At 40.2% G+C, this 72,089-nt stretch overlaps 1 protein-coding gene across 7 annotated transcripts; it reads right to left on the bottom strand.

Moving 5' to 3' along the window:
- Positions 1 to 47,997: 47,997 nt before the first annotated feature.
- LOC131258082 (protein argonaute 10-like) lies at positions 47,998 to 53,042 on the bottom strand. Of its 7 annotated transcripts, XM_058259136.1 has the most exons (6): positions 52,802 to 53,042; positions 51,151 to 51,357; positions 50,900 to 50,949; positions 50,288 to 50,309; positions 49,237 to 49,344; positions 48,535 to 49,110 (listed from the first exon to the last, which is right to left on the bottom strand). In XM_058259136.1, the coding sequence occupies exons 2-6, from the start codon at positions 51,154 to 51,156 to the stop codon at positions 49,018 to 49,020; spliced, it is 279 nt and encodes a 92-aa protein (XP_058115119.1). In that variant the 5' UTR covers positions 51,157 to 51,357; positions 52,802 to 53,042; the 3' UTR covers positions 48,535 to 49,017. The 7 variants fall into 7 exon arrangements, 4 of the variants coding, with proteins under 4 accessions (XP_058115117.1, XP_058115119.1, XP_058115118.1 ...); XM_058259134.1 differs by lacking the exons at positions 48,535 to 49,110; positions 50,288 to 50,309 and adding an exon at positions 47,998 to 48,120 and having other exon boundaries at positions 50,863 to 50,949; XM_058259135.1 differs by lacking the exon at positions 50,288 to 50,309 and having other exon boundaries at positions 50,863 to 50,949.
- Between the last annotated feature and the right edge of the window lie 19,047 nt (positions 53,043 to 72,089).

The following is a 72,089-nucleotide window of genomic DNA, read 5'->3' as shown; positions in this document are numbered from 1 at the left end:
ATAGGAGAGCCAAGAGAGGGAATTATAACTGATTCTTGGTCTCTTTCATTGAGAGGTCCTTATCATATGGCCGAGTTGCAGATGCCCAATAGCCTCCCTTTGGAGGATCATCTAGCAGCAGCCGTGCAGATGGAGAACCAAGCTTTAGGCCAGAACATCATCGCAAGATCTCAGTCTCCAGCCCAGGTGTGCACTCCCATCAATGAGCAGGTTAATGTCCTATCCAAGTCTACTAATCCCGATCCCAACTTCATTCTCAGAGGTGCTGGAATGTGTAGCTCTCCTTCTCAAGCTAGTCCTGCTGAGACAGAGTGCCACACTCGGAACATCTCCAAATCGGTTGATCACTCTCTTGTTAGTCCTTTGAGGATCAGGGTTGTTGAGGAGGGATATGATGTAGGAAACTCCCCTACACATAACCCTTGGTCCTAACATGGAGTTGGAGAGTCATCTCAGCCTCTCAAAGGCCTCACTGATCGCTATATATCTGTCTACTGGTAGTTAGATGATGCAAGGCATGAAAATTAATTATGATATGCGAGATTTCAGGCTTAAGATCACGTTAGTTCAGAAACAATTACACAAATTCCATATCCCACATGAAAGTCCAAACATTCAATTAAGGGGAATATATGCGGGTCCAGGCCTGCACATGATAAGGCTGGATCAATAAAAATTATGAACCAAACGATACTCAAAGAAAAGAAATAATCATCCACGTATGCAAAGTAATCAGTCCCTAATCCAAAGGATTCAGAAATTCCAATTCGGGGAACCCCTGGGGTAAGAAAATTGGCAAATAACTTGGGAAAAACGTAATCTAGGGCTAAGATTCATGAAAAATGGCTATGAGAGGATAAAAGAGGATAAAAACCTGAGTCAAAAGACGATCCCGCGTGTGGACAACAACAATGGCCCAGACGGACGTGCGTGTGATCCCGGCCGCACGTGTGTGAGACCTATTATTCAGAAAAAGGCCACCTTGGCTCTTGTCGGACAGGGATGGTCTCCAAAACCCCCAAATCTCAGCTCGATCTGATGTACGATTTGTGCATGGTGCTTCGCCGAAGTTTCAGCTCGCTTGCGGGCCGAAATCTGGAAACCTGCTGTAATGAAGAAATCTGATGCAACAAAAGGATGAATTCGAAGTATGGATGGTGGGGGAAGATGGAAAAAAAAGATGGAGGATGGGGGTGAATCGGGATCGATGTGGCTTTGCACCACGGTAGTTAGCCCTTCGAAAAGGGAGGGCTTCACACCCACTTTTGAATTCTTCCACAACTCATGAAGAGAGCAGAAAAATGAAGCAGGAATTTTTTTATTAACTTAAATGAATTAAAAGAACTACTAGGGGTTTTTATTTATAAGGAAAATCCTATACCCCAAAACTCGCACCATGTGTGCAACCTATTACTTGGCGATGAAGTAAACTAAAATAAAAACCAAACAGAGAAATCTAAAGCGTTCACAATGTTCTAAATAATAACAATAAGCAAAACCGAAAATATGAAATCAATCCGACGATTGGGCCACGTTCATGAGATCCCATGATGGGCTTTTCTTGACTATCGGGCCCACTTTTTTTAACCAAAACTTGTCTTCTAACTAGGAGGCCCTCCCTGGACGTTGTTATCGAGCCAGATCGATAGTGGGGTCCTCCTGCGTACGTACGTGCGTAGGGGTGGTGGTGTGCGGGCGTGTGTGCGTACGATGTCCTCATCATTAGAACTTTTGGTAGACCTGTCCCCTTATCAGCTTCCCCATAGTGATGCGGGACTCAGAAATTTCAATGGTCAGGATGGATGTAGTGAAAGGTTTGCAAAACCAGGGGAGGAGCGAACACAGGGTGCTAGCATCCCTGTGGCAGGGGGTAACACTGTCTCTATTAGGGATAGGGAGCTCCCTTAGAGAGAATCAGTAATGTCCAATTTTCTCCATCAACATTCTGGCAGGTTAGACAGGGTCTCCCCTAGATTTGGGGTAGACCAGGTAGTCAAGATGCAAGGAGATAAGGCTAATCCTTGCTTAGAGGCAGAGTTTTGGAAGAATAGATTCTAAAGGCTGAAGAAGAGGGCTATTTTCTCAGGAAATATTTCTGATGAATAGCATCCTAATCTGGAATGCTTGAGGTATGGCCAAAGAGGCCACAGTTCGGACTACAATTAGGCTTATTCGGGGTCATAACCCCTCGATGGTAGCCATCCTTGAGCCCATGGCCTCGGATAGGAAGAGGGTGGGCATTGGTTTAAAACTTGGGTTCCACTCTTCCATCTCTAATGTTGACGAACGGGGTAAAATATGGATTTTTCACAAGGATGTTCTTTCTATTTCGGTTATTGGTATGACTAACCAAATTGTTTCCAGATGTTTCTCTGCTAAATCCGCCTGCTTCTTGCTGTCTATCCTTTGTATATGCTAAATGTTCCAGGTTTAGTAGGAGATTTCTCTGGGATTCCATGGAATCCCTTGCTTTAGGTCCAAATGCTATCTGCGGTGATTTCAATGCCATTCTCGATTCTTCTAAGAGGCTGGGTAGCAGAAGCCAAGATCAGGCAAGCTCTGTTAAATTTAGGGAAGCTATAGACACGGCCGGACTGTTGGACGCAGGTTTTAATGGCAACAAGTTCACTTGGTGTAATAATCACGCAGGTAGCTCGATAATGTGGACCAAGTTGGATAGGGTACTTTGTAATGCATAATGGGTTTACAAATTCAACGGATTCCAAGTCAATCATCTCCCTAAGATGAATTCAGACCACTCCCCGCTTCTTTTGTCATTTCGTATCCCAGCCTCTTCCGTCCCAAGGCCCTTCCAATTTTAGCAAATGTGGTTGTTGGACGGTTCATTCTCTCAGCTGATCGAAGATGCCTGGATCCTCCAAATGTTAGATCAGCCCATTTTAAATCTGCTACTGAAAATCAAGAAGGCCAAAGTGCGGCTGGGAGCCTGGAACAAGGACGTTTTTGGAAATGTATTTCAAAATCTCAAAAACATTGAACAAGAGCTGATCCTCTTAAAGTCCCACGCCCAATCATCCTCTTCAGTCATCAGTTCAAAAGAATTTTCAGAAGCTAAGCCAAAGCTTGCCAATTTGGAACTCGCTGAAGAAATTTTATGAAAACAAAAGGCCCACAATAATTGGCCTTCAGAGGGAGATAGGAAATACAAAGTTCTTCCACCTATCGGCCTCAGAGAGAGTTAGAAGGGCCGCGATTCATGAGATCCAGCTGGGGTTTGGAGATACTACTTCCGATCAAGCATTAATCAAGTCAGAAGCAGTGGCTTTTATGAAAGCTTTACTCTCCTCGGAATTCCCCTCGGGCTCCTTCTTGGCTGCAGGCGGGTTGTTGGAATGTATCCTTTCCATGGTTTCTGAAGAAGACAATGTTCACCTTATGAGGGCCCCCTCCTTTAAGGAAATTAAAGATTCAGTGTTTGCTCTTTCTAAAGATAGCGCCCCTGGGCCAGATGGGATTTCTGGGGCCTTTTTTATAACGAGTTGGGGCATCGTGGGGATAGACATCCACAAAGCAGTTGTGGAATTCTTCCAAAGGAGCTGTCTTCCCAGAGCCTACTTTTCCACCTTAATCTGTTTGGTTCCTAAATTGTCAGGTCCTAAATCCTTTGCTGATTTCAGGCCGATTAGCCTATGCAACGTTGTCTACAAAATCTTTGCCAAGATCATTGTCGTCAAGCTCAGCTCCTTACTCCCGAATTTGATTTTAGCCAAACAAGGGGCCTTTGTTAAAGGTCACTCAATTTCTGAAAATATCGCCCTTGGTCAAGAAATTTTTAGAGAAATAGATAGGAAGGTTCAAGGAGGTAATCTTGTCTTGAAGCTTGACATGGAGAAGGCCTATGACAAGGTAGAATGAAGTTTCTTGAAATAGGTTCTTCTCAACTTTGGTTTTTTGATGTAGAGTGGGTCGCAGACACTTTCATGTCCAAGATGGACCAGAGAAGGCCCGATTAGAGGCAGAAGCCACCAAGACCGTCAAAACCTTAAAATAGGCATATTCGCAAACCAGAATGACTTCCTCAATGTACCACATATGATTTTGGGGTAGGACGAGCTACTTTAGCCAACCAACCCATCTATTTCGGGTTACCCACGACGAATTTTTGAGATTCCATCATATCGACGGCCGAATTCCATGTTTAGTTCCGTTTTTACTATAACTAGTAAGTTATATTTTGATTATAACTCTTCATCTGTTGGGCTTTAGGATTTGTGTCATACACGAAAAAATGTTTAGAATAATTAGGAGAATAACTTGGTTAAGCCACATAGGACGCTTACTATAAAAGTAAATTTACTATTTATAGTAAGTTACGAATTTTAGGGAGTTTTAGTTATAGTTTGCTTCTGATTTCTCTCCCATTGCTTGGTATCCCTATTTAAAGGGTTATGAACTCGTTTATTTCATTAATCAATTAAAATTTGAATTTATTTCTATTTTCTTGCTTTCTTTCCTCGTGGATTCGAGAAGTCTTTGTGAGGAGTCCAAAGAAGCTCCGTGGATTCGGAGTAGTTATCCTTGAGGAAGACGATGATCGACCTCATCACGTTCAACCCTGTGTCAATTTTGCTCCAGCTGGGTGAAAATGGTGGAATCTTGTTGGAGAAACAATTTGTTCTCCATCCTTATTAACGGCGAAAGTAGTGGCATCTTCCAATCCACTAGAGGGCTGAGGCAAGGCGATCCCCTCTCTCCTAGTCTATTTATCCTTGCGGCCGAAGTTCTCAGCAAGGGGTTCTCTGAATTGGTTTCTAATGGGCAATGTAAGCCTTTCAAAATGAAACAGGGGTGCAAACATGTCTCCCACCTGCTTTATGCAGATGACACATTGTTATTCCTGAACGGTTCCCGCAAATCACTTCACGAGGTTCACTCTTTTATCTCCAACTTTCAAGCAATATCCAGTCAGAGAATTAACCTGAAGAAAAGCTCCTTCCACTGTTCATTCAAGTTGGTCATTGCTAGAATTAGAAGCATTGAGAGAAGCCTTGGCCTCGGTAAATCAACCTTGAGTTTCTCTTACTTAGGGGTACCTATTGCTAAAGGGAGAATTAAATGCAGTCTATTCAATCCTCTGTTAGATAAGGTGGCAGCCAAGATCCAAGGTTAGAACACCAAAGTCCTCTCCTAGGCTGGCAGATTAACTCTAATCTCGTCTGTCCTGAGTGGAATTTCGGTTCACTCTTTGGTAGCCACCATTATCTTAAAGAAAGTGCTGAATATTCTGGAGAAATCCTTTGCTAACTTCTTTTGGGGTTAGCGAGAAGGCAAAAGGAAGTTGCATTGGAAGAAACGGAGCGCCATTTCATTACCAAAGGAAGAGGGGGGCCTCGGCATCAGGAAATTAAAGGATGTGATGGATGCTCTTCATCTGAAGATGGCGTATGCAATATGGTTTGGAAAGGAAAACAGTCTTTGGGCAGAGTTTATACGGTCTAAATACCAGCAAAACGGGCCTTCCGACAGCTCCAGCAGGACTGCTTTAGGGGCCTCTTCGATCTGGAAAGTTATTGTGGGCCTCTTCCCTGCTATGGACAAAAACGTTCAATAGGAAGCGGGCCAAGGGAATCTCAATATGTGGCAATGCAACTGGACCGGGTGAGGTCCCTTGGGATCGCTGCCATCTTTTGATATCCCGCCTGATCAGAGGGCCATGCGGGTTGCTGACTTTCTTAGGGATGGTGGGCTCAAGCCGGACGCCCCATTCGATCTTCCTGTCCGGGTCTCGGCCCATATAAAACAAGGAGGGTTCTGCACCTCTGCAGTTGACGACTTACAAATCTGGCCTTATGACCCTTCTAGGAATTTCTCGGTTAAATCAGCCTAGAACGTTGGTAGAGATCATGGGCTGAAGAAAGATTGGGCGAAATGGGTGTGGCACCCTAAAATTCCCCCTAAGATTTCAACATTTATGTGGAAAGTAATGCAGGGGGCCTTGCCTATAGATGAATGCATCCAGGAAAAAAAAGAAGGATTCTCCTTGCCTCGAAGTGTGTTTGCTGTGGGGTAGATACGAATTTCAGCCCCTATTCAGAATCTATGTAGCACCCGTTCTTATTTGGGAGTCTGACAAGTAAGGTTTGGCTTTTTCTTGCGAGATTCTCTGGGATTTCCCTAGCTTGTCACCTCTCGGTCCTGATCCGGCTCCATTGGTGGTGGTTTAGGCTTCTCCCATTCAAAAGGATCCTGGTCGTCCTCCATTTAACCCCAATCTTTTCTCTTTGGGAAATTTTGAGGGGCAGGAACGAAGCAAGATATGATGGTTGCCTTATCTTAGTTTCTAGCGTGTTTGGAAAAATTAAATGGTGGTTGAAGTCCGTTTTTCTTCGTGACAAGAGGATCCCTTGGCAGCCATTGCTAGTCCCAGCTGACCCCTCTGCCATGCGTCCAGCCTGCCATTTCCACCCCTCCCCGGCAGTCAACATCCTCAAATGGATCAAGCTTTCTAGGGGCTGGTTTAAGCTAAACGTCGATGGCTCCGCCTTATCCAATCCAGGGCCAGCAGGTGGTGGGGGCAAATGCAGGGATAGTCATGGCGATATGAAATTTGCTTTCTTTAGCGGATACGGGAATGGACGGGAGTAGGATGCAAACCGACAGATATTTTCAGAAGGTTTTCCCCCTCCCTCGGCTGATCAAGGGCCGGTTTCTTTTGGACAAAGCCAGTCTTGGCTCTGTTAGGAAGCTAAATAGGTGACCAATTGTATAGGATATGATAGGCGGGCCTGCTATGGTGCTGCAAGCCCCGCCCGAAATAGCCTAGGTTGTAAAAAGTTTTTGCCATATATATAGCTGGCGGGTCCTACGATCAGGGCCAGTACTCCAAATTCTGTGAAAAAAAAGAAGGTTGATTCACATCTTGTGTAGGCTGCTTCTCAGGCCTGGAATTTGCCTCTCCACCGTCCTCCTAACCTCTGCTAAATCAAAGACCCACATCATTGTGAGCTATCTGTATGGAGATAGGTCCACAGTGAGATCTAACTGTCTGTATACCGATTTACAGCCATCTGTGAGGCCTTTGAGAGGTGGAGAGTCCCCTCCTACCTCATGTTGTGGCCGGGGGGTGAGATCAGGGGATTTCCCTGCTTAATACTCCCTCTCATTACATCTGCCTTCCATGGGTCTAACAGGCGAATGACCTGCTGATCTAGAGAAGCTCTGATTGTGGCTCTTGCATCCAATAGGACTAGCCTGAGGTAGAGAGCAACACAAAACAAAGTCAATGGGCAGATTGTTTGGAATATGCTCATCTGGGCTGGAAATGTCAACTACTTGCTCCCTATTTAAAATGTGCACTTGGTTGAGTGGCCGAATTCTTAGAATGGAAGGGAGATGCGAAGCAGAGTCTGGTCCACCGAGGGGCTGGGCGCTTCTATGGTCCATCCCTGCAGAGTTATGCTGATCTGAATAGTTGAAATCCTTCTGCTATTCTGCTACAGGTAGACCCTCCATTGGGTTGGAATCAGGAACCTGAGCCCTGGCCATTTGCTGAGACTTCCTAATGGGTGATTCTTCCTCAGTTGTTCCCCCTAACATTTTTAGAGGGGAGTGCTGTTGAGCTACTATACTACCTGGAGAAAGGGCTTGGTTCTCCTCAGCATTTCCACGAATAGGTGGGATGAATGAGTCCTGCCTCCCCCTGGTGCTGACATTTCCGCAAACATCACCAATGCGTTTCTCTGAATTGGGTTTCCCTCCCTGGAACCTGCTGCTCGGCCGATTTAAATCACTGTCTGTAGTTCCTCCTATCTGCGCTCCTCTTAAGCTTGTCTCCCAAGATTTGATATCCCCCATCTTGCATTCAAGTTGAGCCCAGATTTTGTATGTTTTACCAGCTACTTCCAGCTCTTGGGGCGAGTTTAGAAACAACCCCACAATCATATTAACCTTTACTCTGGCAAACATCTGAAAGATCCCAAATATGGAAAAAGTGTCAATCTGAATCACCTTTCCAAAGGAACTTCCCAAGCCTCAGATCACTGATCCGAATCATGCATGCGCTGGGATCCCATAAAGTCGGATCCATGCTTCTTCCCCTTCTAGATGAATCTCGGAAGACCATCGGGGACACCTCTACCAGTCCCAGATTCTTCCAAAAGAGAGTATCAGCCACGAAATCTGTGAGTTCAGACCTTGTTTTCAAGGTAATCAGGAATAGGAAGTGGGTAAGTCTAGCTACATCTATAGACGAGGCCCTGAATCTGGAGGCCCTGAATCCATCAATGAGCTGGAGAATAGAGACCATTTTCCCACCTGTGAAACCCACCAGCCCCAGTTCCAGCTCTCTAAGTTTTTGGAAAACGGCTGCAGGGTCCGCATTCATATATCCACTCTCTAGTTGCTCTGAATTAGGGGGTGCTGCCGTCTTCTCCCATCCTCTTCTGGAAGGCAGCACTTCCCCCAAATTAGTAGTTTCTGGATTTGCCTCCTCAGCAGAATGCTCTCTTTCCTGTAAGAGACCATTGGTATCCCTCGGCCGATGATATGTCTTGGGCGAGCATCCTTAACAGAGATTGTCCTCCCATCTATCTTCTTCCCATCGAGCACGCCTTTAGCTGCTCGCGCATTGTCTTTGTACAAGTATCGAACAAAAGCATATCTCCTGGATTTGCTCGTTCTAGGGAACCGGGGAAGAAAGACCTCTGAAACCCTACCATATTTTCGGAAAATTTTAATCAGGTGTTCTGAAGAACAGTTGAAAGGAAGATTTCCGATTAAGAGACTATTTGCTTATGCTAATCCTCTCTTTCGGACACCTATGGCTGTCTTCGTCCTCCTGCCCGAGGGAGCACGGTCTCTCGAACGCTCCCTCACCATTCACAGAAAGAGAGTATTAAATGCAATAGTCATATGTGGTGTCCCCCTCAAAACTGCCCGTTCATGGCCCGAGATGGGTGGGGTAAGACGCAATCTTCGATTGTTGAAGGTTAATTGAAAAGAAGAGGGATCTTCTGGTGGGAGAATCCCTCATCAGCTTCGAAACCTCTCTCACCTCATTTCCTTGCAGCGACCCTAGGAAGTCCACATCTACATTTCATAAAAATAGCTCTCAAGGCTTTCTCTTTTTCTGTTAGTCAGGCAGTTGTTGGGCACAAACGTACGATTGATAGTCCAAGTTCACATTGGTCGTACCTTTGATCCAAAATGATAATAGGTAGACCTACAAGATGAGGGGTCTAGCATTTCTCATTAATTGGTACAACTGGGGCCAATTTTGAAAATATACAGCTTGATTGGAATAACTCCTTTGTATCTTTGTGACTCCTTTGTGATCAAAAGATAAAACTAATCCCTTTTTAGTTTTAGCTTAGTCTACAGAGCTACATAGTAGATTCGGCCTCATATTTTAAATGGGAGATGAACATGTTATAACACTGCAAAGGCAATGGCTCAGGTTTGGGTTAGGTCGGTGTCAGCCCAAGCCTGACCCATTTGCTAAGAAGGAAAAGAGTTAAGAGTCTGTGACCCATTACCCTGTGATCTGACATGACACACTTAAAATTTGTTAAGCCAGAGCCCAAGCCCAACCCAACTCACATATTTAATATAACAGGTCAGGCTCAATCAACCCAACCTAACCTAGCACGAACACGCTTGAGCTTGAGAAAGGAACACCAACTAAAGAGAAATTCCCAATCCAGCCCAATTAGCGAAAAATGCTAACAGAAAATATGGATGCATCCGTATCCTTGTTTTTTTTTTTTACACATGCAATCACACCACAATAGGATTTCACCACAATAGGTGTTTGAACCCATAACCTCGTTTTAAAACTCTTGTGAGTCTACCTGTGTGGTTTTTGTAATATGGCCCACCAGTAAGGTTAATGGTCATCATTCCATGTGATTTAAGTCAATCAACAGCAAATTTACAGACTTTGAACTTTGGACCAGGTTATGAATGACTTGATATTTCAATGGAATAAAGTTCGAGCTATGCTTTGGCCTGTTCTGTAATTTTCTATTCAGTTTCAGGCTCAAGCCCAGTCATTAAAGTTATAAATGGGCCCTATAAAAATTGCAAGTTGAGTGGGACTCATATGTGAAGGGCCAACCTGATTTCTTTAAGCCTTAGTTTCAACATGTGGTCTTGCTTTGACCTGGCTGCAGATGCACTTAAAATCCATTAAAGAAGCCTAACTTCAACCCAACCCATTTAATTATAACTGGGTCAGGCTTATGACTACACTCGAGTTTAAGAATGGAATACGAGATAGAGATATATGCCCAGCCCAGCCCAGCCCAATTAGTGAATACATGAAAACATACATTCATTATGTGGACGTATCTATATCTATCGCATTTCAATCAGGGCCAATGTAGGTTTTGGAATTTGCCAATGCTCCAAATTGAACATACAAATACTTCATGAAATATTGCAAAATTTCTTTTCATAAGTAGAGATATGGTCCATGGATGGAGGTGATTGGGCAATTGGTTGCCGTAGGGAAAAGCATGAAGGGATAACCATAAACGTCAATATTTCTCAAGTGAATAATACCTTAATCCATAAACGCGTAATGGTTCTCAAATTCACAAGAGTCAAGAAATTTGAAGTACTTTATTGAAATCTATTTTTCAACCAAGATTAAAAAGCTTTAAACAATAAAATAAAATTATAATTAAGAGTTCTAATACAAATTAATTAAAACTTCACAAAAATAATTAAACATATAAAAATTAAAAAAGTTCTAATATAAATACACATGATATATTTCTAGCATGATAAGAAGCAAACCCCAAGAAGATACTAAATACTAAAATTCTAAGGATAAAAAGTTACGTTCAACCTAAAACTTACTAAAAATAGTAAGTTTTTTGAAAAATGGGAGACTTGATTACGAATGAGTCATTTTCTTGTTAAACGGAGTGACGGAACATGCTCATGTGTTGGTTGGCCCATAAAATAATTTCAATTGAAATTTATAGGTCGTGCATCCTCTCACAACTCATTTTGGATCAAAAGTTATGGTTGATTTACGATTTGCACTTTGAACAGCATTTTTTTCAATCCAAAATGAATTTTCTTGATCTGAACATGCTTGGGGCTCAATTACATCATGCCCTACATAGGACTGATCCTAAATATGATGGATTATGTCTGCTTCTGTTTAGATATTTTTTGGTCCATTTGAGCCAGAAATAGGTCTGCAGCCCGCTCTACATCATTGGTATCATTTAATATGTGGAAGTTTTGCACAGGGTGTGTTAATGTTCAAACGGGAGAGAAGATCTCGATCATTGAGAGGTGGCCCATGAATGATGGTAATTGAAGCAAATCGGATAACCATTGGAGCATTCCTGACATTTAGCGGCTGACCTTACTTTTCATTAAGGTCACTTTTGTGGCATAATCTATTTCTTATGCCTTCTCTCCTTACATCCGGTGGGCACCATAGTGGTCTGGCCCATCCATCTTGTGCACCTCACCATGGATGAGCCGTGGCCCAAAAAGCACATCAATCATAACCGTGCAATCAGTGGACCTTCAATGATCGAATAATGAGTGGACATCAATCTGATAAGACCATCTGGGTCCAAATATGTGGTCCAGATCATTCAGGCAGAGGCAAAGGGGCGTTTTTGATGAGAATTGCACTCTTTCTTATGTCAGTTGTTTGAATCATGAGCCAACATCTCTTTCAATTTGTTCTGTGGTTTGGGCTGTCAACCAGTTGGGCCGGATTATCTTTGGCTTGGATTTTGAGCTCGCTCAGGCCATGCCTATGCAAACTTTTATATCTTCCGGGCCTAGGCCCAGCCCATTAATTGCCACCTGCCACCATACATTTGGCTTTTAATAGATGAATCAGGATTTTATATTTGGTTCATCCTGCCATGGATGGTCCACCGTAGAAAGATCAAACTGATGATCCTAGCTCAAAGAGGCAATGGGCTGGGTTAAGGTTAGAGCTGGGCATTGAGTAGAGTCGGACCGAGTCAGGACTGACCGGACTCAATCCAGTTTTGAAATAGGCCTAACCTAAACTTGATCCGATTCGATACTGAGTCCAATATGCCTAACCCAATCCGAATCTGATCTGGCCTGTACTGCTCCGGACCTAGTCCAACCCCGTCAGAAGTACTGAGTCTGGTCGAGTTGGCACCAAGTCGGGGACAGAGAGGGAGAGAGAGAGAGAGAGAGAGAGAGAGAGAGAGAGAGGTGGTGGTGGTGGCGGGTGGCTGCGAGGCTTGGAAGAGGAGGGTGAGGAAGGGAGAGAGAGTATGGGATCGGATTAGGGCAGCGGGTAGGGTTAGAGATGTTAGAAATTAGCTTTATTTTTTAAAAAAATTATTTTATATATGTACTCAAACCCGTGTCGAGTCGATTTGAGTTTCGAATTGAGTTGAGTTTGAACGGATCAAGTTTCAAGTTGAGTCGGGGTCGAGTTATTGGGTAACTCGAACTCGACTTGGTTTGTGCTCGGATTGGATGAAGCCTACTCGGTTCAGGTCAAGTCGGGTCTAAACGAGTCGGACGAGTTGAGTCAGCCGAGTCGGGTTGTCCCGTGCCAGCTCTGGTTAAGGTGGCATGAAACCCCCCACCCGACATTATGTCCAAGCCCTAAGCCCAACAGGGCACAGCAGAGCAGGCCCAAGTAACGCAAGACAAAAAGCTTTGGTCCAGACGTGGTCCCAATCCCTATTTTTCACATCTAATTCATCGGTTAATTAGGTGGGTCGCAAATGCACGGAAGACATTGAGGAAAATTCAACCAATGGAATGCATGTGTTGGCTGGCTGAGAATTCAAATGGTGCATTTCTAGGATGGAGTATGAAGTTGGGCCAGGTGGCTCTAATAATATAGGCTCAAAGGCTACAGAAAATTGATTGAGCCACACATGTCAAGCCCAAACCTCACCAGGATCCAAGCTTATGGGTCCAACCCTAGTTCAAACGCTGGGATAGGTGAGCCACTCAACTTATTGCCACCCCTAATTCTGGCATTTATATTTGAATTCTTTAAAAAGAAGTTGAAAATTACTAGGATTTAATGGTCATCATTCCATGCGGTTGAAGTCTATCAATAAGAAAGCCTGAATTGGTCAATCCGTGTGGTTTTTATACCTTGATCCCAGAATGGCCAACCAGATGGGTAGTCTATAGTGGAAACTGATTGCGTCCTACCCCCCTTGACAGTAATCCATCCGGGCAGAGCTCTGTGGGAGCCACCGTGATGCAAACATCTTATCCACGCTGTCCATCCCTATTTACAGATAATTATACTGTATGAACCCAAAAATGAGGCAGAACCAAGGCTTAGGTGGGCCACAAAGTGGGGATTGAAGGCCCACAATTAAAAACTTCTTGGGAGCTGTAGAAGTTTCAGATCAAGCTGATATTTGTGTTTTCAAATCATCCAGGTCTAAATGACCTTATGAATAGGTTGGATGGCAAAAAAGATCACAGTGGCCCTTAGAGAGGTTTCAATGGTGGGTGTCATTATCACCACTGCTTCCTTTGGTGTGGTCCACTAGAAATCTGGACCTGCTTCATTTTGTGGATTATGTCATAAAATTATCTTTTAATAGGTATGGACGGCATGGATAAGACATTTACATCACGGTGGCAAATTGAAATCCGGGCGAGCTAATCTGGCTTCATTAGGCCTAGCTGCATGATGCCATTTACCAAGACCGGCTGTTATACTTCATTTAATCATTGAATCCGGATCCTCTGCTTGCCTAAAGCAGAAAAATCTTACTTGTTGCAATTAAATTGGGCTACATTATCACACACCGTATTTTATGCACTAGTCCTGATAATGTCAGTGATGACGTCCACCAGTTACGATGCAGAAAAACAGAATTTATTCGCTTGTGGCAAGCTAGGGATCGGGATTCTTAATCATTCAGTTTACTCAACATAATCATTTATGAATGAATATCCTTATATATATAACTGGTGACTCTCTCTCTCTCTCTCTCTCTCTCTCTCTCTCTATATATATATATATATATATATATATATATATATATATATACACACACACACACACATATATATAGTTCACTGCTGTACTGTGAACACGAAGTGAACTTCATTGTAGCCGTGATCTGGTCCAAACTCCCATCTATCTCTAATACCACCATAAGGGAAGCCCCAGATAGTGAGCCGATTGCCTGCACTCCAACTGTTCTGAGCCACCATATTGGCCCATTGCCCGATTAAGACGTAAATCATGTTACCATCATTCTCCTGCCCCCATTTTCTAAATCCCAAGTCCCATTTTGTTCCCTCTCTGTCATGGCCGGTCACTCGGACCTCATCGCCGTTGGAAACGCTGATTCTTTGTTCAAGAGTGAGGCATTGGAAAATGGAATTCTCCGCTATTTTCTTTTTTATAACAAAACGGTTATGGTGATCGCTTACATCCGTCGCCGTTAGCACCTTCTCACAAACTAAGCGTAGAGGCGTCCCGTTACTCACTCGACCTCCTAGATCTCTTCGTATACGCTCGTGCCCTTGATTTTGTCGGTCCCACGAGAAAGGCGGGCCCAGTTCATCATGATCACCTCCGCGTTCTATCAATGCTTGTTTGATCAAATTATTGAAATTTTGATTGGCCATTGCTTGAGCTTCTCTAATGAGAAAGAAGATACTCAAAGAGAAGATAGAATGTATTATGGAATGGATCAACACTCACTCTTTATTTAAAGGCCATTTTTATGAGTAACAACAACATACTTGTGCAAACTATATTTCCAAAACAAGTAGGCTTGTGATTTTTATGTATGTTGTATTTGGGTTTAACCATTTAAACCCACCCTCATTGTGATGGACAATTTCTTTATACTTTGGTAATACAATGGTGGAAAGTTCTACTATTGCATGGAAATAAAGGTAAAAAGAAAAGGGTGGACCTAAAATAAGGTGGATTTGGTGGCCCGTAAGATGGGCCGTGGGTATGTAAATGGGCAACGGGACGTGAAGGAGGCCGTGGGCCATGAATATAAGTTACCGGCCAGCTAGTTGGGCCATGAGTACGTCAGTAGGCCATGAGTAAGTCAAAGGCCATATGAAGTGGACCAAAGGCCAAATGAATGGGCCTTGGGCTGGAATAATTGAACAGGCTTTAGGCCCTAGAGTGTTGTAAATACATATTATGTGAATGAGAACACATGTTAATAACCATTAACAATTGCACGTGGATAAGAAGTCATCTAAGGGTAGCAATCCCAAATGGATTAGGGCTGAAAGTTGAGCGGGTTCAACCCAACTGACCCGACATTGGGTTGGGCTTGGGCAGAATCTAGCAGATTTGCTCTCGGGCTTGGGCTGTACAAACACCAACCCGATAAAACTTGTGTTGGGCTCGGGTTGAGGACACCAACCCAATAAAACTTGTGTTGGGCTCGAGTTGAGGTCTCAGGTTGCCTTACCTAACCCAAACCCAATCAATATATAAGTTATAAATTATAATTGAGTGCAGATCATCCATGTCAAAGGCATTGGAAATTTCTGTGCCGTTGGGTTTCATTGGTCAACGCAATTTTTTATTACTCAAAGCTAACTAGATACGTCATAGTTCTCTCCCAAATACATTGCGTGCTACACAACATGACTTTTAAGGGAGCATTTAAAGGAGCAGTTGTCCTGTATTTTAGCTTATTTGTTATATATATATATATATATATATATATATATATATATATATATATATATATAAGTAAGATGTGTATTGAAAATATAATAAAATAATGTAATAACAAAAATACTAGCATATATCCACCCGAACAAGCTGACTAAGCCCAATTAGATTGGGCTTGGGTTGAGAATTCCCGACCGAGGTTAGTTTGGGTTAGGGTTGAAGTATAGGAACCTTGGATTGGGCTAGGGTCGAGCACCAACCCGCAGGACATTTCAGCCCTAATATGGATGGGTGTAAGTGGACATGCATAAAGGGGTTTGAACTATAATCAACGGTCAGCATTCTAGACTGTTTACATTTGGACAGGCCATAAGCCATGGACTATGAGCCGTGAACAGGTGAATCAGACCGTGAATCATGTAAAATGAACGCGGATTGGCTCGTGACCCTGCTGCCATTAGCCAATGGCTTGTGGTCGGTGCTTTGTGGCCCCACCATGATGTATGTGTTTCATCCATGCCGTCCATCCATTTTTCCAGATCATTTTATTGTATGAGCCTGAAAATAAGGTAGATTGAAATCTCAAGTGGACCACATCACCCAAAACAGTGTTGATTAAATGCCTACCATTAAAAACTTCTTGTGGTCCACAAAAGTTTTGGATTAAGCTGATAGTTGGGATTTTCCCTTTATCCAGGTCTTTTTGACCTAATCAATAGGTTGGATGTCAAATAAACGTTATAATGGTGATCATTCAATCACTACTGTTTTCCTGTGGTGTGGTCCACCTAAGGTTTAAATATTCCTCATTTTTGACATAGAGCCCTAATATGATCTGGAAAATTGATAGACGGCATGGATAAAACACATATATCATGCTGGGGCCAACAGAGCACATTCTGATTGATCTGATCAGACCACAATTGATCTAATAAACTTACAACTAATCCGAACAGATTCCAACTGATCCGAGGAGATTGGAATCAATCTGATTAATTTTCAGATCATCTGATCAATCTCTGCTTTTTCAGAAGGAAAATGAGTAAAGGAAGAAGCTGATGAGGTCATGGATGTCCTGCGACTGGCGTGAGATGATTATCTGGTGTCCATTGATCGTAAATCTAGATAGATCTGAACGTTGGTAGTAGATCACGATGGCCGTTAAACAAACGATCTCCATCAGTACAGCAGCTGGACATGGATCTTCGTGGTCAGATAGCCATCCATCTCCCTTGGAGATTGATGGTTGACCGTCCATCGTGGGCACTCATCGCTGACCATTGATCATGGCCACTAGTTGCTGGCCAATGATGAATGGTCATAGCTCTCAGTCGCATGAGAGATAAAAGGATAGCAGAGAGAGGGAGAGACATGGAGGAAAGGTCCTCTTTTTTCATTTTGTTTAGCAAATGGGCAGAGGCTCCTTTTTATCGAGGAGGGGGAGAATGCTAACATGTGGTACTTATTCTTTGTTCTACATGCGTATTCCGATGGTTATATCCTATCAAACAACACTTGTCATAGGACAAACAACGTATCTAATTTACTTAATCAGTGCATCCTATTTTTCTCTACACAAAATGGTCTTGGGAAAATAGCCATATTTTCTTTGCAAACAGTTGGATATAATATAAGTCTGAAATTAAGTTGATGAGATGTCATTTGGTCCAATCAATAGGGCTCGTAACATAGACAAGGTGTCTTCACTTTTGGGTTTTTTTTTTTTTGTTGTTAGCTTGTCAGTACACCCACAGTCAGTTAACCCTTCACTGTTAGTGACCCCTACTAGGGAATTGATACCAAGACCTCAACATTGAAACAAGGTATCTTTCACTCAGTCTACCACTTGAGCTATGGATCAGAGTGTGTCTTCACTTTTGGTTGTCTGGTCATGAGCATACATCTTCATTGTTTGGCACAAATCTCTCTCATTATAAGATGGATTATGGTGAAACAAGTATACTTGATGAACTTTTTTATGGCTCAAAATCACCTCAATCAGACACCATTCGCTCCTCTGTTTGTTGTCTCAAACATAAGTCACATGTGCTGTCTAATTTTATGCTACTTGAGAAATCATCTTAATCGGACAACATTCGCCCCTCCGTTTGTTGTCTCAAACATGAGTCACATGCACTATCCAATTTTCAACAACTCGAAAAGTGTACCTTTTCACATATAAGCACCTGAAATCTAGGGTGCAGATCAAATCAATTACCTGAGTCAAGTGAGAAGGAGAACCTTGCAACCCTCCAATCCATGAACAATTTTATGATTTTTAACCAACCACATGATTCTAAGATTTCAATTGGATAGTGGCAACTCTAGTCTAAACATATCTAGTATTCGAGTCACAAATGCAACATTATTCACCTACACTCGAATAAATCCCGAAATGGCGAGATGTGGGTGGTGGGTACAAAACTAGTAACTCCACTGGAGAATGTGTGCTAGCTAAGTCAAGACCGAACTCAAAATATGAAATTTTAGAAAATTATTTTTCCGTAACTTTAGCTACTCAAGTGACATACTGATGCACTTAGTTTCTCATATATATTTTTAATTTTTTTTTTAACTTTAGCTATTCTAGTGAGATACCGGTCTATTTACTTTCTCGCATTTATTTTCTTATACTTCACTGAACAGTAGTCCATACTAACCCACTAACTTACTTACCTGTTAATTGCTAACTTAAACTGCTAGCTAACTAACATTCCAATGTATACTAGTTTGTTTACTTTTCTGTGCTTGCATCTAGCATTCGAGTGTATATTGGTTCATTTACTTTCTTGTGCTTGCATATTGCATTCAAATCTATACTAGTCTATTTACTTTCCTATACATGCATCATATATTTTAGTTTATATTGGTCTTTTTAATTTCATGTACTAGCATCTTACATTCCAATGTATATTGGTCCATTTACTTATATTTGCATTTTGCATTTTAGTGCACACTAGTCTATTTACATTTTTGCTGTTTATTTTAATTAACTAAAAACAAAAACAAAAGAAAAGAGAGAAATAATGAAAAATGAACCAACCAGTGGATGTCGTTATACGGCCTGAAACGGTCGCCTAAGCAATGATACAAAAGGTTTGATACTTTCGTAATAGGCCAACGATTTAGCAAGAATGAATATGATCATTGTGCCTATTAGAAGACACTGGATAATGGACAATTCATTGAACTGGTACTGTAAGTAGATGACATGCTTATTGCCAACTATAACATACCTTAGATCGATATATCAAAGACTCAGTTGTCAGGGACATTTAAAATAAAGTATCTGGGGGTGCAAAGAAGATTCTCAACATAGATATTCACAAAGATAGACAGAGAAGCAGGTTACGATTATTATAGGATGAATACCTTAAGAATGTATTGATGAAGTTCAGTATAAATAAGGCAAAATCGATTAACACATCCCATGTTACTCACTTTAAATTTCTTCTAAACAATGTCATACTGCAGATAAAAAAAAGCAAGTGATATCTTATTTGCCCTATTCAAGCATTGTCAGCAATTTGATGTATGTCATTAACTTTATGATACCTAATATTTCACATGCAGTAAGTGTTGTGAGCAAATACATGACTAACCCCAGCAAACAACACTAGGAGGCAGTGAAATAGTTACTTTAGTATATTCAAGGTACAGTAGACTACGTCTTAATGTTTAAAAAGTAAGAGGAGAAGTTGATAAGCTATGTGAATGTCGATTATGTAGAAAATGTGGATAACAAGAGATCTACTTCTGACTACTCATTTGTGCTAGTGGGTGGTACGATCTGTTGGATATCAAAGCTTCAGTCTATGATAGCTCTTTTTACGACTAAAGTTGAGTATATACCAGTAACGATGGCGTTCAAAAAAAGTGTTTGATTGAGGAGGATGGTAAATCATCTTGGGCTTCAGTAGGAAGCCCTGCGAGTTAATTGTGACAACGAAATGACGATTAATTTAGCGAAGAATTCTATTTATTACTCTCCTACTAAACATATTGATGTCCGTCATTATTTTATCCGACAGGTGCTGAAGAAAGGTGGAGTGACTCTTAAGAAGATCCACACAAGCGTGAATCCAGCGGACATGCTTATGAAAGTGGTTCTCACAGAGAAGTTCAAATTTTATGCGACTTCTCTAGGCTTGGTGAAGACTTGATGAAGGAGGAGTGTACATGAGAAGCAATGGCGTTGGTATAGCTATGATGAACACAATTAGAGATGGAACTTGGAGTTATGGTATGTGAAGATTGAAGACATGAGGGAGATTATTATTTGATATTTTAAATCTGTTTGTAACCAGGTCTAACAACGGGATCAAAAGACCGTTCAATCTCATTAAGAAAATTTTGATTTTTTGCCTTTGCTCGTTTGATAGTTTTTAAGTTCAAATTGATATAATCGAAGGTGGCTTTGATCCTATCAATGGACGTCGATAGCACTCGATATGATCGAAGCTCCCATCGACCAACTTGCACAGTTTTGCGAAATTGCTGGTTTTATTTCCTATTTGAGTTTTTAACCTATTAAAGGGGCTATAATTGAGGATTAGAGTAAGAAAAATGTGACTAGGGCTTTTAAGGAGCAAAGATAGTCGAAGGTAAGGTTCTTGTGATATTCGAGGTGTATTCTCGATCGGTAAGCTTTTTCATCTTTTGTAAATATTGATTTCATAGTGAATTCCTTGTCGTTTTGTGCTGTGATTTTTTCTCATAAGGGTTTTTCCTTGTAAATCCTTGTGTTCTATTTGTGCTTCATTTGATTGATCTCTTATTATTTGATTATAATTCGGGGTTACTTTCATGCGTCCCCTAAAATGATTTACTTAATAAATTATTACCAACTATACTTATAATGCGCAATGTACGTAAATTTATTTCATAATATAAAAAAAAAATTGAAATACATTGTATGGTCCACTTGTTGATTGGGGAAGTCCCCACTTTTAGCGGCCTATATTCCTTTTCATTCAAGGTCATTTTCTATGGCATTATCTATTTCTCATGCCTTCTCTACCTTACATCCGGTGGACACTCCCAGTGGTCTGGTCCATCCATCTTGGGGACCTCATTATGGATAGGTCATGGCCTAAAAAGTTTATTGATTGTAACCGAGCTATCAATTTGATTGGACAATTTGGGTCCAAATTTGTGGTCCAGATCATGCTGCAGGCAGAGTCAATGGGATGCTGTAAATGAGAATTGAAATCTTTCCAATTTCAGTTGTTTGACTCATGAGCCAGAATTACTACTCTGCAATTAGGGCTGTCAACCAACTAGGCCTATTGATGTAGAGGGGGTCGCAAACAATTTCATGGCTAAGATAGACTAGAGAAGGCCCAATTGGAAGTAGAAGTGATCCAGACTATCAGGAACTTAAAACGGGCATATCTCGCAAACCAGAATGAGTTATCTAACGTGTCATATATGATTTTGGAGTAGGAGAAGCTACACTGGGTTGCCCATGCCCGATTCGCGAAATTCCATCGGAGAGAAAGACAGTTGAAATCTCATTTTATTTTCATTTTTATTATTTATAGTAAGTTTTGGTTTGACTGTAACTCTTCATCCATTGAGCTTTAGTAGTTGTGCCAACACGAAAATTGCTTAGAAAAATTAGGAGAATAACAGGGTTAAAGCCTAGTAGGACACTTACTATTTTTGGCTGAAAACTATGAGTTCCGGTAGAAATCATGACCGATTGTAAATATTAAGTTTACTATTTATAGTACGTCACAATTTTAGGGAGTTTTAGTTGTAGTTTTATTCTAAAACTTATTCCTAGGGTTCATGTCACTATTTAAGAGGTTGTAAACTCGTTTTTGATCATCAATCAATTTATTTGAAATTTCTAAAAATTATTTCTATTTTTTTTCTTCTCCTCATGGATTCAAAGAATCTCTGTGAAGCGTCCAAAGAAGCTAAGCTCTGTGAATTCAAAGTAGTTATCCTCTTGAGAAAGACGGTGCTCGACCTCAACAGGTCATTCCCTGCATCACCTACTGTCCGAGATTCTGATGTGTTTGGGCCTTGCCTCTACTTTCTAGACCCAGGCCACCATACATTTGGCTTTGAATAGATGAATCCAGGTTCTATATCTGGTTCATCCTACCATGGATGGCCCACTGTTGAAAGACTGGACTGATGATCAATGGGCTGGGTTTGGGTGGGATGGCCCACCCAGCCAGACATTATAATGCCCAAGGCCTAAACCCAACATAGTTTATCAGAGCAGCCCCTAGCCATGCCTGACAAAAATTGGCTGGGTCCGGACCTCGCCCTAATCCTTATTTTGGACATGAACGCTTCTAAATCATCTGTTGACTAGGTGGGCCACATATGCACAAATACATACAGGAAAATTCAACCAAGGGTCAACATACCAGATGCATCTGTTGGTTGACTGAAGTGGGCCATGTTGGCTATAATGATTTAAGTTTAAGCCCTTTTGACAATTAATCGAGCCATACATGTCGAGCCCAGATCTGACCAGGGGCGCCAGGACAGAAATTGAAAATAGTAAGGTTATAGGTCATCATTCCATGTGGTCTAAGCCCATCAATGGGAAGGCTATGATTGGTCAATCTGTGTGGCTTTTCTACCTTGGGTCCTACAATGGCCCACCAGATAGATGGTCCATACTAACCGACCATATGACCAGATTCCTCGCGGCTGTTACCAGGCTTTGTATATCCCATCTTCTAAAATATTAGTAGGTATTTTCACTGGAGAAATTATCTAGCAGGCCATGTATTTGGAAACCTTGCCATGCACATAATTGCATTTGGACTTGTCATCATTTACATCTCTTATCTGGTCCCTTCATTAGATGTAGTCTAATCTTCTCTCGTCATTGTGCAATGACAACAGCAAATTAAATGGCCCAAAATATCCGTTACTCGAACGGACGCGGATTGTGTACTAACAGTGCTCTGTGGGCCACATCATGATGTATGTGTCCTATCCACGCCATCCGCCTATTTTTGCAGACTATTTCATTCCTGAACCGAAAAATAAGGCAGATTTAAACCTCATATGGACCTCACCATTGGAAAAACTTCTTAAGGGCCACAAAAGTTTTCGATTCAGCTTATATTTGTTTTTTCTCTTCATCCAGGTGTGCGTGACATAATCAACAGTTTAGATGACAAATAAACATTACAGTGCTCCCTAGGAAGTTTTTAATGGTGGGCATTCAATATCCACTGTTTTCTTCTGTTGTGGTCTACTAGAGATTTTAATATCCCTCATTTTTGGTACAATGCTCTAATGATCTGGGAAAATATATGGACGGCTTTGATAAAACACACACACATTATGCGGGGCCCGCGTCCTACTGGAACTATCTTTAATAAATAATATTGACAATCAATTTCGGAAATCCATTTAGGAAAAAAACTCAGGTGGTCCCAAAAATTAAGTAGATCTAAATCTCAGGTGGACCACACCAAAGGAAACAGTGATGATTTAACGCTCACCCTTAAAAACTTTCCATGGCCCACTGTAATTAGATCCATAATGTTTATTTCCCATCCAACTGGTTGATAAGGTCAATCAGACCTGGATGAGGGGAAATAAAATGATCAGCAAAACTTGTGGCCTAAAAAAGTTTTTAATTGTCCTTCACTTCTTCCGTTGGTGTGGTCCAACGGAGGTTTGAAACTACTTAAATTTTGGCATAACATCCTAAAATGAGTTCAAAAACAGATGGACGGTGTGGATATACAAAATATTCATGAAGGTGGGCCCTAAAAATATGTACCTACTTGTAGACTATTATTATATAATAATTCGGTTTTATTTAACATAATCTTTCATAAATACTTATACTTATTATCTCTCAATGCAAATAATAAATAAATAACTGATAAAAGGATAAAATAAGGCAGATTTAAACCTCATATGGACCACACCATTGGAAAAACTTCTTATATGCAAATAATAAATAAATAACTGATAAAAAGATAAAATATGCCGGCATTCAAGGCTGTACAGTGAAGACTAAGTGAACATCATTGTAGCCAAACTTCCATCCATCTCTATCATCAGCATAAGGGAAGCCCCAGATACTAAGCTGATAGTCCACCTTCCAGCCGTTCTTACTCACCATATCAGCCCATTGACCATCTAATACGTAAGTCATGCTACCATCATTCTCTTGTTTAAATTCCATCTTCCATTTCCTTCCCTTTTGGTCATGGCCCACAACTTGGACCGCCACGTTTTTATCACAAATGCCTCGTCTTTGATCAGCTGTGAGGCATGGGAAAATGGCCCCTTCCACATATTTCTTTCCCATAATAAAACCCTTTTTGTGACAACATCCTAAGTCCATTTTCGTTAGATCCTTCTGGCAAATTAATCGTAGAGGCGTCGTAGGGCTCTGCCGATTGCCTAGCCCTTCTAGTATACGTTTGTGCCATCGATTTTGTGGGTCCCATGGGAAATGTGGGCAACATTCCATAGGATTATTGCTTCGTCCTTGTGTCGATGCTTGAGAAAAGTTTCTATAGCTATTAGCCATTGTTTTAGCTTATCTCTAATGAGGAAGGAGAAACTTGAAGAGGAGAAAGAATGTAGCATGGAATGAATCAAGACCCTTAATTTAAAGGGCCACTGCATGAGTAATAACACTATACTTGTGCAAACTACTTCTCCAAAACAAGTAGGCTTCTGTTTTTTATGCAAGCATGTTGTGTGTGGGTTTAGCTACTTAAACCCACCCTTATTTGTAATGCAATGGCAGAAGGTTCTACTATTGCATTGAAAAGAGAAATAAGCAAAAAATAAATGGGTTGAGTTGTGCCAAGTCGTGAATGAGTAAGTCGTGAATGAGTCAGCTAGATTACTCGACAAGTCTCGCCAAGTCTCAACCAGTCAAGCTCGCCAGCAGGTTTCGGGGCCACTCAACTAGAAGTGTCATCTAGTCGAGTTGACTCAGCCTAATATCAGGCCGAGTCACCAAGTTTTAGAACCATGATTAAACATAGAGTAGGATTAATTAATTTATTTATTGTAATTAACTATTATAGACTTTCTACCTTACCCCAATTAGTTGGCATAAGATGAAGAAGATGATGATGATGATGAACTCTTCCGTTTATCTATTAGTGGGGTTGAATGCAGCCCATGGGATTAACCGTTCAATGATGCATGATAAAATGTACATGGGCTGAAATGATCGGCCGCCTGATCACACGGTTGTTGTTCTTATAAATATCAGTGAAATTTAAATTTTCCACGTTCGGATTTAACCTGCTGCATGCTTGTTAAATGATAATGCATATTTTGTCCACGACATGAAGGAGATGTACCAGACACTTTGATGTAGAGTAAGTCGCATACAGTTTCATAGCAAAGATGGACCAGAGAAAGCCTGATCAGAGGTGGAAACAATCCCGACCATTAGGACTTTAAATTAGTCGTATCTCGCAAACCAGGATGAGTTTAATTTTTAACATATTATATATAATTTTGGGGCTCACCCCAGATTTGCCAGATTCCATTAGATAAATGGTCCAAGGTCCAATTTAATTTTGTTTTTACTATAAATAATAAGTGATCCTTTGAGTTGAAGGAGTCGTGCCCAACATGAAAAGGGTTTAGAAAAGTTAGGAGAATAATTTGATGGACACTTACTATTTTTGGCCGAAAACCATGAACTCTACTAGCAATGGAGGCCGTCCATAAATAATAAGTTTAATATTTATAGTAAGCTACGATTTTTGGGTGTTTAAGTTAGATTGTAATTATCTGTTGAAGCAAAACAGACACTGAATGGGGGCATTCCCCACTCTTAGGGGATGACATTCCTTTTTCATTCAAGGTCCCTTTCTGTGGCATTATGATCTATTTCTCTCATGCCATCTCTGCCTTACATACGGTGGGCATTGATTGTAGACCATCAATGATTATATAATAAATGGACATCAATCTGATAGGACCATCTGGGTTCAAATCTGTGGTTCAGATCATACGGGCAGAGGCAATGGAGCAAGAAAGTCCTTTTATCTTTTCTGTGGTTAAGGCAGTCAATCAACCCGCAGGGCCTAGGTTATCTATATATGGCCCATGATTTTGAACTGTTCAGGTCATGCCTGTATTTCTAGGCCAGGCCTGGCCCCATCACTACCCTATGCGCGATGAATAGCTTGTGGAGCTGGTCACGGGATGATTCGACTCGGCAAACTTGACCCATCCGACTCATTCAGATCCAACTCGATCTGGTGAGTCGATCCGAATCGAGTTGACTTCATCCAATCCGAACTCAAACCGAGCTGAGTTCAAGTCGCCCAGCAACTCGACTTGACTCGACCCAAAATCCACCTTGGTACTGACTCATCTTAATCTGAAACTCGACTCATATGTATATATATATATATATATATATATATATATATATATATATTAAATGATATGACGTTTCAGATCTGAGGTGTAGCTAAAGGAGAGGCTGCATTTCTGGCAAGTGAATCTAGGTTTTTAGTTGTGATTTCAGCCCGTGGATACAATTTGCACCTGACCCGACTTGGTACCTGTGACCAGGTCAGACCCGGACTCAGATCAGGTCAAGCATGCTGGACTCGGTACCAAGTTGGGTCGAGTTTAGGTGAGGCCTATTTCAAAACCGGATCGAGTCGTGTCAGCCCTAGCTCGGTCTGCCTCGACTCAATGCCCAGCTCTTCCTACCACCGTAAATTTGGCTGTGGATAGATGAATCCAGGTTACATATCTCGTTCATCATGCCATGAATGGTCCACTGTAGAAAGACTGGACCGATGATCCTAGTTTTGCATGGCAATGGGCTGGGTTTGGGTGGCATGGCCCGCCCAGCTCAACATTATAATGTCCAAGGCCTGAACCCAACATAGCTTAATTATCAAAACAGGCCTAAGCAGTGCCGGACAAAAATTAGCTTCGTCCGGACCTTGCCCCAGTGCCTATATTGCACAACTTCTAATTCATCTATTGATTAGGTTGGCTACACATGAAATAGTTTGGAGGGTGAACGTTACCCTATATATTGTAGCCAATTAAGTGGTCCACTTGAATCACAGATGGAGTTGAGTTTTAAATCCTGGGATCAACAGGAGGTGAGGCACCTATGGTCGAGATGGATTTCAAGTAAACATCACGGTGGGTCTAATAAAGTAGCTTATTAAAAACCTTTCCAAAAAAAATATCGGAATGTACAAATTCTATATTAATTTGGTTGGGTTTTTTGTTTAATTCCCAACATATTACACCACCGTGAAGGCAATGCCAAGCAGGCTAAGAATTCCAGTCCAAACCCTACCCGCGACTGACTACATCATGTGTAACTCTTTATACCTATTGTCTATGAATTTTGTTTTTCGTTTGAGTCGGGTTGGATCATCTGTCCAGCCTCTTTAATAGCTATGTAAGTGGGTTGGATTAGTAGGGCTCAACCTGCACCTGCCTCAATTAAATGACCCACATTTCTAACCCAAGCTAACCCACTATCGATTTAATTAGCTCGGCTCAAACTTACCTGAGAAGCAGATTGGGCCAGCTGACACCTGGGCCCATTGTCACCCTAGTCACACTCGTACTTAAGTACAACACGCCATCCATGCCACCGGAAGCGGATTTGCTGGGACCCCATATCCACGATGTGGATGAGCCCTGACTGTTAGGCCCACCTCCATGTATGTGTTGCATATCCACACCATCCCCCAGTTTTACTGGATTATTTTCGGTCTTAGTACCAAAAATGAAGCAGATACATAGCTCATGTGGATCACATCACATGAAACAATGTTCATTGAACGCCAACCATTAAAAACCTCACATGGACAACCTTGATCCAAAACTTTTTTAGCCCCAATATGTTTGAATGTTGGGAATTCAATCCAATTGGTCCACCTTAGATTTGTATTTGCTTCATTTTTTCGTTGGACTATGCCCTAAAATAAGTTGACAAAAATGATGGACAACATCCATATACAACACATGCATGAATGAAAGTAGCCCCATAATTAGAGCTGGGCACGGATGACTCAACTTGGCAAACTCGACTCATTCAAGTCATTTAGATCTGACTCGATCCGAACCGCATAGGTGAGTTTATCCGAATTAAGTTGACATCATTCAATCCGAACTCAAAGCAAGTTGAGTTCGAGTCCCCTAGTAACTCGACAACTTGACTCAACCTGAAATCCAACTCAGTGTTGACTCAACTCGATCCGAAACTCGACTTGTACAAATTGAAAAAAAAAAAACACATTCAGATCTAAGATGCAGTGTGGCCGATAGAGAGGCTGCAATTCTGACGAGTGAATATAGGTTTTGAGTTGTGATTTCAGCATGTGGATATCCGTTGCACCTAACTCGACTTGGTGCCGACTCAACTCGACTCCGTACTTGTGACCGGGTTGGACTTGGTCCGGATTAGTCCAGGCCAGACCTTGACTCGGATGGAGGCAGGCATGTTAGACTTGGTACCGAGTTGGGTCGATTTTGGGTCAGATTTTGGGTCAGGCCTATTTCAAAATCGGATTGAGTCGGGTCAGCCCTAACTCGTTCTGACTCAACTAGATGCCTAGATCTACCCATAATAAGGGTCTCACCAAAAAAAAATTAATGAAAAAATGTCTATTTCAACATGCTCTTTGTGCTCTAAACTATATTTACAACTGGTGATACACTTAAATAAAATAATAATAATAATAATAATAATAATAATAATAATAATGATGATGATGATGATGATGATGATGATAAAATACTCTTTCATGGCTCTACAGTGAGCATACTGCAAGAAGAAGAAAGATAGAAGGATAAAATAGGCCTTTCACTGCTATACGTTGAATACGAAGTGAACTTGATCGTAGCCGTGATCTGGTCCAAACTGCCATCCATCCATAACACCTGCATAAGGGAAGCCCCAGATGCTGAGCTGATCGCCCGTCTTCCAACCGTTCTGACTGACCATACGGCCCCATTGCCCAAGTAAGACGTAAGTCATGCTATCATTATTTTCCTGCTTCCACAACTTAAATTTCAAGTCCCATTTCCTTCCGTTGGGATCATGGCCCACCAATGACACCACATTTTTATTAGAAATGCAGAGTCTTTGATCGAGTGTTAGGCATCGGAAAATGGTTTCCTCTACCAAACGCTTTCCGATAACCAAACGGTTGTGGTGACGCTTCACATCTGTTCTCGTCAGCTTCTTCTCATAAATTAAGCGCAGAGGCATCATCGGACTCACTCGATCACCTAATCCTGTAAGTATACGTTGATGTCGTTGATTTTGTGGGTCCCATTTGAAGCACCGGCCTAATTCCGTGGGATCACCACCCAGTTCTATCAATGCTTGATTGAGGAGAACTTGGAGGTTGCTATCTTCTCGAGCCATTGTCTAACCTTTCGCCAAATCAACCGGAGCCAAAGAACTCAAAGGAAGAAAGATTGCAGCACCAAAGCCAAAGAAAATTGCTTATAAAGGGAAGTGGAATCTGTAGTGAGTAAGTCACCAACCTTATAGCATGGTGAGTAAACTTTGTGGGATCATCATGACGAATATTTTTAATCCAAACCGTTCATCTACTTTTCTGCTCCTTTTAACATGTAACTAAAATTGAAATGTAAAGCTCAAGTGGACCACACCATAGGAAACTTTCAATTCCTACTGTTTTCTATGGTGTGGTCCACTTGAGGTTTGGATATAGTACAATTTTGGGATTATGAGATAAAATGAGTTGAAAAAATGGATGACCAGCATGGATAATAACATACCTCACAAAGAGACTCAAAAAATTTAGTCAACAGACAACAGCGTGGTTAGATACTCACTCCACGATCCAAAAGATTTCTGTCGTCGGGGGTTGCTCGATCGACATTACAGCTACATCGCTAAGGAATAACTCACCGTCACTATAACGTGGTGAATAAATTTGTGGAACCCATTATGAAGTATTTGATCTATCTACACGGTCCAAATATTTCTCCAGCTAAATTTAGGCCGAAAGTGAAGTGTATCCAAAGCTCAAGTGGGCCAATCGCAAGAAACTTTTAAAATCATACTATTTTCTGTAGTGTGGTCCACTACAGCTATTGTATTATTTTTAATTTTGGAATTATGTAATAAAATAAGATAGAAAAATGGATAGACATGGTGGATAATGAACATACATAATAGTTAGCCATGAAGAGTTTACTCACCATGGGATAACATAATAAGTTACTCACTCCAGAATTGGACGCGGAGTGGTATTTTGTGGAAGTATCCATGCCGGTAGTTGTATAAGGAATAGCTCACCATCGTTATAATGTGGTGGATAAATTCGTGGTACTCAATTATGAAGTATTCGATTTATCCAGGTCGTCCATGTATTTCTCTAGATCATTTTAGGTTAGGAACCTAAAATTGAAGTGTATCCAAAACTCAAAGTGGACCAAATCATAAGAGAAGTTAAATTACCACTTTTTTCTATGGTGTGGTTCACTGGAGCTTTGGATATTCTTTAATTTTAGGATGATACAATAAAATAATATGGAAAAAATGGATGGACAGGTGGATAATGAACATACATAATGGTTAGCCCTGAAAAGTTTACTCACCATGAGATAGCATAGTGAGTTACTCCCTCCACAGGCACCGTTGCAGCATTTGGGCGTTGTAGGTACTGATTGTGTAAGGAATAACTCACCATCGCTATAATGTGGTGAATAAATTTGTGGCACTCATTATGAAGTATTCAATCTATCCACACCGTCCAAATATTTCTCCAGCTCAATTTAAGATATAAGCCCGAAATTGAAGTGAATCCAAAGCTCAAATAGACCAAATAACAAGAAAAAATTTAAATACCGCTATTTTGTATAGTGTGGTCCTATAGAGCTTGGATATTCTTTAATTTTGGAATCTTACAATAAAATAAGGTGGAAAAATGGATAGATGGGATGGATAATAGACATACATAATAATTAGCCTTGAAGAGTTTACTCACCATGAGATAACATAGCGAGTTAATCACTCCACAATTGGACTCCACGATTGGCCACACAAGGTCGATTGTATAAGGAATTATTCACCATCGCTGTAATGTGGTGGATAAATTCGTAGCACCCATTATGAAGTATTTGATCTATCCACACCGTCCATATATTTCTCTAGCTCATTTTAAGTTATGAACCCAAAATCGAAGCGTATCCAAAACTCAAACTGGACCAAATCGCAAGAAACTTTAAATTTCTACTGTTTTAGATGGTGTGATCCTCCGGAGCCTTGCATATTCTTTAAATTTGGGATTATGTAATAAAATAAGATGGAAAAATTGATGGATAGGGTGGATAATGAATATACATAATGGTTACCTCTGAAGAGTTTACTCACCATGGGATAGCACAGTGAGTTACTCACTCCACAATTGGCCACTGGCAAGTTTATTTCGGTTTTGTAGGAATCTGCCATAGATACCGACGTGATTTTGAAATGTTCGGCTTATCCAGGTACCTCTAGGACCAGACCATTGACTAGGACGCGGATTGCGACTTACCCCAGTTCTTTGTGGGGCCCACTGTGATGTAAGTGTTTTATCCACCCCGTTCACTGCTTTTCTTTAATCATTTTACGGTATGATCCTAAAAATGAGGCACGTCCACAGCTCCAGTGGACCATACCAAAGGAATATGCACTGATAATGACACCCACCGTTGAAACATTTCTACGGGAAAAAGTGATTTTTTTTTACCATCCAACTTATTCATAAGGTCATATAGACGTGGATGAAGTGAAAACACAAATATCAGCTTGATCCGAAACTTCTCCAGCTCCCATGAAGTTTTTAATGGTGGACGTTCAATCCCAAATTTGTGGTCCACTTAAGCCCTGGACCTATCTCATTTTTTGGCTTACATCTTAAAATGATCTGGGAAAAGCGTTGAACGGTGTGGATAAACAGTAGGCCTCACAGAGCCTTCCCGGACAAATTATCGTCGTCTTAGGTAGGACGCAATCCACGTCCCATTGACTACCCTGTGCACGATGAATCGCTCGTGGTACATCGCTGCCTACCACTAGAGGTGTACACGAGTCGAGTTAACTCGTTAGCTCGCTCGGATCGACTCAACTCAACTCAAATTGGAACTGTGTTTGAGCCGAGTTGAGCCAATGTTAATGAGCTCAAAACATTTCGAGTTGAGCGGAGCTGAACCTAGCTCGACTCAACTTGGTATTAAGCTCTACTCGACTTGGTTAGGCTCGGATCGATTTTTGAGTCGAGTATATATAAGTTTAATTAAAAATAAAATAAAAAATAAAAAATAAAAAACCCTACCCATTCGTCCAATCATAACCCCAGCAGCTAGCGCCTAAATCTTAACCCGTTCGCCCAACCCTAACCCATTCGCCCAAATCCAATCCAACTGTTTGATGAAATGACTCAACTAAATGTCAGCTGGTGGCAAGGAAGGTATGTATGTGAAACAAATACCCATTTTTCTTCATTTTCAAGTTGCCTACGAGGTATTTGATGAAATACCTATAAAAACCATTGCCACTGTTTCACAAACAATGAGAATTTGAGATGCAGTCCATGTGTTGGTGACTATGCAGCAGAGGTAAACTCGGCTCGAACTCGGCTGGAACTGGCCCTAATCCTTATTTTTCAAGTGGGGTCGGCAAGTGGCCGAACCTAGTCGAGCTGTGCCAAACTTGACTCAGATCGACTTGTGTACACCTCTACCTCCCACCATAGATTTGGCCGTGGATAGTGAGTCCAGGGTCTTTATCTCATCAAACCATGGATGGTCCACCGTAGAAAGACTGGACCGATGATCCTGGCAATGGACTGAGTTCGGATGGCATGGCCCATCCGGCCCACAGTATGATGTCCAAGGCCTGAACCCTACATAGCTAATCAGAGCATGCCTAAGCCGTGCCTGGAAAAAAAAAAAATTTAGGTTAGTCCCGACCTGGCCCTAATCCTTAGTGTTCACTTGAACACTTCTCATTCAGCTGTTGATTCGGTTGGTTACACGTGCATAAATACATTTTGTTAAATTCAAACAAGGTTCTACATGCCAGGTGCATGTGTTGGATGACTGGGGATTCAAATGCCATATTCTTAGGTTGGAACATCAAGTTGGAAGAGGTCAGGTAAAATTGATTTTTGATAGGCCCACCATGATGTGCTTGTGAATTCACTCCAACCATTTGATACCTAATTCCATATTAGGTCTAGGGCTAAAAAATTAGGTTGAGTTATGATTTAGATGAGACACATCAAATTGAAGCGTTAGGATAGATGTCCACCCTTAATTTTTACATGACTTGGCCTTGATGATTATATGAAACCCACTCCAACCATTAGATGTCACAAGGCCTAAAAAATAGTTCCATCCGTGATTCATGCGAGCCATATCATGGGAAACAGTTTGGAGAGTGAGTGTGGTCCTGTACAATGTTTCCAATCTTATGGTCCACCTGAATCAGGGATGAAGGTGGGTTTTAAGCCTTATAACCAATACAGTTATAGAGTGGATTTCACATTAACGTCTCGTAGAGCCCACTTGAGTACGCCCCATGTGCACATTAAAGGACCCCTACTTAGATCAATGAGCAGGCTGATCAAAATTTTTTTGAAAAAAGGTATTAGAATATAAATTTTATATAAATTTGATTTTTTTTAAATTCTCAACTCATTACATAATTGCAAAAGCAATGCATTGGTTATTGGTTAGAATGGTATCTGCCCAAGCCTGACTCATTTGCTACGCAGGCTAAGAATTCCAGCCAAAACGGACCCAGGACCAATTACCTTGTGGTCAGACATAATACAATTCAAATTATTTGAGACTGGGCCCAAGCCCCAACCCAACCAATTTAATTATGAGTCGGGATACTCTGTTATCAGGTCAACAGAAAATTCCTGTTACCCTAATGGTTTGGCGTCCGAAGCTGTTTTTTTTTTTTTTTTTTTAGTGAGTGGTGACGTGGACCAATGAGAATTAGGGTATCAAGAATTCTCTGTTGACCTGATAACAGAGGATCCGGACTCTTTAATTATAATCTCGCCAGGTTTGGTCAACCCGACATGACATATCACAACCGCAACTTGAATTTAAGAATAGAATATAAAATAAAGGTATGCCCAATCCATCCCAATTAGTGAATATGCATGCAAACATACATACGCTGATGTGGATGTATTTGTACCTATCATCTATGAATTTCTTTTGCGTTTGGGTCGGATTGGATTGGATCGTCTGGTCCAGCCTCTCTGATACATAGCTATATAAGTGAGTCGGGATTGGTAGGGTTCAATCTGAGCCAGACCCGTTTAAGTAAATGGCCCACATTTCTAACCCAACCACCTTTATATACAAACCATATGGTGTTTTGGGAACCATATGATCTATGAACATCATACAGTTGGTTGTACAGTCATCCCCACAGAATTGGTACGCTAAGAATTTTAGAGTGATACATGAAATTCAAGAGAAAAGCCAAAAAATATAGTAATAATTAATATTCAACCATGATCATTTCCATAGGTACCATCGAAACATAGATTTTAAATTTAGGGTTTTTGATAGCAAATGAAATTTGTATATATGCTCGGTATTGTTGACACAAAAAATATCATGTTGAGTTTTGCTCATATGGCATGTGTGAATAATTCTAACTTGGTGACTCGACTGAAAACCCAGCTGAGTTAACTCGACTTGGCCAGAAATTGAGCTGAGTCACTATGAAACTTGTTGGTGAGCTCAACTTGGTTCAGACTCGGCATGATCATTAGCTCATCTACCGGGTCAACTCGACACGACTCGGCATGGCCATCAGCTCATCTACTCTATCAACGCCACACAACTCGGCATGATCATCAGCTCATCTACTCGGTCAACTCGACGCGACTCGGCATGATCATCAGCTCATCTACTTGGTCAACTCGACACGACTCGGCATGACTCCAAGTCAATGCGTACCCTTAAATAAAAATAAATACTTTCCAGTTTGTAAGATTAAAATTCATGACCCTAAGCACTAGGACAGGGTCTTCTGATATTAGTGGATATTTTCACCGAGAGAAATTATCTAGTGGACCATGTGTATGGAAACCTTGACATGCACATAGTTACATTTGGTCTTGTCATTATTCACTTCTCCAATCTGGTCCGTTCTTTAGACGCAGTCTAATCTTCTGTTGTTACTGTGCAAAAACAGCAGCAATCAAACGGTTCTATCTTTAATGAACAATCTTGTCAATCAAATTCTGCAAACCACTGAATGGATGGGTTGACTGCCTGGGTAAGGTGTCACCACGGCCTAATAATCATATCAGGGTGTGTTTGGCTGCACCAAATATCATGAAATTTTGTGATATTTGCACCACATTATACTAATTTATCATGAAATATCATAATATTCGGTCCAACCAAACACAACCTTAATTAAGAATATACTAAAAAATGAGAAAGATAAAAAGGTCCAAACTGTCTTTATTGAACTATTCCATGGTTAGACGACAAAGCCCATCTGACTCGCGAACAGACACACCATACTGAACTGGCCCATAATGGCCACTGGTTCCTTTCCAAACCAGTCCAGCCATTCCATTCTGCTCTGTATCTCAAAACATTGATCTGTTGAGGCCTGCATTTTGTTATTATTATTTTATTCAGTGGTGGGGAGTACAGGAGAGATGATCTCGATCACTTGGAGGTGTCCCATGGATGGTGGAGATTGAAGCAAAACAGAAACTGATTGGAGTATTCCCCACTTTTAGCGGCCCGTATTATTCCTTTTTCATTCAAGGTCATTATCTATGGCATTATATATTTCTCATGCCTTCTCTACCTTACATCCGGTGGACACCCCCAGTGATCTGGTCCATCCATCTTGGTGACCTTATTATGGGTAGGCCGTGGCCTAAAAATTGCATTGATCGTAACCATGCCATCAATTTGATTGGACAATCTGGTCCAAATCTGTGGTCCAGATCATGCTGCAGGCAGAGTAAATGGGATGCTGTAAATGAGAATTGAAATCTTTCCAATTTCAGTTGTTTGACTCATGATCCACAATTACTGCTCTGCAGTTAGGGCTGTCAACCAATCAGGCCTACTGATGTAAAGTAGGTGGCGGACAGTTTCATGGCCAAGATAGACAGGAGAAGGCCTTATTCGAAGCGGAAGTGAACCATACCATCAAGAACTTAAAACGAGCATATCTTGCAAACCGGAATGAGTTATTCGACATGTCATATATGATTTTGGGGTAGGAGAAGCTACATTGGGTTGCCCATGCCAAATTCACCAAAGACTGTTGAAATCTCATTTTATTTTCATTTTTATTATTTATAGTAAGTTTTAGTTTGATTGTAATGCTTCATTTGTTGAGCTTTAGTAATTGTGTCCAACACGAAAATTGCTTAGAAAAATTAGAAGAATAACATGGTTAAGCCAAATAAGACACTTGCTATTTTTGGCTGAAAACTCTAAGGTCTAGTAGAAATCATGACCGCTTATAAATAGTAAGTTTACTATTTATAGTAAGTCATGATATAGGGAGTTTTAGTCACAGTTTGATTCCGAAACTTATTCCTAAGGTTCATGTCACTATTTTAGAGGTTGTAAACTCGTTTATTTATTTATTTATTTATTTATCATCAGTCAATTTATTTGGAAGTTCTAAAAGTTATTTTTTATATTCTTCTTTTCCTCATGGATTCGGGTAATCTTTGTGACGCGTGCGTCCCGAGAAGCTATGTAAATTCGGCTAGTTATCCCCTTTAGAAAGGTGGTACTCGACCTCAACACGTCCTTCCCTGCATCACCAATTCTGAAGTGTTTGGGCCATCCCTGTACTTTCTAGTCCCAGGCCTGCCCACCACCATACATTTGGCTGTGAATAGATGAATCTAGGTTCTATATCTGGTTCATCCTACCATGGATAGCCCACTGTTGAAAGACTGGACTGATGATTAATGGGCTAGGTTTGGGTGGCACGGCCCACCCAACCCCACATTATATAAAAGGTTCAAGGCCTAAACCCAGCATAGTTTATCAGAGCAGGCCCAATCCATGCCTAGCAAAAATTGGCTAGGTCCAGACCTGGCCCAATCCCTATTTTTGACATGAACGATTCTAAATCATCTTTTGATTCGGTGGGCCACACATGCACAAATACATATAAATACATATATGACAATTCAACCAAGGGTCTAATTGCCAGATGCATCTATTGGTTGACTGAAGTGGGCCATGCTGGCTATAATGATTTAAGTTTAAGCCCTTTTGACAATTAATCGAGCCATACATTCCGAGCCCAGATCTGACGAGGGGCCAGCTAAAGGGTCCAACGCTACTCCAAAGACAGGACAGAAATTGAAAATAATAAGGTTGCAGGTCATCATTCCATGTGGTTCAAGCCCATCAATACGAAGGCTATGATTGGTCCATCTGTGTGGCTTTTATACCTTGGGTCCTAGAATGGCCCACCAGATAGATTGTCCATACTATCTATCTCCTATCTTCTGAAATATTAGTGGGTATTTTCACTGGAGAAATTATCTAGTAGGTTATGTGTATGGAAACATTGCCATGCACATAGTTGCATTTAGACTTGTCATCATTTACATCTCTTATCTGGTCCGTTCATTAGATGTAGTCTAATCTTCTCTCATCACTGTCCAAAGACAACAGCAAATTAAATGGTCCAAAGTATCCGTTAGTCGAACTATCTTTAATGAATAATATTGTCAATCAATTTCGTAAAGCCATTTAGAAAAAAAAAAAAAAAAACTTACGTAGCCCCAAAAATTAAGCAGATCCAAATCTCAGGTGGACTGCACCAAAGGAAACAGTGATGATTTAACGCTCACCATTAACTTTCGATGGCCCACTGTAATTAGATCCATAATGTTTATTTGCCATCCAACCCGTTGATAAGGTCAATCAGACCTGGATGAGGGGGAAATAAAATGATCAGCAAAACTTTTGTGGCCTAAAAAAGTTTTTAATTGTCCTTCACTTCTTCCAGTGGTGTGGTCCAACGGAGATTTGAAACTACTTAAATTTTGGCATAACATCCTAAAATGAGCTCAAAAAACAGATGGACGGTGTAGATATACAAAATATTCATGAAAGTGGGCCCTAAAAATTTATACCTACTTGTAGACTATTATTATATAATAATTCGGTATTGATTCCCTAGTGGCGGTGGCTAACAGGGAAGTCTGAACTGACAGTGGGTGTACTAACAAGCTAACAAAAAAAAAAAAAAAAGAAGTAAATATCATTGTAGCCGTTATCTGGTCCAAACTTCTCTCGTTCTCTATCATCAGCATGAGGGAAGCCCCAGATGCTAAGCTGATAGTCCACCTTCCAACCGTTCTTACTCACCAAATCAGCCCATTGCCCATCTAAGACGTAAGTCATGCCACCATCATTCTCCTGTTTAAATTCCATCTCCCATTTCTTTCCCTTTTGGTCATGGCCCACCACTCGGACTGCCGCGTTTTTATCACAAATGCCTCGGCTTTGATCAGCTGCGAGGCGTGGAAAAATGGCTCCTTCCACATATTTCTTTCCCATAATAAAACCCTTGTTGTGACAATATCCTAAGTCCATTTTCATTAGATCCTTCTGGCAAATTAATCGTAGAGGCATCATAGGGCTCTGCCGATTGCCTAGCCCTTCTAGTATACGTTTGTGCCATTGATTTTGTGGGTCCCATGGGAAATGTGGGCAACATTCCATATGATTATTGCCTTATCGTTGTGTTGATGCTTGAGCAAAGTTTCTGTAGTTATTTGTGTTGCAAAAATATTGATTTTTATAAAAAATATTTTAATAATAAAATATAATATAATATAAAAAGTTGTTTTGAAAAACACTTTTCTACGGGTTTTTTGGAATAGTCTCACATGGAAAAGAGAAGAGAAAAACCTGTGATTTATATGAAGGAAGTGGAGTATTATAATATTTACCTACCTAGTCCGTGGACTATGGACCTTGTGTGTCTCGTGCACGCGCTCGCTCTCGGGTTCGGGCTCGGTGCGAGGGCATGTGAGGCAGTGTGGCTGTAGAGGCGCTAGTGGCGCACTTCGCACGTCTAGTTTTCCAACAGCCAGAAATGACTTAATGGAATTTAAGTCTCTGGACCATAACCCCCTAGCCATCATAGCCTATAAAAGGAGGACCTGGATGGGTTTCCAAACCATCCCAACTCACTCCAGCAAACCCATACGAACTGAGACAGTCAGCCCCTCTCCACTCATATATTCTAGTGTTTCCAGCAACATAGCAAGGCTTATACCTTAGCTTGAAGAACAGACCAGCGGTGTGGTCTAGAACGGTTCAACTGAACCAGTGGCTGAAGATTTGAACTGACCTGTGCAGAAGTCAAAACTCTTTTTCTCTTCTTTTCTTCTTCTTTTGGGATTTTTTCCTTTATATTGTAATACTGCCAAAAAGCGTGTAATTGAGTTCCATTTGGTGGGCCTTCGTGTTTGCTGAACGCGGACCTACACCAGGCTCGTCGTATCCTAGAAGCTATTTGCCTGTAACCTATCAGCATACTCAATTCACTTGAGTAGGGGCAAATAACGCTTTAAGGACAGCGTTTCAGACGTGCTTCAGCCTGTCCTGATTTCTGATTATTTTACACTTTTTGGTTTCCACATTATACAGAAATACATTAATCTGTATAATTTCTAAAAATCTTAAAGCGTTATTTTACTGATGGAAGCCAATAGTGTTCCATCCATCAAGTTGATGAATCAAGACTTGATACGTCTTGATCGGTTTGATGGAACCAATTTTACAAGATGGCAAGACAAGTTGAAATTTCTCCTGACGGCGCTGAAGATCTATTACATATTAGATCCAAATTTGCAAGTACTCCCTGAAGCATTTGACAGCGACACACCTGAACAAGTAGCTGCCCGCACCAAAAGAGCCGAAGACGAACTCTTGTGTCGAGGACACATTCTAAACGCTCTCTCCGACTGCCTGTATGATCTGTACTAACAGACGTCATTAGCAAAGGAGATCTGGGCCGCTCTAGAATTCAAATACAAGGCTGAAGAAGAAGGTACCAACAAGTTTCTCATCGCCAGGTATTTTGACTTCAGCATGGTAGATAATAAACCGCTGCTGCCCCAAATCCAAGAACTGCAGCTAATAGTAAACAAAATCAAAACGATAAAAATCGATCTTCCTGAATTATTCCAAGTCAGGACAATAATCATCAAATTGCCACCGATGTGGAAAGACTATAGAAAGAAGTTGCTGCATAAAACCGAGGACTACTCACTAGAACAAATCCAGAAACACCTCAGGATTGAGGAAGAATCTCGTAACCGCGATAGAAAAAATGATAACGGGAATACCTCGTCTAAGGTACATGCTGTAAAAAACACTAATAACAAACATCCCGAGAAGGACGATTCCCTTAAACCTAATAAAGGGAAATTCAAGAAGAACACCCAAAAGAAGAACGGAAAGCTCAAGGGCCCATGCCATGTCTATGGAAAAACCGGGCACTATGCTCGAGTATGCCGCTATCGCAAATCTAAAAAAGAGGCAAGTGCAGTAGAAGAGGGCGATATCGTGGCTATGATCACTGAGGTGAATACCATCCAAGGCAAAGTTCCAGGTTCGTAGTATGATACTGCCGCTACTGTACATGTGTGCTACGACAAATCAGACTTCAAAACCTATGAGGAATTGACCGATGGTCAAGAAGTCCAAATGGGTAATGAAGTCTGATCGAAGGTCGTCGGCAAAGGAACTGTCGAACTGATATTCACCTCTGGAAAGAAAGTGATTCTAATTAATGTACTGCACGTCCCAGACATGAGGTGAAACTTAGTTTCTGGGGATCTTCTGGGAAAACCAGGCATACGGGTGGTATATGAGTCAGGTAAACTGATTCTGTCCAAAAATGAAAATTTTGTTGGAAAGGGATATGCTTGTAACGGAATGGTTAAGTTTTCTCTGAATGAAAGTAGCACTTCTGCGTATATGGTTAAATCCGCTGGATTGTGGCATGATAGACTAGCCCATATAGGTACGTTGAAGTTCATGGCTAAGAATGGTTTAATCTCATACACAAATAATGAAATCGAAAAATGTGAAGTGTGCATAAGATCCAAAATAACAAAGAAACCTTTTCCAAGTGTTGAAAGATCGTCTCAAATATTGGATCTTGTGCACAGTGATATATGTGAGTTAAACGACATTCTTACTCGTGGAGGTAAACGGTACTTCATAACCTTTATAAATGATTACTCTAGGTATCTGTAAGTGTACCTATTAAAGAGCAAAGATGAAGCATTAAGCATGTTTAAAATATATAAAGCAGAAGTAGAGAATCAACTGAATAAGAAAATAAAAATTCTCCGTAGCGATAGAGGAGGAGAATACTTCTCCAATGAATTCGATAAATTTTGTGAAGAACATGGACTGATACATCAATGTACAGCGTCATATACACCTCAACAAAACGGAATAGCTGAAAGGAAGAATAAAACATTAGTAGAAATGGTCAACTCAATGCTGATAAGAGCAGAGTTGCCACTAAGTCTATGGGGAGAGGCATTGCTTGCAGCATACCATATAATAAATAGAATTTCATCTAAAAAATATAAAATATCTCCATATGAAACATGGAGAGGTAGAAAACCTAACCTAGGATATCTAAAAGTGTAGGGGTGTCTTGCATATTGCAGAACCCCTGATCCAAAAAGAACTAAGTTAGGACCAAGAGCTATTAAGTGCGCCTTCGTAGGTATGCACAAAATAGTAAAGCTTATAGACTTCTAGACATAGAGTCTAATATAATAATAGAATCAAGAGATGTTGAGTTCTTTGAGAACTCACTATCCTTAGAGTCAAAGGATAATAAAATCCAAACTCCTAATAGAGAACCAGATAGCACAGCTCCACAGATAGTGGAAGCTCCTATTGAGCCTCGTAGGAGTCAAAGAACAAGAATAGAGAAGAGTCTTGGAGATGACTATATAGACTCACAACGTGTTATTTTCCATCTTGTAGAAGGAGATAGAGAAAATGTTATAAGAAAAATACCTATACTAATGACTATAGAAGATGATCCTAAAACATATCAAGAGACCATATCCTCTAGAGATTTAGCTTTCTGGAAAGAAGCTATAAATGATGAAATGGAATCCATACTATCAAATCAAACATGGGAACCAGTTAACTTACCTCCAGGTTCTAGACCCATAAGTTGCAAGTGGGTATTTAGAAAGAAATATCACACTGATGAGACTATCCAAACCTTTAAAGCTCGACTAGTAGCTAAGGGTTTTAGACAAAAAGAAAGAATAGATTACTTTGACACATACTCTCCTATAGTTAGGATAACATCCATTAGAATATTATTTGCGCTAGCTTCAATACATCATCTTCACATCCACCAAATGGATGTAAAGACTGCATTCCTGAATGGTGACCTCAACGAGGAGGTATACATGGAACAACCTGAAGGATTCGTTCTACTAGGAAATGAAAATAAAGTTGTAGATTAGTCAAATCATTGTATGGATTAAAACAAGCACCAAAACAGTGGCATGAGAAGTTTGATTCCAAAATACTTTCTCATGGTTTCATGCATAATGTAGCTGACAAATGCATATATTCTAAAGTAGATGGTAGTTACATCGCTATTATTTGTCTGTATGTTGATAACATGTTAATAATAAGTAATAAAATGGAAGGTGTAATTGAAACAAAAAGATTTCTATCTTCCGTATTTAAAATGAAAGATCTTGGACAGGTTGATACCATTCTTGGTATCAAAGTTAAAAAACATTGTGGGGGTTTTGCTTTGTGTCAATCTCATTATATTGAGAAGATACTAAACAAATTTAACCATCTAAATATAAAAGAAGCAAAGACCCCATTTAATCCAAGTATCAAACTAAAAGAAAATACTGAAAGAATAGTTGCACAATTAGAATATGCGAGTGCTATAGGGAGTCTTATGTATGCTATGCAATGCACTAGACCTGATATCGCATATGCTGTGAGTAAACTTAGTAGGTTTACTAGTAACTCCAGTACTGAACACTGGAATGCAATAAGTAAAGTCCTTTGTTACTTAAAAGCAACCAAAGACTTACGACTATTCTATTCAGAGTTTCCTGTCATATTGGAAGGATATACCGATGCGAGCTGGATATCGAGTGCAGAGGACAACAAGTCTACTACAAGGTGGGTATTCACCCTAGGAAGTGCAGCTGTATCTTGGGGATCCAAGAAACAGACTTGCATAACGCAATCGACTATGGAGTCTGAATTTATAGCCCTGGCTGCAACGGGCAAAGAGGCTGAGTGGCTAAGGGATCTTCTATTAGAAATTCCTTTCTGTGTAAAGCCTATATCGGCTGTGTCACTACATTGTGATAGTGAAGCCACATTAACTAGAGCCTATAGCGGGACTTATAATGGTAAGTCTAGACATATTAGTCTTCGACATGATTATGTCAGACAATTGATTCGAGATGGAATCATTGCTATTTCTTATGTGAAATCAAGCAATAACCTGGTAGATCCTTTCACTAAACTTCTACCGAGAGAGGTAGTAAAGGCTACATCTAGAGGGATGGGGTTAAAACTCTTCAACCAAAGTTCCACCAGTGATGGTAACCCAATCTAAAGTCAGAAAATCTCTAATTATGGGTTTAATGGTTAAGAACAAGTCACTGATATGTGGAAAGTTTTTTAGCATTAAAATTATAAAACGTCATCCATAATAGATAAGTGCTGAGCGTTACGATAGAGGGTTGAGTCTTAGAACTCTTAATAAAATCCAGTCTATAAAGACAAGTATCTTATAGTAACGGAGATACTGGAAGGATTTCACCTATATGAACGTAGAGATGGTGCCGTCTCTCATGAGAGTTAGGAGTTTTTCTCTCGGGATCGTTCATGAATTAGGATAAGCACATGACCATTAATTGTGCTGAGCAAGATTGTGGAAACTCTAACAAACACATAGCGAATATGTGTGTGGTATTTCCAATTCTGTTATCTAGGAATAACTGGTTCAAAGCTGCGGCTACCAGTCATTTCGACAGAGTTTTGAAATACTTACACTAAGGAAAGATTAAAATCGAAAGATATCTTTCTTTATGCATATAAGCAAATTATTCTAGCAGTATTGTTTAACCGAGAAAATATTTTTATAAAAATCAAGTGGGGGATTGTTGCAAAAATATTGATTTTTATAAAAAATATTTTAATAATAAAATAAAATATAATATAAAAGGTTATTTTGAAAAATACTATTCTACGGGTTTTTTGGAATAGTTGCACATGGAAAAGAGAAGAGAAAAACCTGTGGTTTATATGAAGGAAGTGGAGTATTATAATAGTTACCTACCTAGTCCGTGGACTATGGATCTTGCGTGTTCCAGTGCACTATGGATCTTGTGTGTTCCAGTGCATAGCACTGGAACACCCGCGCGCACGCTCGCTCTCGTGCACGGGCTCGGGCACGAGCACGGGCTCGGACTCGGACTTGGACTCGGACTTGGTCTCGGGCTCGGTGCGAGGGCATGGGCATGTGAGGCAGTGTCGCTGTAAAGGCGCCAGTAGCGCACTTCACATGTCCGCATCGTGTCGCAGGGGGTCGCTCCTTCGTGACCTTGAGCGAACCAGAGCGAGACGTGTGCGAGTCACGGTGCGACTAAGTGGCTATGGAGGGTGGCTAGTTAGTAGAGAGACTAAAGGACTGAGAGAGAGATCTCTCAGTATAAATAGAGGGACTGAAAAGAGCTGTTGCAGCAAAAACTGTAACAGCTGAGCCATTAGTGCAGGGTCTAGCTGTAACTGCTGCATGGCTAGCCCAACAGCTAGAAAACAGCTAGCTGTTGTCTCACAACAGTCAGAAAACGGCTGGTTTTCCAACAGCCAGAAATGACTTAATGGAATTTAAGTCTCTGGACCATAACCCCTTAGCCACCATAGCCTATAAAAGGAGGACCTGGATGGGTTTCCAAACCATCTCAACTCACTCCAGTAAACCCATATGAACTGAGACAGCCAGCCCCTCTTCACTCGTATATTCTAGTGTTTCCAGCAACATATCAAGGCTTATACCTTAGCTTGAAGAACAGACCAGCGGTGTGGTCTAGAATGGTTCAACTGAACCAGTGGCTGAAGATTTGAACTGACCTGTGCAGAAGTCAAAACTCTTTTTCTCTTATTTTCTTCTTCTTTTGGGATTTTTTCCTTTATATTATAATACTGCCAGAAAGCGTGTAATTGAGTTCCATTTGGTGGGCCTTCGTGTTTGCTGAATGTAGACCCACACCAGGCTTGTCGTATCCTAGAAGCTATTTGCCTATAACCTATCAGCATACTCAATTCACTTGAGTAGGGGCAAATAACGCTTTAAGGACAACGTTTCAGACTTGCTTCAGCCTATCCTGATTTCTGATTATTTTGCACTTTTTGGTTTCCACATTATACAGAAATACATTAATCTGTATAATTTCTAAAAATTCGCCATTGTTTTAGCTTTATCTAATAAGGAGAAAATCAAAGGGGAGAAAGAATATTATGTAGCATGGAATGAATCAAGGCACTCGATTTAAAGGGCTGCTGCATGAGTAATAACACTATACTTGTGCAAACTACTTCTCCAAAACAAGTAGGCTTGTGTTTTTTATGCAAGCATGTTGTGTTTGGGTTTAGCTATTTAAACACACCCATATTGGTAATATACAATGGCAGAAGGTTCTACTATTGTATCGAAGAAAGAAGCAAAGGATATATGGGTTGAGTTGTGCTGAGTCGTGACTGAGTCAGCTAGATGACCCGACAAGTCTGGCAAAGTCTCGACTGAGTCAAGATCGCCAGCAGGTTGTGGGGTTACTCAACTCGAAGTCTCATCTAGTCAAGTTGACTCAGCCAAATTTCAGGCCGAGTCACCAAGTTTTAGAATCATGATTAAACGTAGAGTAGGATTTATTTATTTATTGTAATTAGCTATTATAGCATTTCTAGTTTTCCTATGTTCCAATTTCACCCGCTGCATGCTTGTTAAATGATAAGGAAGATTTTGTCCACCTCACGCATGAAGGATATGTCCTACACACTTTGATGTAGAGCGGATCCCAGACACTCTTATGGCCAAGATGGACAAGAGAAGGCCTGATCAGAGGCGGAAACAATCCAAGCCATCAGGACCTTAAATCAGTCCTACATCATGCAAATTGAGATGAGTTTTTCGACATATTATATATGATTTTAGGGCGCACGCCGGATTTGCAAGATTCCATCAGATCAAGGGTCAAAAGTCCTATTTAATTTTGTTTTTACTATAAATAGTAAGTTTTAGTTCCCGTATAACTTTTGATCATTTGAGTTGTAGGAGTTGTGCCCAACATGAAAAGAGCTTAGAAAAGTTAGGAGAATAATATGGTTGGGCCAAATTAGCCACTTACTAATTTTTTGGTGAAAACCATGAAGTCTAGTAGGAATGGAGGCATCTATAAATAGTAAGTTTACTATTTATAGTAAGTCACGTTTTTGGGGTGTTCGAGTTAAAGTCTTAGAAGTCTAAAACTCCGTCCTAGCTCATTATTAAAAGTGTTGTAATTTTATTTTTTAGCATTAATTAAATTATTTCGAATTTATTAGGATTAATTATTCTTGCTTCTATCCATCGTGGATTTGAGAAAGGTATGTGAGGAGTCCAGAGAGCTACATGAATTCAGAGTAGTTATTCCTTGAGGAAGATGATGATCGGCCTCATCACTTCCCTGCCTGGGCCACACTTGTAGTGTAGTGTGGCACATGTGCCGCATGCCAAGGTGGGCCTAAAGACCTCATCTTCAGCAGACTCAGCTCCTTGAAAGTGAACATTTAAGCCATATTCTACTTCTAACAGTTTGATCGTTTGTAGGCCATGGTGCAAACCCCTGGATTGTCCAATTGTTAGGATTCTGTTATGCCAACCATCCATCCAAAGTGGGACCCACTAGATGAATGTTTCTAGCCACCAACCGTAAACTCAAATCTCAAACAGCAGATGAAAATTTTAGCATGAATTTCAAATTTGGATTTTGAAATATTCATATTAGGAGATGCTTTCCAGATCTGTACCGACCCCCTTTCATTGGTTCAAGTACCCTTTCATCTTTTTTACATATCTTAAAAAATTAGCAATTATAAGATCTTAGTTCAAATACTCGAAACTCAACTCGACGACTAGCTGGTCAAGTCAACTCAGAGACTTAAATGAGTCTTTAATCAACTCGGTTCAATATTTAATGCATTTAAAATTGTTAGGAACGGATTAACTAATTAAAATGCACAAAACAACACATCTGTGCAATGTATACATGATGGTACTATGTTCTTGCTTTCACAGATAAGGTTGACCCTTTGACTCTCAGCTAGAGCAACTGACTGGGCTAGTGGCATGAGGCCTAGTCATGCCTAGTTTTCATGTGGGATTTTGACCATACTAGCTTGGTGGTATGGTCAAATTCTCGAAATTGAAGGGAAGTGTTAAATATTTTGAGGGTAGTAGTTTTGAAAAGTTCTTCAAATCAAATTGCTACTCCACTACAAGAAAAGGGGGCTTTAGCCTCGGTTCAAAACTGAGGCTAAAAAAGTTAAAACGTGAGGCTAAAACCTTTACCCTCGGTTTTGCCTCAGCTATCCAAACCGAGGTTGAAACCCCCGTGGCTAAAGGCTTTAACCTTAGTTTTAGCTACCGAGGCTAAAATGACTTGTATAGCCTCGGTTCTTCAAGTGTTAGCTTCAGTTTTCTCAAAATGAGGCTAAATCAAAATTTTAGCCTCCATTGTTTCCAACTGAGACTAAATCCAAATTTTAGCCTCAGTTGCCTCCAATTGAAGCTAAATCTATTTCTAACCTCGGTTCTCAACATCCGAGGCTAAAGCCTTTAGCCATGGAATTTCAGTCTTGGTTCTCAACAACTGAGGCTAAATCCAAGCCTCAGTTACAAATTGAGACTAAAAATACTTTTTTTAAAAAAATATTTATTTAAACTACAAATCCATTCATTCAATCCACTCATGAACAATCAATCATCAAAGCCACAATACCAACAAAACAGTTAACAACAGTCTATTTAAAGTTTAACTCAATCAAACTGTTACACAACATTAGGTTCCACAAATAATACAAAGTCATGGCCGCGCCCGTCATCACCGGTGCGGTCGTGCTTGGCGGACCCTGACATAACACTGCCCGTCCATCTTCTGCTGCTTCGAGGCCAGCATCATCATTGCCTCCACCAGCATTCTCCATTCGGATTGTATGTAGCAGGCCCTGCAACCTCAACAGGTAGCTCTGGCCTGCTAGCTGCGTGTGCACGTAGCATGTGGCCGTCAAAACACTAGCAGATGCCATGTAAAAGGTCAACGCTTTCTAAGAAAAATATGAAATGGCAGTATCGCTGAGTTACAGACAGTTGAAATTCCTAATGGACAAAACCTCGATTTGACAGCAAAGTTAGTAACCACCTAACCTTGATTTCATAAACAAGAATGATTAGTTCCGCAAAACTTGAAATAAATAAATCCCAGTAACACCGGACATAAGAAATAAAGAAGAAAACAAATAAACAAGGCAATTTGCAGCAAGTTATATGCAGATTTATATGCTGTACTAACCACGATTTTATGCATTGACTTTAAACAATAATGATTAGTTCCACAAAACTAGAAATAAATAATCCCAGTAACACCAGACCTAAGAAAAAGAAGAAGAAGAAGAAGAAAAAAACAACAAGGTAATTTGCAACAACTAACATGCAGATTTATCATGGAATAGCAAATGTAAATGCAGTAAACAGTTCCCTAAAATGCCTTGACAAATTCTGTCGCAGATGTTATCAGTATCAAGTTCCAGTAACAACATTTCAAGGCATCCTACGTAACATGAAAACCAATTACTAATAAGAAATTTAACCTCAAGAAGTCCAATCTAGATCTGCACAGGCTGAAATGAAATAATCGACAGAGAATTCATGTGAGGATCGAAATTGTAGAAGCAATACAATAACCATGTCCCAATATGCCATAGAAAAACATATTTCAATATCATGAATGAAAAACCCATCCTTACTGAAAGCCATGAACAGATTTGCTTTTTTAAAAAAAATTAAACATAATAATAAGTCAAACGCTGAATCCTTTAATTTCCTTTCCCTCATAATAGTTTCTCTTTTTTATCTATAGGAATAACATCTTTCTTGTATCATTTGATTTTATTCTATCGATTTCAGACATGAACAGAAACTAGGACAGGGCTATAGTTTTTTTTTTTCTAATCGCAGCAACAAGAATAGGGAGCCTAAGAATTTGGAGCCATCGATTAGAACCAACATGCATATTTAATTCACAGTTAAAATGAGACTTTCAACTTCTGAAGGAGTATACCTTATTCATCATATTCCATTGACCAACTTGGGGCAAGCAATCCTTTTCTCTACTAGTGTCATGGTATTTAAGCTGCAAAACCAACCAGAAGCAATGATGAAAAATTATAAAGCACTCACAGGAGGGAATTCCTGTGGTTAAATTAGCTAGTCAATGAACCAAATCCCACATTTGTTAAAAAAATACCAATTTACTTACCCAAGGTGCAGGTAAAATGCGTGCTTCAACCAAAGCAAGTTTCTCACTGATTTTGATGCCAAACTCCTTTGCACAAGGATCTTCGTGGTAAGCATTGTGGTGAACCGTCTAACCAAAGAAAAATGAAATTTCAGGGTACTTCATTCCAACACAAGCATTAACAAAGTCAAACTATAAGGCCAGTGCCAATCACCATGTTGATGCACTAAAGAATAGTTTCCAGGAATTTCATGTGCTTGCTCTACATACTTTTGGAATGTTCTCGAGGCATGGTAAGAATAACTTGCAATTTTTTTTGTGCAACATTGGAACATCTTTTGTGCACTTTTACCTCCTACGTTCTTGTTACCTTCTTGTATGCATCAACTAATGCTTTTGGTATTTGGGATATCTGACCACAGAAATTATGAACTAAGTAAACTGAAATTTAATTAGAGAAATGATCCAATGCTCCAACAGCTCTACAAATTATGTGCTCCCAATTGCATAGGGCTACCTAGACAGACCAATCAAATGCTTTTGACAGTCCCTTTGACCCAACCCACCCTTCGTTGGGACACGAATCAAGCCATCCAATTAATAGAACCATAAAATGGAGAGTCGAGATTGCTATGAAAAAGGTCCAATTAACATATTAACCACCCATTTGGTGGGGCACATTTGTTAATGATTCCAAACAATCACCTTGCCCAGATGACTCTAACCAACACATCCATGTTTTGGAAAACAGAATGTCAGCAAATGAAAGTTCAACTTTTGGACAGTTATGATAATCCAATCAGTGCATTTTGCATGGTGGCCCATGAAGTGTGGCTGAACCTAATGGACAATCCAGATCTACTGATTGGATAATCCATGTCTCTTCATTCAACTAGGAGTTGCCTTATCTTATAGCGATACATGAACAATGGATTGTCTCTTTAAAATAATTACCTCTCTATATAAAATTATTTCCGTGTATAATTTACCTACAAGACAATTCAAATATAATTTATAAACGAAATAGTACTCCATTTAACCAAGTATGATAAACTGAGTGAGAGGAAGTAACTGCTAAATGTGTATGATAACCATAAGTCATTTTTCAGCAATGATCCAGAATAAGAAAGAAAGAACAAGCAATGTACAGAGGTGAAAGAGAAGGAATAAACATACACAGATGTAAGACATGCAAAGTTGTAAGATATAATGAGTAATCACACATTAAACTAATGAAAACCTCGATTTGACAGCGAAGTCTACCTGACAAAACCTCGATTTGACAGATATAATGAGTAATCACACATTAAACTAATGAAAACTTTGGGTGTACCTGCTGATTTTTTCCAGGAATTCCTTGGGACATTAGTCTAGGACCCTAGATTTAGGAGGAACTGAAATTCATGGAGAAAAAGAAAAACAGATGGTCTAGTAATCCAATTAGTGTGGTTTCTTTTGCTATGCTCCATCTAAGTAAAAGGGCCCATGACTGGGACAATCTGGATTGATTTCCATAGTCCATGTGTGTCATGTGTAGCTCCCAATAATCATAATTCACAAAAGGCACTTTCTTTCTTTTTTAAAAACTAATGTGGATATCAGGTCAGGAAAATAAAAATAGCATAAATCGCAAAAACAGTTAAACACCTTGAAAATCTCCTGCACAGTCTCATAGTATAAAGCAGTTTTAGCCCATCCACCAGTAAATAGCACACTGTTCACCAGGTTGAGCTTCTGCGGTAGATGAACATTGTATGTCAAAGTTGAAATTCATGCCATCTATTTATCATAAAAACAAGTGCAAATAGAAGGAGAGAAGCCAACCAGCATCTTCAAATAATAACTATTTAATGAAAGAACATTCAAGAACCTAAGATGTGGTTGCACACACAACTAAATTGGATTTCAATAGTGAGGTAATCAAATTGCAACAACGTCCATTAGTATTTGTATGAGGAAGTAGCCCCCAAACTGCAATTATGCCCTGTTCAGCACTGTGGGTGTGTGGATGTTGAATCTGTCAGAGTATTGTACAATTCCGCTTCTCGATAGTTTTGGTTTCCTTTTTCCTGCAGGCTAAAGGAATTTCTGAGAGGTTTGCGATCCATTTCTGGACAGAGCCAAGGGCCTCCACTTGCTTGTCTGTTAAGGTGTCAAACACAATAGTCAACATATACAGATAAAAGGGAATGAGTTCCCAATAGAAGGAGCTCAGCCATGCCCACAGCCATACATACCATGGCAATAACATTTGTTTCTCATCCAACATGGGCAAAAAACAAAAAAAAAGTTTAGCCTAGAGGCAATTCTCCAAAACTCATTGTACGCATGTGTTACATACCCACAGCTATAATTCACTGAAGCCATACTGTTTCTCAAATGGCCTCCAAAAATAACCTTGCGAGAGACCTCAATGTTGGCAGTTTTTCACCCAAGACACAAAAATAAGTCCTAACTATGCTACGAAATCAGGACATCCAGAAATGAAGATATTATCTATTTCCTTCTAGAGATAGGTAGCACCATACCTCTTCCCATTGATGGTGTCCTTTGAGGAGAGTGCCAATGGCATTGTTGCACTACATATTCAGTTCAGGAGAGTGCCAATGGCACTGTTGCAGTACATATTCAGTTTTACATCCATCAGTAACAAGAATTTTGAGAATTGCATATCTCCATTCTTTATGGGACTTCATTTATGCTGCTCATCAGATATTTCCATATATACTTAGTTAAACCATTGATAAATGAAATGAAACATCTAACTGAATAGAGAAAAATCCGGCAACAGACCCTCCGCACACATAAGAATGGATCAGTGCAAATGGAGGAATTGATTTATTTTCAGCAACGAGATAAACAGAACAAGCATGTTTAGATAATAGGAAAGGCAAGCTTCACAATCAAAGGACTTACTGTTGTCACAGCTAGCAAATGGACCACATCGAGTCAACTCAACAAGTCTTCCTGAGTTGGTGCAAGAACAGGGCCTTCACCCGCACCTACAATAACAAAGAGCAGAGCTCTGCTCCAATTGTCAGTCCACCACCGTCGCAGATCGTAAAATCACAGAGCCTTCTTCTTCGTCGGCTTCCGTCTTCAATCCTCCATTAAATCCGGCAACCCTCAAAAATCAGCGACCCATGAGCCTCAGGCAGCCATTAAATCCGTCATCCTATGACGTGGCTTACTCAAATCCTCGATCCAGACCTTCGGCCACCATCTTCTACGGTTGCTCCCAGTCTCGACTTCCACCCCTGCTCCATCGATCGTACGCTGCTTCCACGCTCCCTACCATGCTAGGGTTTCAAAAAAACCCCTTTCGCCAAATGACGACATTGATCTGCCGTTCCAATCGGCGAAAAAGTGGATGGCAATGAGAGCCCGAACCACCTGCTGGAGAAATATCACCTTTGATGATGGTGAGGAGTTCATGCTCGAGGCAGTCGAACCAAAAAACGCGGAAATTGGATTTTGAACGGCCAAATGGAGAAAACGCACGAAAATGAGAGATTTCTGCCCCGATTTCTGATTTTCGAGAGGATTTCAGTTGAGAAATCAGTAGAAAAAAAGAGAGAACGAGTACCTGAAATCGGCGAAGAGATTGCTGGTGTGGAGGACAGAATTGACGTTTCTAAGCATTGCAAAGGATCAAATTGCAAAAGTTAAACGCGATTTCGATCTGTTTTCCTTTCAAAACTTGGGGATTTTGACAGATAGAATTGCAGAAGTAAAACGTGATTTCGCTCTGTTTTCCTTTCGGCGCTTAGGGCTTTTGAGAGAGCTCTGCTTCGAGCTTCCAAGTTCCAAAATGAATAAAAGCCACGGAGATGACATACTGGATCTGTAAGAAACGGAACATGGTATACTCGTCTCTCTACGGTACACGTGGCAGGCAATGCGGAAATCTCGTCCGTTCATTTGCAGGCCCAAAATGAGATTTGGATCTATTTCATTTTTGGGTTCCTGCACTAAAATTAATTCTTAATTTTATCAATTTTATGAAAATTCTCAAAAAAAAAAAATCAAGATTCTTTTTTTTTTTTAATTCTAAATTTTTTCAAGATTATAAATTTGTTGAAATTTATCAATAAAAAATTAAAATTCTCAGTTTTTTCAAAATTATCAAAAATAAAAAATAAAAAAAATCAATTCTTAATAGTTTTAGAAATTTTTAATTTTTTTCAGAATTTTCAATTATTTGAAATTTCTCAATTTTTTAATATTTTCCAATTTCTTTTGAGATTCTCAAATTCAAAATTCTTATTTTTTTCAAAAATTTCAAAAAATTTCAAAATTCTTAATTTTTTAAAAATTCTCAATTTTTAAAAAAATTCATACTTTTTCATAATTATCTTTTTTTTATTCTTAATTTTTTAAAAGTTCTCAAATTTTTAAAAAATTCTTAGTTCTTAGAAAATTCAAAATTCAATTTTTTTTCAAAACTCTCAATTTTTTTTTCAAAATTCTCAATTTATTCACAATTGTCTCAATTTTTTCACAATTGTCAAAAATTTTAAAAATTATTAATTGTTTAAAGATTTTCAATTTTTTTCAATATTCTTAAATGTAGACTTTTCAATTTTTTTCAATATTCTTTAATGTAGACTTTTGGCTATGGTTCCTATGCAACAGAGGCTAAAAAGTAGACTTTTGGCCTCGGTTCCTATGTAACTGAGGCTAAAATGTAGACCTTTGGCCTTGGTTCCCATGCAATTGAGGCTAAAATATAGACCCAGGAACCGAGGCTAAAAAGTAGACCTTTCACCTCCGTTCCTATGCAATTGATACTAAAAAGTAGACCTTTCACTTTGGTTCTTATGCAACTGAGGTTAAAAAGTAGACGTTTCATATGCAACTGAGGCTAAAAAGTAGACCTTTCGCTTTGGTTCCTATCCAACCAAGGCCAAAAAGTAGACCTTTTGCCTCGGTTTATATACAACTACGCCTAAAAAGTAGACCTTTCGCCTCGGTTACTATGCAACTGAGGCTAAAAAGTAGACTTTTAGCCTCAGTTCCCTAGCAACAGAGGTTAAAAAGTAGCTCTTTCGCCTCGGTTCCCATGCAATTGAGGCTAAAAAGTAGACCTTTCGCCTCGGTTCCTATACAACTGAGGCTAAAAAGTAAACCTTTCGCCTCGGTTACTATGCAACTAAGGCTAAAAAGTATACTTTTAGCCTCAGTTCCCTAGCAAATGAAACAAAAAATGAACTTTTAGCCTCAGTTCCTTAGCAACCGAGGCTAAAAAACACATTTAGCCTCCATTTTTTCAACCGAGGCTAACAAATTGAAGCTAAAGCCTCCTTTTCTTGTATTGGTCCTTGTATTAGTAGTTGTATAGTTTTTGAGCGAGGAAGAAGTTACGTGGTATTCAATCTTGAGTTAGTAATGTAGACGAAAGTTGTTATTAGGCCTATTGGAATCTAGATCTAATCTGTTTATGTTCTTTGTAGTCCTTTATTTATATAGAAAGATGCTAACTTCTTGCTGACATGATCTTTTTGTGTCCTACAAAACTTGATATAACTTATAACAATGTTCATTCGATACGAACTATTTTCTTATGACATGGTCAATGTAGCCGACAGATGTTGATCATGCTTCCAACAATGGCTTTCCATGAAATTCTGAAGTTAATGGATGGAGTGGATTCTGCATATATGCGATGATGAACCCCATAAACAGTGTACAAACGCCCTTAGAAGTTTTCTTGTAGTGTAGTACATTCGCGATGACCCATAACAACCAATAACAGTGTCTGATGGCCATTCACTCCTAACTATTTTCTTATGGTGGGGTCCACCTTGGATGTTACTCATTATTTGGTCATAAAAAGTAGTGAAATTGAAAACCTACAATGACATTAAATTAAATTCCAATAGATAGCGTAGATATTTGACACATATCCCATGATGGGCCCTACAACCCATAACGCATGACAACCGAGAACTTTAACACATGACAATCTCAACCCTTAACACATACTCGATTGTGGGCCCCATAGATGATGTACTTATAGTGTTAAGGGTTAGGGTTGAATTCGTTATGTGTTAAGTGTCGAGGTTGTCATGTGTTAGGGGTCGAGGTTGTAATGTGTTGAGGGTCGAGGTTATCGAGGTCAAGGTTCATGTGTTAAGGGTCGACGTTGTTATGTGTTGAGGATCGTGGTTTCTTCCTGTCATTAATAACTCGATTATTTTTAGATAATAATAGATAAAAACAACGCTCAAAGTCGAGGTTATCATGTGTTGAGGGTCGAGTTTGTCATGTGTTAAGGATCGAGATTATCATGTATTGAGGGTCGAGGTTTTTAGGGTCGAGTTTATCATATGTTAAGGGTCGAGGTTATCATGTTTTAAGAGTCGAGATTTGGTCTTTTCATTAATAAATTGATTATTTTTATTAGAGTTGTACACGAGTAGAGTTAGCTCGGTAACTTGCTCGACTCAACTCGGCTCGAAATGAGTTCGAGCCGAGCACGAGCTAATTTTTTATGCTCGAATTGAGTTCGAGCCGAGCATGAGCTCGACCCTGCTTGACTCGAATAGTACTAAAAAATGACTCGACTCGGACTCGACTCGGTAATCGACTAGGGGTATATAAACCCCAAAACAAAAAACCCTAAGCCCGCCCCTTCTTTCCTAACGCCCGTTCAAAACAAAAAACCCAACCCTTCAAAAAAAAAAAAAACCCCTTAGCCCCTACCCTCTCTCAGGCATCCCATCGGCCATCCGGCCCATCCTAGCGCTCGTTCGGTGTCCAGTGCTCGTTCCCCTCTCTCCCATTGGCTGTCCTAGCCACTCGATCCCCCTGTCCGTGTAACACCCCATACTTTCTATACTTGGGTGTTTACCTTGGATACCTAATTAATATATGCATATGCATGGAGTCATGTAAAAAAATCTACTCTGTACACCATTGCCCGACCACCTATTTATTTGCCCATCTCAACTATCCGATTTTGGTTAGTAACGGCCTACCATACACCCTCACTTAGCTAGCTGAAAAGCTCTACAGGCTACTTAAACAAAACTTTAGTGCTAAAGGATCATTAACCCTGAATCAAAACAAATCTAGTGCGCCTAATTCATATCAATTAAATGAAGTCATCTGTGGAAATCTAAATCATACAAATAGTTGATCAATAGACCTAGATCTTGGTGTAACTCGCAATCATCACACCTAGCCCATTGGACCACTAATTTAACCATTGAATCCCATCTAGGTAGACCCTAGGACCATTACAACCATTGACGACCAGATTAAATGCAATTTGACCATCGGATTGACAAGAATCTACAACTAGAAGGCCGAAATCTAAACGTATCGCCCATCTGAACATTGGATCCACCTCAACTTTGGTGGGAGGGCACAACAAACCTATTCAAGACAAATGGATGAAGTGGATTTCACTAATCAACTTTGTGGACCATTATTACCCTTAATATACAAATTAAAACCGATCCAATCATCAAATCGATGATAATTGGCGCTTAAAGGCCATATTTTAGTCATTATGGTCTACCTAAGCTATGGATCTGCCTCACCTTCAAACCTCTGCCCTAATATGATCTTGAAAAATAAACTGACGAACTGGATTTGTCAAAGACATCCATATGGACCCCACACAGGTGTTGTGTGCACGATAGCATGTGCACCTGCAGCACACCGAACCGGTCAACAGGCCAGACCGGGCGCTGACCCAAGGAATTTGCAAAAAAAGGGGAAAGTCTCCTTTCCCGCCAGATCTATTTTAAACGGACGGTCATCCATTGTTCAAAATGGGTCCCACCATGGTAATCATTGGGTGGATCCGAACCATCCATCGCGTGCGGTCCAAGAATCCGACCACAACACGAATTCTTCTACACATAGGCACGATCACAGTGCTTGCAGCCTGCCTCGCTAGAGCTAATCGTGGCCCACCAACTTCAACGATAAGAAAGATCTAAACCGTCCATCATGCACAAACCTCAGATCCGACCTGACCCTAGGTCTTATTCCATGCTGATATGAAGGCACGTGCTTGCGATCACTGAGACAAAACAGGCGTGTGTACAACGCTTTCTAAAAATGGAAGATTTTCTTTCTGACAAGCTGGCAAATCCAAGAAAAACCCCTTTCGAACCCCAGCCATTGAAATGAATTCATCCTAGCCCTCCATTATTGCTGCGTTTTAGGGTTTCCTATGAAAGAAAAGAGGCACAGTTAAAGGCACTTTTTTAGTCTTCTGCCTAAGCTGTTTAACCTGGCTAGCTTGTGCATGATCTGTGGCCCACCTCATGCTCCATCATCAAAATCTAAACCGTTAATCTGGTTCGGAGGGTCAGTTTGACTAAAACCCAACTCGTCTCACACGTGTAAGCACGTGTGCATGTACGCAATCAGATGCACAAGACAGGAGTGCGTGTGGCATTTTCCAAAAATGGAAAACTCCGTTTCTCCTCTTGTTTGCCAGCTGTCAACCCTAACCTCCTACATCCTCAGCCGTTGGATGAACACCATCTAAACCATTCCTCTTAGGCAACCAACGTTGCTTCTCTCTGCCGCTAGGGAAGCTTCAAGGGAATCTTTTCTGTTAGACTGCTGGCATTATCCCAGCCGTTAGGATCCTTCTAGAAACGATCTTGGATCATCTCAAGTGTCGAAATTAGGGAGTTAGAATCGCCACGACATTTAGCTAGTAGATATCGTGCGAGATCTTGTTGACTCGAGAAATGGGGTGCGGAACGAGAGATGTTTGGGATATTGATTGTCCGTCCAAAACATGGGTTCCACAAGGATCGGAGTATAAATCCACACCGATCAGACCATCCAGATCATCGGATTTACTTACCTTTCGAGTTTTACCATTATTAAGGAAGTCATCTTCCTCGATCGACTGGGAAAACCACACATCAGCCTTGGACCCTTAAACCTTGATCAAAGCTAACCCTTAGGTGGGCCAGCATCCCAGTAACTCATTAGTGCAAGTGGATTAAGGCATTGCAAACTGATCAAGATGAAATCAGTGGTTAGAGTCAAATAGAGTTGCCGATTAGTGGATTAAAAATCTATAACTAATCTCTAGATTAGTTGGGCTGGACGATTTTAGAATCAGATTTAGGCTGACTATAAATAGCTATTTTTTAGGGGCAACCTTTCCGAAATAGGGAAAGGAAATAAGAGATAGGGAGATTGCGCCGTCTGCCATACCGCAATGGGTTGAGTCGACTCGGTCCGAGTTTGGACCGAGTTCAGGCATGCTTTGGTTGTGTGTGAGAGAGAGAGAGAGGAGGAAGAAAAGAAGGAGAAAATAGAAAGGAAATGGGGAAGAAGAGCAGAAAGATGGAATGAAGAGAGGAAGAGGGTGCGCTGCCATCCCAGCTCGAATCGAGCTGAGGCTAGACCGAGTCAGGTTACCACTGATGGACATTCTCCAGCTGGGAGAGAGAAAGAAAGGAAAAGAAAGGAAGATGAAAGAAAGAAGAGGAAGAAGCAGAGAAGAAGGGCTTGGAGAGGGAGTGGTGGCCTGTTCGGTTCTGATTCCTAGTCTCCCTGACTCGGTTGCAACGAGTCCAACCGACTTGGTAGGTGCTGGGTTGAACCAGGACACGTCTGATGAATCAGGTCTGTGGCCAAGCTCCTTGTTGACCAGCTCAGAAAGCAGAGAAACAGAAGTGAGGAAAGAAGAGGGAATGAGAGAAGAAAAAGAAGAGAAGAGGAGAAGAGAAGCGAGTCACTGAGTTGACTCGGTTCAAAACCGAGTCGGGCCTCTGACCCACTATTTGGCTGGGTCTAGACCCTACTGGAAGTTCACAGCAGAGTAGTAAAAGAAGGAAAGAATAAGGAAGGAAAGGAAGAAGAAAGGAGAGAAAGGAGAAGGAGTGGAGGTCATGTGACTCGCCTGAGTCAAGTCACTGAGTCAACAATCTAGTTTGGTGAGTTCTGATCTCATAAATTTTAGAGTTAAATCTTGCATTAAGCTAACCTAGACCTTTAATTGAAATGTAGGGAATGTTGACTCCCAAATGCCCCCTTAGATCACGAAATTGGTATCGAGTTGTGTTGGAAACCAACTCAAGTGAGTCACCATGTTTAGGATGCAACATAAGCAAGAAAATTCGACTTGAAAGGTGAGGATCACCCTTCAAGCCTTTTTACATCATGATAGTTATCATTGTTTAATTATATTCATTCATTTATCTAATTGATTTCTTGATAACATATCATATAGAAATGATGATAAATGTTAGTTCAAATTGAGTGATTCTTTATAAATATTTGATAACTGAATTAAATTCCATGATTGGACATGCTTTAGATTGCAAATATCCCTGTTTTGATTTTAAATGTACATTTTGCATGTGTGAATACTATTGACATTGTACGTGTCTCGTTTTACTACTTGGGATGATATGACGGTGTTTATGGAGGTCCTCTAACTAGTGGTCATTCTATCTAATAAATTAAATCAAAGTTTGTTGTGGACTTACTATCTGAGAAATCTTTATGCCTTTGTGGCTTTTGGGGCCAATCCCTTTCTCTGTATCCTTTAATAGAATATTTTCCCTATGTGGCTTCGATTGGCTAGTTGCCCTATGTGGCTTGATTGTATGTTTGCCCTTTGTGGCCTTGATAGAATAATTACCCTAAGTGGCTTTTATGGATGATTTTCGATAGTAAGTTCCACTTGTTTAATTAATACTGGCCACTAGTTAAATAGGTTACCTTTAAACACTATATTTGTTAGTCTCATGAGCCAGGGATGGTGGAATGGGATACTATGTCTGAACTGTCGGCCTATGCTGGGTGACAAATCCCCCATAGTGACCTTTGAGCCTTCTTAAATGGATTGTCTGAAATTGGAATAATAATGGTTGGGCTAATCATGCATTTTTATGGCATGTGGTCTTTTCCAGGTGATTAGTTCTCCTTGGGCTTATCTTGAGTACTTTTTTGGGTGGCTAGATCTCCTTGGGCGATCTATATATTATAGTCTTTTCCGGGTGGTTAGTTCTCCTTGGGTGTACCTTTGTGTATTTTTTCGGGTTACTAATCTTCCTTGGGCGATATATATATTATTATGGTCTTTTCCGGGTAGATAGTTCTCCTTAGGTGTACTTTTGTATACTTTTTCGAGTGACTAATCCTCATTGGGCGATCTATATATTATTATGGTCTTTTCCGGGTGGTTAGTTCTCCTTGGGCGTACCTTTGTGTACTTTTCTGAGTGACTAGTCCTCCTTGGGTGATTTATATATCATAGTATTTTTCGGGTGACTAGATATCCTTGGGCGTACCTTTAAGTACTTTTCCGAGTGTCTAGTTCTCCTTGGGTGACTTTTTACCAGTTGGATGTGCATCCCCAGGTCTGTGAGCATGTGCATGCATCCATGCATTTAAATAAGATCATCTTTGTGAAATTTATTTAATGAATGTGTATCTGATGAACCTGATCTGATTTCCATGATAATCATTGTGTAATATTTGTTATACACTGCATTTGTTAACTATGCTTGATTATCTTGATGATACGATAAATTTTGAGGGGTATACCTCACTGGATAGCCATTAACGCTATCGAACCGTATTCAATGTGCAGGATACATAGAGGACGCATATGCTGGTGTTCATGTGGAATGGGAGGAGCCAGATGATCTTGTGACTCTCCATTCCTGATTTTACTTGTATTAAATTTATACTGTTTTGTTTATAAAGATTAAGAGATTGGTATGTATAAGTTTTTGAGTAACCACAAGAACATTTAGTTGTGTATATTTGGACTCACTCTTAAACTTAATTGTTTCTGTCCCACGAGTTTATTAACTGTGATAAAAAGATAAAAAGAAAAAAATGTACATCGAATTTGAGTGTTTTCAAAGGTTAATGCTCGTGTTCTTGGAACACGAGTAGTGTACTTAGGTTTCGGGAACCGAGGTGTTACAGTCCAGCTGTCCCTCTTCTTCCCTCACCTGTCCAACGACCTTTCTGGTGGCCACAGCGATCGTCCGGTGCTCCCTCTTCCCTCTCTCTCTCTCTCTCACATTGCCCTGTCCGGTGTCGATTGTCCCTGCCCTGCCCGGTGCCCCTGTCCGGTGTCGTAACTTGTCCCTGCTGCTCGTTCGGTGCCACAGCTCGTCCTTGCCGCTCATCCATGCCATGCACGGTGCCGGTCGTTCCTGCCACAGCTCACCCGATAAATACCTTTGATTACTCGACTTGAAAACTCTGCTCGAACTCGGCTCGATATCTGCTTGAACTCGGACGAGCCAAGCACGAGCTGGGCATCCAAGCTCGAAGGCCAAGCCGAGTACGAGCTAGGACTCGGGCAGTGCAAGCCGAGCACGAGCTGGGTAATACTCGGCTCGGCTCGACTCATGTAAAGCTCTAATATTTATAAAATAACAACATTCAGGGTCGAGGTTATCATATATCAAGGGTCGAGATTGTCAGGGTCATATTAAATGTAGAGGTTGTCAGGTTGAGGTTGTTAGGGTCGAGGTGGTCATGTATTAAGGGTTGAGGTTGTCATGTGTTAAGGGTCGAGAGAAATGAATGGTCGAAGAAGGGAGACCTCACGGACGTCGGATGTTCACAGCATACACCGAATAGAAGCGGATTGCATAGTGAGTAACTCTATGGGGTCCACCATGATTTATATATTTTATCCACTCCTTCCATTCATTTTACTAGATAATTTTAGGGCTTGAGCCCAAAAATGAAGCATATCCAAAGCTCAAATGGACTACACTACTGGAAACAGTGTGAATTGAACGTCTACTGTTGAAAAATTCTTACGGGCCACTAAGGTTTTGGATCAAGCTTATATTTGTTTTTTCCCTTCATCCATGTCTTTTCGACCTTATGAACAGGTTTCAATGGTGGGAATCATTAATCCCACTGTTTCTTGTGGTATAGTCCACTTGAGCTTTGTATATGCTTTAATTTTGGTCTCAACCCCATAAATGATCTAGAAAAATGGATGGACAGTGTGGATAACCCACATACATTCACTTCAGGCCCGGTAGAGTTTTGGTTCACCGGAGATTTGTATTTGCTTCATTTTCGACCATTCCCTAAAATGAACTGACAAAAATGATGGATGGCATCGTAATAAAACACATATATGAAAGTAGCCTCATAATAAGGGTCTCACCAAAAAAAGAGTCTAATTAAACATGCTCTTTGTGCTCCAACTGCATGATCTGGTTTGCCATCCATCTATAACACCTGCATAAGGGAAGCCGCAGATGATGAGCTGATCTCCTGTATGTCTTCTAACCGTTCTAGCTGACCACACGGGCCCATTGCCCAAATAAGACGTAAGTCATGCTATTGTTACTTTCCTGCTTCCACAACTTAAATTTCAAGTCCCATTTCCATCCGTTCGGGTCGTGGCCCACCAATGAGACCACATTTTTATTACAAATGCATGGTCTTTGATCGAGTGTGAGGCATTGGAAAATAGATTCCTCTACCGAACACTTTCCGATAAACAAACAACTATGGTGACGCTTCACATCTATTCTAGTCAGCTTCTTGCCATAAATTAAGCGAAAAGGCATCATCGAGCTCACTCGATCACCTAGTCATGTAAGTATACGTTGGTGCCGTTGATTTTGTCAGTCTTATTAGAAGCACGGGCCCAATTCCATGGGATCGTGATGTAGAGAGGGTCGCAGACATGACTTTCATGAGAAAGATGGATCAAAGAAGGCTTGATCAGAGGCGGAAATGATCTGGACCGTCAGAACCTTAAATCAGTCGTATCTCGCAAACCAAGATGAGTTTTTCACCATATTATGTATGATTTTAGGGTAGGAGAAGCTACTTAAGCCAACCAACCCTGCTATGCCAATTGCCCATCCTAGATTTGCGAGATTCCATCTCATCAATGGTCAAAAGTCCCATTTATTTTTGTTTTTATGATAAATAGTAAGCTTTAGTTCAATAATAACTTTTGATCCTTTGAGTTGTAGAAGTCATGCCCACCATAAAAAAGGCTTAGAAAAGTTAGGAGAATAACGTGGTTGGTTCAAATTGGACACTAACTATTTTTTTTGCCAAAAACCATAAAGTCTAGTAGGAATAGAGACTGTCTATAAATAATATTGTTTATAGTAAGTCACATTTTTAGGTTGTTAGAGTTAAGATTCTAAGTCTAAAACTCCAACCTATATGTTTAAGCTCATTATTTAAAGGGTTGTAAATTCATTTTTTATCATCAATCAAATTATTTTGAATTTATTAAGAATTATTCATGCTTTTATCCCTCGTAGATTCGAGGAAGCTCTGTGAGGAGTCCAGAGAGTTCCGTGGATTTAGAGTAGATATCCCTGAGATAGACAGTGATTGACCTCATCATGTCCCGCCCTATGCCAAATCGCCTCCTAGTTCTATCAATGCTTGATTGAGGAGAACCTCAAGGTTGCTATCTTCTTAAGCCATAGAGAAACTTTTTTGAAATCAAGAAAAGAAGTCAAAGAAGAAAGAATGCACCACCAAATCAGACAAGAAACTTGACTAAAAAGGTAGGCGGAATGTGTAGTGAGTAACTCACCAAGTTATAGCATAGTGAGTAAACTTTGTGGGACCCATCATTTTATCCACATCGTCCATCTACTTTTTTGCATCTTTCAAGGTATGAACCCAAAATTGAAGTGTATCCAAAGGTCAGGTGAACCACACCATAGGAAACTTTCAATTCCTACTGTTTTCTATAGTGGGGGTCCACTTTAGCTTTGGATTTACTACAATTTTGAGATCATGACATAAAATGAGTTAGAGAAATGGATGACCAACATTGATAATAACATATATCACAATGAGACCCAAAAAATTTACTCACCACACAATGGCATGGTCAAATACTCACTGCAAAATCCAAGAGATTTCTAACCTCGAGGGCAGTTGATGCAGATTTTCGCTAAGGAATAACTCACCATTGTTATACCTTGGTGAGTAAATTTGTGATGCCCATTGTGACATATTTTTTTATCCATACCGTCTATATATTTCTTGTCACAACCCGAAATTCAACAACTGACTATGGAGACTCTGGTCCGAATTCTCGAGTATGAGCTAAAGAGAAATGCACAAATATTCTCATTTACGTTCACATTCATCCATACACAAATAATCAAAATAACGTATTTCAACTTAGCGGATCCAAAGCGATGTAGAGATAACAAAACCCAAAAATATACAACTAATATACAAAGATACAATTCCAAACGTAGTGTCTGCCCATATGAGAATTATATAAATCATAATAAATACAATATTTATGAAAAATATAACTACCCAAAGTGATGGAGTTATGAGTCTACTGGGGCGCCCTGAGCGCACCACCGTCTAGTCTTATTCCTAAGTCACCTGGATATGTCAAATAGAATGCTTCAAATGTCAACATAATAAAGAAATATCCCCAAGATTTTACTCGAGACATTTTAGTTATAAATAGGTTCACGACAAATACATATTACTACATGTAATACTTTTAAACATGTTACCTCTAATACATAAATAATAAGCAAGTTACACAAGTTATCAACATTATCAAGTATAGACAATGATGGTAATACAAAACAAACAATTCTTAAGTTGGTTATTTAATACATGATACGATGTTATGTGTCATGGTTGGCTCACAATACAACCGAACAATAATTTCCATAATGATATGCGCAATAGTTCACCCGCAGCATAACCCAACAATATTGTCATGATAATACGCATGATTAACGAAGTATTATTATTCCCGGTTCAAACAGCAAATTGGCAAAGCTAGGATATTGTCATTATATCACATACATAATGGTGAGCCCCTAAAGAGTTTACTAACTCATGGTACAACTTGGTATTGCACAAAGCGGCGGATTTTCTACCATAGATACCGAACTGAGTTGGATTGTGTAATGAATAACTCGCCACACACTATAACGTGGTGAGAGAACTTTGTGGGGCCTATTGTGATGTATTTATTTTTATCCACACCGTCCATCTGTTTCTCCAACTCATTTTGGGATATGATCCCAAAATTGAAGCATATCCAAAGCTAAAGTGTACCACACTATGGGAAACTTTCAATTGCCATTGTTGTCTATGTTGCAGTCCATTTAAGCTTTGGGTATGCTTTAATTTTGGGCTTATGCCATAAAATGTGTTGGAAAAATGGATTGACAGTGTGGATGATGAACGTACATCATGGGAGCACCAAAGAGTTTACTGCCCGGCAGTCAACCAACCTGCCGGGCCATGGCCCATGATTTTGAAATGTTCGAGCTATGCTTGTATCTCTAGGCCCAGGCCCAGGCCCTTGACTACCCTATGCACGATGAGTCGCGCGTTTGTGGTTCATCACGGCCTAACACCGTACATTTGGCTGTGGATGGATGAGTCCAGGTTCAATATCTCATCATACCATGGATGGTCACTGTAGAAAGACATGGACTGATGATCCTAGTTCTGTGTGGCAATGTGCTGCATTTGGATGGCATGGCCCGTCCGGCCCCACAGTATAATGTCCAAGGCCTGAACCCAACATAGCTGATCAGAGCACGGGACCTGGCCCCAATCCCTATTTTCCAGGTGAACACTTTTAATTCATCTGTTGACTCGGTTGGCTACATACACGTGCATAAATACGTTTTGGAAAATTCAACCAAGGTTCTACATGCCAGGTGTGAATGTGTTGGATGACTTGGGATTCAAATGCCATATTTTTAGGATGGAACATCAAGTTGGAAGAGGCCGGCTAAAATGATTTTTGATAGGCCCACCATGATGTGCACATGAATTCACTCTGACCATTTGATATGTAATTCCACGTTAGGTCTAGAGCCAAAAAAATTAAGTTGACTCATGATTCAGGTGGGCCACATCAAATGAAGCAGTTGGAAAAGATGTATACCTTTAATTTTTACATGGCTTGTCTTGATGATTATATGAAATCCACTCTAACCAAAAAATGTCACAGGGCTTAAAAAATAGTCCCATCCAAGATTCATGTGAGCCATCTCATGGAAAATAGTTTGAAGGGTGAGTGTTGTCACTACAAGAAAAATAGCCTTTACTGGCGGTCAAAACCGCCGGCAAAGACCCAAAAAACCGCCACAAAATCCTTTGCCCGCGGTCAGCTAACAGCCGGTAAAGCCTCAGTCGGTAAAGGCTTTGCCGGCGGTCAGGACTTTACTGACAGTTGTGCTGGCCGCCGCTACATACTAAAAGGCTACGGATAGAATTCGTAGCTAAAGTCTAAAGTACGACCGTAGCCATTGGTACCGTAGCTTAGAGGCCTGGCCACCGACAATCCATAGCAATGGAGAAAATCTTTCTTATCAAAAAGTTTTTTTTTTTTTAAAAAAAAAAAAAGAAGAAAAGAAAAGGTAACCCACATCCTAGTTTTTTTTTTCTATAAATTAATCAAGCAAAACTACTAAATAATTCAAGAACATAGCGATGGAATCCCACTACAAATATGTAAAGAGTTGTATTTTTAGGATTCTCAGCAAATTCCTCACAGAGCTCTTATGAGTACCTGTATATACAAAAAAGGCAATACATGATCATTTAGGCATGAGCCGAAAAATGTCTGAAACCGAGAGCTCTTATGAGATTTGATTCAGCTAGCTTGTTGAGCCTGCCTTCATGCTCAGGGTCCAGTCTCTTTGGATTGCTTTGTTGCTAGTTGTGGGCCTTTGGCCTTGGATTAGTTGTCTTAGGATCCCTGTCTGCTTGCTATTGGTTTTTCTAGTTTTGGAGTTGATGATTGTACGAGAATCTTGTTTACATTTTCAAAACCTGACTCGCCGAATCAGCTTTCCCCGCTACAACACGCACTGGCCAATGGAAGGGTGAATATGAACTCCATGTGTTTATAGAACAGCCATCCACTTTTGCGATTCTTGCAACTAAAACTAAGGCTCCATTCGAGATCGGATTCGGATTGATATTACACAGGATCACAAGAATATCGTCTTGAGAACCAGAAGCACCAACATAATGAAGCAGAGGATGACGAGTACTGTCGCGCACATTTTCATTCCCCCCTTCCTCTGCGCTCTTTCTGCCTGCAAGTCAAGCTTCATATATGAAACTGTATAATAGAGAAGCATATCTCCAACAGTGGCAAACATGCGAAGACATACAGACGCACACAGACACAAGGAAATAGATGCATAATCCATGAGAATTATCATCCTCAAGCTTGAAAGCATGGGACCAACGGAAAACGATAGTAGGCACCCAGCAGCCAATGGGAGATCAAGAAGAGTGGGCTGGTCCAAACGCACAGTCCAGATGGTGTGGACCTCCCATGTGTCTGAATCCAACTAGGTGCATGGGAAGGGTTTCCCATCATACATCTATTGCATGTATATATGCGTTGTGCTTGCCGCCAAATTTCACATCTGAACTACTTGGAATAATTAAGATTTGTAACAAATAAGTAAACATTCACATGCATAAGTCCACATTATCACATGTTATGGCAACATTCAGAAAATTTTAAAAAAAAAATTAAAAAATTTAAAAAAAAAAAAAAATCACCAGTTATGGGGTTATACTAATTTGGTGGGAACACTTACATTCCTGGCCACGACATGCAAGCCATTAGTTCATATCCCAAAGAAAGCCACTGATTCTCAGGAAACCAGAGAAACTTCATTCAAGGGATGATGTGTATGGATGGTGCATGTGACTGGATGGATGTGGAGAACGTTCTTTGGAGGAACATCACTAAACATGGCAAATATAGGGCCTGTATGGGGATAGTTGCCATTTGGAAGGTGAAAGTGTGGAGAGGTGCTCTAATGCATGATTACTATTGACATGAACTCATCATGTATTAGAGATCTTGATCTCTAATACATAATTACTGTTAACAAAAATGGGATGAACTCACCTTTAGGCATCTCCCAAACAAGGTCTTAGCCTTCTTAATAAAACTAGGAGTTAGTAGAATTGGGTCAAATATTTCATCACAGTACTAAATATGAATATCATGTTACAAACGGGATATTACCCATATCCATATCTTGGATTCTTGAGAAGAGAATTGTATCCCCGTTCCCATATTCGAGGCTGTTTCAGTATCCACATCTAGATATCATACCGTCCACATGACACACGTAGGAGTGTGATGTGATGAGAAACAAGAGCAGAGGAGGCTGTTTTGGGGCAAGAACTAGCAGGGTTCCTGCCATGTGGAAAAACACGAGAATCCTCTATTGGGTGATCACAGCTTCCACCCTCAGAAAAACAGACCAAAAGTCAAACACATGTCCATGTGGAGAGCACAGGAGCATACTGCAGGTTTGCTTAGGGCAAGATTTTCTGCTTTTGGACAGGCAATGACGCATGCAGGTGCATGTTGCAATTTTGATGGGCATAATAGCGCTCTATCTCTGAAGGCAATATGGTACATGCAGTTGCCTTCCCTGGGTTTTGGGGCTAGCAGATGTATCCCATTTCTAGATTGGGGATGCCTCTGCAGATGTGCTAAAACCACTCCCAGGAGGTTCCCTCTAAGAGGCGCTCTTAGCTACTTTCAGGAGAGGGGTTTCCACAGGGAGATGTGTGATGACATTGGGATGCCACTGCAGGTTTTAGCACACCCAACAAACACATGAGGGAGTACCTTCTGCAGCTCTTTAAAGCCTTCTTCCACTGAAGCTGCAATGTTCTGTATATTGTAGTCAATCCGATCAACGATGGTGCCCTGCTCATGCAAATGCATAGAGGTTGATTACATCCCCTACAGTACTCTGTTTGGGCAATCTAGTAGTGTGAATAACCCCTGAAAAGAAAGCAAAAGACACCTAAGTTTGTACTTGATCCAGAATTAGATGACTCTCATGGTTTGGTATCTCACCTCATCTTTAGTGGAGTGATGGAAAGCAACTTTCAGAGTTTTCAAGCCTTGCAATTCTGGCAAAGGAATGTCCAACACTTCATAATACAGGATATCAGAAGTCTGCACCAAAAGAAATGAACTTGGAAAATTCCAGTCATTCATGACATGTTATTGGATATAATTTCTCAGATATAGTAGCATGAACAAAACAATAAGACAAGCGGAAGGCACTGTGATGGACAAACTGGTTTTAGTGGACTAGCATGTCAGACAGATGTTCTACACCCCAGAACTTAATGGGTTGGGGCTTAGGCTGTTGAGAGTAACAGTTGTGAGAAGTAAGCCTAATTTTTGTTGGATCATCCAAGCCAAGTTGGCGAGCAACTCTCTCCACAACATCATCATAGGTGAAAAGCTTTGACCTGGATATTTCAATCACGTCAATGGCCATCTGGACCCAGAGCACTATTCCTATCCAAACTGAAAACAGCTTCATGAACTCATTCTCACACTAGGACATTCATAGATGCCAAACGCCAACAGTCAATAATTCTAGTTCATTTGCTAAATCTCATCTGTAATATGAAAATGCTAATCAGTCCAAACTAACATCAACAACTGTTAGAGAAGTTAATGAGACGAATGAACCCATTACCGATATAACACGAAATTCCAAGCAAACATTCTGAAGGGCGCTACCTGATGAATGGCCCAGACCACACACCTATGCCACATTGGCATCTGTGTGTACCACTGAAAAAACACTCTATCCTATTCATGAGAATATTGTTCAACATTTCTCGCTCTTAAAACTTACCTTAGCACTCTCATTAATAAAAGCTCCAAAACCAAGGACTGGTAATGATCTGTCTCTACTTGCATCGAAATTCTTTTGTGTCTTGCATTGTATCTCATGTATGAATTGTAGTGCCACCCTAGAACAAAGATGACTTTAATCAGGAAACAAATTCAAGGAAGAAGCATTATAAAATGATTATAGGCTCAAAGATGCTCAGAAACAAGGCTTGAATTCAGTGAAACCACCAATCGATAATCAAAGTGAACGAACAATAGTTTTTTTTTTTTTTTTTCAAAAAGAGGAACTTTCATTAAGAACGACCTATACAGCACAGGGATTTTGGGTGCCCCTGGGACAAAAAACAGGGGCACCTAGAATAATGATGATTGTCTAGAAGGCCCATTTGAAGTGGCCGAGGTGAAGTTGGAAGCGTCCACTCCAATACTGTGAATGGAAGGGCTAATGATCTAAGCTACATAGATAAATAAAGAATGACAAATATCTAGAAAACCGATGTTAAATGCATCTTCAAATACAAGAAACATGAAAAATAGCCGTAATGAGCATATATTTCTAGTGCCTAGAAACTAAAGCATCTAATAAAGTTTAAAAATCATTAAGAATGTACTGATATAGAACGCTGTAAATAATAACCCCAACAAAAGAAGTCAGGCACATTCCAGAAAATGTTCACACAACCAAACGTATTTCATAATTAAGAGATACCTACATGCAATTTGATTACCTAGTCACAGTAGTTCGGAGCAGAAAATATAGTAATAAGCCTACCATCATCATGTTCCATCTTCTAGGCCCCATCTTTCACTTCATGGATTGAACAATTAGATCTGCCAAATTAGAATAACATAACACTTGGTGCCAAAAAAAAAAACTTTGGAAGTAAAATGTTACAACTTATATATGGTCTCAGGCATTGGGTTTGACATGAAGAAAGGCTTCAGCTTGTCTTCTAAGAAATCCTCTCTAAATGCCTGTGAGAAAGAATAAATAAATAAAATAGCACAACATAAATATCATATCATTAAATTAGATGCACGGAACTCTGGGGTAGAACAACTGAAGGAGTTATTTCAACAAGGTAGGCCTTTGCAGGGAGCTGTAACAGCTCTTACAGGTCATTTTTTTTCCATGACGGCCATTATGTGATGGTTGCCACCGTTACCTTTACGTAATGGCTGTTATGACACACCATACATCAGACCAACAGTCTATCACTGAAACATGCAACTTTTACAAAATTGAAAACCAGGTATACTGTATCCTTGATTTTAAATTAGCAAAGGAGGATTTGGGAATGTCAGCATGGAATCTAATTGTCAGCTACAATGACCCAATAAAACTAGATACACTGACCCATCCAAGCAGTTCATTGGTAATATTGAAGTGCTTGTCATTATCAAATAATGATTCATATTATGCAAGTATAGAATATGAAAAACTGTATCTAGTTATTTAGATTTATATGTCAAAATTAAAATTGGAGGTGAACAGTAGATAGATATAGCTGAGAAAAAAAAAGAGAGAGAGAGACTGGTATTCTAATGTGTATCCACGTGGCAGATGCATGTGCTCGACATGTCATTTCTTTAGATAAAATGTTGTGCCCTTGTTAGTTGCTATTTTAAAATCTGTCATGGATTTAGCCCTGCATTAGGATTCCAAATTGGTTTGGAGGAAATCAAGGAACATCAATGTTGCTGTGTTTTCTGATGCTTTTTTTCAAAGGTGGTTCATAGCAATTAGCATTGGCTTGTGAATCTTGATAGAAATTTTTGAACTGTTCTTTTTTTTTTTTTCTTTTTTTTTCTTTTTTTTTCTTTTGTAGTTCTGAACATGCCTTTGTTTATTCTTTTTTGTAAACGAGGAAATTTGGTATTGAGTTTCTCACCTAAATATGGATATTTGTATCTAAACATGTTTGCTCTAAAACCTTACATTCCATTTATCTACTTGTGAATCAATGGAAAGCTTGTTAAGATTTCTTTGTTTGCTCTGTCATTGCAGCTATTGACCATTATATCTACTATCGATGACTTGAATTATCCAGAGAAGATGGAGACAAATTATATAGTTAATGCTCCATATATATTTTCAGCGTCTTAGAAGGTGAGTATCCATGCTTTTCCTTGAATCCGATTTTCTGGTATATATATATATATATATATATATATATATATATATATATATATTGAATTTCTAGTTATATTTTAGGTCATG

The sequence above is a fragment of the Magnolia sinica genome, chromosome 10 (genome assembly GCF_029962835.1).
Source record: "Magnolia sinica isolate HGM2019 chromosome 10, MsV1, whole genome shotgun sequence".
In the NCBI taxonomy this organism is placed as follows: domain Eukaryota; kingdom Viridiplantae; phylum Streptophyta; class Magnoliopsida; order Magnoliales; family Magnoliaceae; genus Magnolia; species Magnolia sinica.
Note: the sequence above shows the minus strand (reverse complement) of the source record. Positions and strands in the feature narration are given on the sequence as shown.

Bases quoted from the DNA above. Each gene is read 5' to 3' on its own strand.
- LOC131258082 (XM_058259134.1), bottom strand. The intron at 49,345-50,862 runs GTGTTTAACTGT...TTCTTTGGTTAG, and splicing joins CTGTGCAGGAGATTTTCAAG to ACGGTTCACCACAATGCTTA. The intron at 48,121-49,236 runs GTAAGTAAATTG...AATCAAGGTTAG, and splicing joins GCATTTTACCTGCACCTTGG to GTGGTTACTAACTTTGCTGT.